The following is a 72089-nucleotide window of genomic DNA, read 5'->3' on the forward strand; positions in this document are numbered from 1 at the left end:
ATTGGTCAGAAAATCTGGAGAACCTGAGTTTAAATTGATATATATACTTCCCATCAATACACCCTTTGGATTGCAGCTGTTTGTGGTTCAGGGTGGTATTTCAGGTGAGATGGGTAGAAAAGTAATGAGTAAATACCATTGTTAAATGTTCCCTATCTGTGGATAACTGCTCAGAAACTAAATTAATCCTTAAGTAAAGCACATTAATGCCAACTAACTATTTCATTGCCAAGAAATTGGCATCTTTAATCTGAAAACTTTGTAAGAAATATTCTCTTTAGGGACTTAGTTTTTAATTTTCTTCAATTCATAGAAGACTCTTAGGGATTTGCAGAAAAACGTCACAATATGCAAACTAACTCTGAATCTTGACAAAATGTGATAGTTGTCTTGAAATCCATTCAGACCTTTTAAGAACTGTCAAAGATTTCACCCTAAATTTAGCTGGTTTAGGAAGATAATGCTAGTACCTCCTTTAACATGTAGTGCCAAGTTGTGGGGAAACAAATATGCCAAGTTTCACTGCGTGGATATCAGCCTTTGGAGGAAAAAAATGAAGCTTTCTTCTGATTTCTGAAGAAGTCTGTAAAAGTTGTAGGTGCTCTACATTTTTATAATTCAGAACAAATTTACATAACAGTGAGGGGATGATAAACCTGCTAAGCATTTTTGTTGAATTAATTAGAAACGTGGTCATTTTTCTGAAGAAATGAAATAATTATTATATTAAAGAATCCAGGAAGCAATATAGGTGCAATACAATGAGAATATGAAAAATATAGTAAATTAGTCCAATCCTCATACATGTAAATATTACCATGGTGAAAAATTAGAAGAATTTTCAAATCTAGTCCACAAAACACTAGATTATTTTTAACACAGTAGTACAAAATTAAATTGCCAAATTGTGGAATGGAGATCTGAAGGACAGCCCAAATTTAGGCACAGGTTAAATTTTTCAAGTGACTAGATAATATGCAGATTAAAAAGGCCTATATTTATGTAATTTATTGTTGGGGAGATAAATTTTTGCTTCTCCCTGAAATACTAGGCATCAACAGCTATCAAAAGAAGAAATTGTGGTGACTAAATCATTAGGTCTTGTCCAGCATGCAAATTACACTTTGCTTCTTAAATAGTTGTTCTAAGTCAGAAAGTACATTTATTCCACTTAAGGGCAGCATCTAATGGTCATGGAAGTGAATGAAACAGGTAAACCCATGTAAATTAAGCTAATCATATGTAAATTGTGCTGTGATACCTTGCCACCTGCCATATAAATATCCATACAATCTGTTCTTTGTATCTCATTATTGCAAAGAAATGTGTTCAGGAATCAGGTTATAAACCTGTCCTCTGAGAGAGTCCTCATGACTAAGCTGTTAAAGCTGTGGGGTTTTGGTGGAGTATTTTTCTTTCCTTTTTCTTTTTATGTATTTTTCTTTCCTCTTGCAGTGTAGCTAAATGGAATACTTACGGATGATTTTCAAAACTACCCTTAGGACATTTTGCCAATAAAGGGAATTGACTGGCTAACCAGGCCTGGATTTTATAATTTGAAAAACCTGTATTGTATTGTTTTAATATTTTGTCAACTGCCTCATGTATCTCGAGATTTTCATGTACTTTCATCTGGCTCTGTTTCAAAGAGGGGGAATCTTCCAGGTGGACATGGGCATTCTCTAACATGTTGAAGGTTACTCATATCAGTCTTTGGCAGGATTTTTTTTTTCGACTTGACTAGATTGCTACAAGTTTTCATGATATTTCAGTTTGTATGTTGTATGCTTAATGAAATCTATTCTGTTTCCCTAGAGTCTTTCCTCAATAACTAATTTTTCTGTTTAGTTAAGATCAAATGGTGAAACCACTAGTTTTAGGACAGTTCATAGTAACTTTATCTGGTCAGGACTCTGTTTTCAGAGGCCTTAACAAAAATTTTGTTAGCTTCTACAATTTTGGTTGAAGAAGGTGTCTGTGTGGATCAAAGTACTTGGATAGGGTTGCTGGGGCTCAAAACTGGTGCTTAAAACTGAAAGACATATTCTTCACTTTTTTTTCCATTTGAATGAATTTAACTAATTCTCTCTTACAGCTAAATTCAAAATCACCAACTGAAATATAGATAGCTGCATTATTCTATGTTCCAGTCCTAGTAAAATATATTTCGTTTAATCTTTTCCACTAATGTTCTTTTGGGATTTGAATGTACAACTTCACAGAGTGAACCTCCAAAGCTTCAGAAAACTCAAATATGTAACAAATATTTGAACATATGGCCCATGATATCATTCTGTGGCTGCAATAAAAGTATGTTCCTTCTCATGTATTTCATTCAGAGAGGTAGAACTATAGTTTCCTGTAGCTGAATTATTTATAATTTTTGTCTGGCTTTTTCAAATTTCAGGTATTTATCTAGTCATTGTCCCCCTCATCAGGCTGGTGAGCTGCAGCATCCTGTAGTCTTCTAAGAAATCTGAACCACAATCAGGTTACAGATCCTAAGGACATTCTCCTTCCTTAGACACTTTCTTTCCATTTGACATGACCATCTTTATCAAACAGAGTGCAGAAATCATTTATCCTTAATGCTACTTCTGATCCTTGTTTCACTTGACATTCTGCCCTGCACTGGCCTATTCAGCTGTTCCTTATGACAAAGAACTTTTTTCTAGGAATTCTTCCTAGAATTACTAGGATACAAAGATCTGAGCACTATTGCGTAATTATTCCTGAACTCTTTATAAAATCCTGAATACTTATCAGGAAAATACTTATCTTTTTAGCATGTTAGCTGAGATAAGGTGGAAATGTTTTCCTTGGTACCATAGCTAAAAGATCCAAAGCTTTAATGAGGCCTAAACACCTAGGTCTTTTTCTTGGTCATTTCAGCAGAACCAATTTATTTCATTGTTGTAAAGGCATATTCTGTAAATATTTGGATGAGCCTTTGTAGAATTTGATTTCAATTGATAGATCAAATTTGGTCCATAAAAAATGGTATTTTTAATGCTGCCAATTAAGTGGTTTGGCACTATTAAAATCTGGTGGCTTTTTAACTTACCTAGTTGCTATTCTGTAATCATAATAGACAATACAGGAAAGAAAACTCCGACATAATTTTGTTCCTAACTTTCTTGCTGGAATCTGGAAAATTGCAGACTCTAATTCAGAACAGCTGCTTCCAAATATGTCAAGTTTTGGTTGATTGCATTACCATTAAATAATATTGAAATAAATGGCTTATCTCAAAGAAACTACGCAATCTGATGCCTTATTTGGTAACCAGTCTTGTTTTTCTGAAGGCCAGAATTAGTGTCAGCCTTAAAATAAATATTTAAGATCCCAACATAATTTTTAATGATTTTAGTTTTAGAACATGCTCAGAGCTCTCATGCTGATTCTTTTGTTTAAAGAGCACTAGCTCTAGTTTCATGCATAAGTGCTGTGGCATGTCTCTTCTGGTTTTTGCTAAACAAGGAAAATAAATAATTGATAGACAATATATTAATATCCAAAAATAACCTTTTCTTGTCATTACTTGGGCTTTTGCATTAACCTTTATTAGGCAATATTTTTTATGTTTAAAAAGCTCAATACATTTGAACTGATAAAAATCTGATCAAGCTCAGCCTATTGGTTTTCCTGAATCTGTGCCAGCTGTATGAGCTGAATCATTCTGGTTTGAGTTATTCACAAATAAATAACTGGCAAGAGCATTTAGATTTAGCTGGATGACTAAAACATCCAACTAAAAGTGAAAGTGCTTTATAAAGACACCAATACATTGTTCTTCAAAGCTCTGTTTCAAAGCTTGTGAATTATGTTACTAAGAGAGGAAAGCACGTGGGAAAGGAGGAAAGATAGAAAAAAAAAAAAAAAAGAAACTTTGAATTTTTCGGTCCCAAGGTTGGAATAGGAGGGAGGGGATACTGAAGATGGAGGAGATTTAGGGAAAGTGCATTTTGGTGATGGTCTCATGACAAATCACCCTGAACTGCTTCGGTTTGGTCTTTGTGACAGTGGGGAAGGACATCAGCTTTTGCATCCCTGACAGGGACATTCTGTTAAAGATTAGAGCTGTGCAGGTTTCTTTTAAATTAAAATTATTTAATTGGAAAAAGGTTTTAATTTTAACCTTTTTTTTTAAGAACTGTTCACCTTCCATTTGAATTGAGCACTACTTGAAATATTTTTGAATCCTATAAGTAAAAAAGCTTTAGAACATGTTAGGCATCTTTCTTATTGCTTCACAGGCTCTTCTTTCCCACCTTTAAAAGGAAAGTAAGTAAAATAAAATACCTCTGCCTTATTATACTGTTGTCTGTCTTTCTTCTGGCATAACTGTTTTCTGTAAGGGAAATTTTTTTTTCTTCCTGTTCTGCTGGTATGTGTTGTTCATACAGAATGGCTAGGTAAAGTCTGTATTTATAAGCTCTTTTTAAAATAAGTGTCTTGCAGAGGACAATATGGGGCAATAGCAGGGTATTTTTGTGAGTCTCTGGAGCTCCAGGGGTTAACTGGGTTTCCATTTGAAAACCTGCCCTAGCAGCAGGGCAACCATGCCAGTACAGTCCCATCTGTAGTTCATAAATCCTGGTAGTTTCAACCAATCTGACACTTGGCTATAATATACCTAATCTTCAGCCCAGAGACACTACTCAAAGATAATTCAGAAGTGACTTGACATAATATGCAATCTTTCTTGCCACATCTGTGTGCAGCTGTCTTCTCTGTGTCTTGCTCATACAGATAACTTGCTGGTCTCTTGCTTCTGCAGGTGACTCTTCCTGGTCTCTCCTAGAGAGTTATTTTGGTTTTGCAACTTTCAGATGCATGAACTTCAGTGAAACATGAATAATGTTTTACAGCTCATCATAAAAATATGCAATCCTCATCACTGAACTCGGCTTTTAGTTATCAGGTGTGGTACAGATTTTAACCAAGCCCCACCACTGCAGAGCTGGTATCACAGAGCCAGCCTTTTTCTGGCCATACTTTCTGGTGAAGCCCTCACATGAACTAACAGTTCAGTTGTCTGGTTTTCAGCACTGTGGTTACAGCTTTAGCCTGGCTGTTCCATGAGCTGGTTCCATTCTCAGCCAGAGAAGGATGCTGCAGATGTTGGCTTTATCATTGTAGAAAGGTTCTACATGGGTCCAGCTCCATGACTGAATGCAGCTCCAAGAGGTCAGTCTTGGCATCAACCCTGCTGGACATTCAGATGAGAGTCATTCTGCAAGAGACCTCCGTGCTCGCATCCCTTGGTGTTTAGGTTCCCAGAAGGTTTATTTACTCACGACCTCCATTGTGTGAATGTCTCAGACAGCCCTAGTCTGGGATTCTGCACAAACTAATAAATATTGCCTTGAGTACTAGGCAGCATGTAGAAAGTCCACAAGGACTTCTCCACAGGACTTACTTCCAAGCAGCAATATTAAGCCAGAGCTAATGCCAAAACGCTCAGCTCAGCTTAAACCACCTCCATATAAGAGTTACTCTGAGGCACATGTCATGCTATCCATAGCCTTCCTCTTAGACACTACATTTTCAAAGCCTTTCTCTTTATAATTTGAGTAATGGAACCCTTATTATTCTAGAGAATAAGAGCCCATTGCATGTATCAGTATAAAAATAAAGTATTTGCCATTTTAGGAAAGACTTTGTAAATACTAAACATTTCCTGTGTGAAGTGATGCAGTTTTTGAAAGAAAACACTGAACAAGCAGAAAGAGTTAACCTGATTCCACTGAGGGAGAATCTGCCTGTGAGAAATCTCTACAGCAGACTGAAATCTAGCTGCTGTTAGTTTATTTGTTGGAAGAAAACCAGACCATCATTTTGCCCACTTCCCAGAAGAGAGTGTCTGTGGGTGTTCTCTTTTCTTTCTCACCAGTAATAGATGAGATCTTGCAATAAGACCTGACTGCTAGAGAGACTACCTCAAGAAGCTATTGTCATGGAAAACAATGACATCAGCCCAAGATCTGTGTTGTTGCTCTTGCACTCTTCCTGTGGTGCAACATCAGTAAAGAATAGTTATTTGTTTCTTGGAACAAGAAATACAGCAGAATTACTAATGCTTTGCTGGATTGTTTTGCTTTCTTACAGCCTTTTTTATCCTAACCTCTAATTATGTTTCTTTGTGGATAGGAGAAAAAAAAAAATTATTACAAATATCGAGTTCTCTACGAACATGTGGTATGAAGATGATGGGAAGAGACTTTTCCTACTTGTATGCATGTGTTACATTATTCCTCTATTTTGGAAACAGATATATAAATTTATGTGACTCTTTTACCCCATATGACAGGGAGCCAGCACTGTGATTTTGGCTGCTAAAGGAAACCTGCATTCACAAGCCTTATTATAGCACTCCTTATAATAGCTGGATACCTGACAGTGCATGTAAATTCACTCAGTTCCTGTCTTGAGCCTGTTATGAATCCATTAAATAAAAACACACGATCTAAACTGGGTTTCTATTCTCAATATAATTTATTCTGCCTCCTCCTGGTGGAAAAGGCTGACTTTAATGGATCATTGCTATTAGCAAGTCAGCAGAGAGCAAAGCAGGTTTCACCATAAGAATGAAACCTTTTTAAATTGTACTTAAGCACACAGTGACTTAAGTACAATTTAAATACACAAGGACAGTATATGTGATGTGGAAGGTGAAGGCTCAGAAGCAGGATCATCCACTGCAGGAGATACTGGCTTTTTGGTAGCCAAGATGTTTCAGTGGATGAGTCACAGCTTGCTAACTGTCATCATTCCCTCTTTTTTTCATCTTTCACCCTGGACAGATAACTCAAATTTACTTAAGTTAGAAAAAGGTGATGACTATGATGAAAATGTAACCATTCAGAAATAGGGAGCAAAGCAGAAAATATTAGTTTTGGCTTTCAGCCTCACAAAAGTGACTGAGTTTGACAGACACAAAGTCACAAATCCTAGCCCCTAGAAAGCTGGCATCTCCTCCAGCTGACAAGCCTGATGATCTTACTGTCTTCTTTTCAACAGTTATGGTCTTGTCACTGTCCTCATCTTCCTGAGATCAATTAGGGTCATTAGTGCATGAAGGATGGAAAATTGAGTGGGTCAATGATGGCGGGCAGGGAAGGCTGTTAAACAATTAGCGGTGTAACTCTAAAAAAAGCAACAGTACTGAGTGTTGTTGTGCTGTATATTGAGGAAGTGGTATAAAACACCCTGGGGTTGGTCTGCATTCAGCAAAAAAAGCAAATGCTATGATAACTGTGGTGGGAAGCTTATATCTAGCACAAGCTCTCCATAATGTACTAATACTAGAATTTGTATCATGGAAGTCATGTTCTTCCTTCACTGACCCTTAGAATAAGCTGTAGTGTCATTATATAGCCACAGGCTTTTTATTCAGCAGCACTCCTGCTTCCTTTGGTGCATCACATGAATGATGCTCACTTAATGAACAATAATCCAATACTGCTTTCCCTTTGATACTCAGTGTGTGGCCCTCCAAATGATTTAATACATATTGTTTTGAAGACAGAGCTATGAATTCTCTTAGGAGTTTTTCTTACTACAGTGCATGCATGTGTTCTACAAAGTGAATTATTTCACCGTTGTTGTAGAAGAGGGGCTGTTCCACACAAAGGGTACATTTCAAAATACCTGCTGATTTTGGTTGCCTAATCTGAGGCATGCTGGATCTGGTTTGTCCAAGGCACTTGCAAGGAGTAGCCCTTAATATGTAAAAATGCAGATCCCATTACTCTTACTGTGAGTTCTCAAGGCTTTCGCAAGTAACAGCCTGAGATGTCTGGGCAGGTACATAGAAAATTAGGAAACACACAGTTGCAACCATTAAATGTAGTGGAACTCAATTCTTCATGGTAGTATGAACTGAGACATTTTTCTCTCCCAGAATCCCTGTCTATTACACACTGCGTTTAGATACAGCAGTAAAACACAGGAACTCTGAAAGCAGAAGTGTCCTTGCCTCCACAAACTCTATTTGTGCCTAGAAACAAGGGCTACAAACAGATTAGAGGGCTGAGAAGAGAAGACAAGAGGAAAAGGAGCAGAAAGGCCACAGCACAGAATTCTGAGGTCCGTTTGACACACAATGACAAGCCAGTGCATGTAGTCATGTTATAAAGACAAACACAATCCAAAACAGGCGGCAGCCAAGCTATGGGTGTGAGGTTACTGTCTGCAGTTGTGTGCTTCGCACGTTCCAGCATTGTCAGCTGCTGGAAGTCGCAAGGGGAGCAACTAGTTGAAGGAAGAATAGAGGAGCTGAGCATACAGTAGCATCAGAGAGGATTAACAAGAAGGCAAGACCTTTGTAAAGAGAGACAAGATCCCAAGCCCCACATTGTGGATAGAGGAATAACAGGACCAGTTGTCCTCAGGGTACTCAGCCCTCTGAGCTGGAAGACAGGAAAGAGAAGCAGAAAGATGCCTCCATAATCCAGGGGAAAATGGTCAGCAACCTGCTATATCACTTAGACACACACAGGTCTGTGGGGCTGAATGGGATCCATTTATGAAAGGTAGGTCCTGCTTGACTCCTGCTATGACCAGGTGACCCACTTAGTGGGTGAGGAAGAGGCTGTTGTTTGTCTAGTAAAAAAGATGCAATTCCTGGTGGACATGAGCCCCTGCAATGGTGAAGGCTGACTGCACACTGACCAGTGTTAGCCACCGCATGGCAAGCAGGCTGAAGAAAGAGATTATGTTTCTTTACCTGGCACTGATGAAGCTACATCTGGACTACTGTGCCCAGTTTTGGATCTTCCAGTAGATATGCCAGCACAAAAGGAAATCTAGAGGGCTTCTAAGGTAATTCAGAAAGATAGAACAGAGAATCATAGAATCATAGAATCATAGAATCACAGAATCACAGAATGGTTTGGACTGGAAGGAACCTTAAAAATCATCTAGCTCCAACCCCCATGCCATGGGCATATATTAAAAGAGACTGAAGGAACCAGGTCTATTTAGCTTGTAAAAAACACCAAAGGAGAAGAAAGGGGGGGCTCTAATTGCAATCTCAAAGTACTTAAAAAGCGCTTAGAAAATGGACACAGACTCCATCATCACAGCACAGCAAAACAACAAGAGGCAACTGCCATATTGCAAGAGGGAAAACTAGTTATGTGAGAAAAATTGGGTGTCATGTAGAAAGGCTGTATCATTTCTATCCCAGGAGAATTTAAAGACTCAGTGCTCTGAACAGCTTGACCTAACTTCTAAGTTACTGTACTTTAAGGAGATGATTGACTTAAAGAGCTTCCTTCCAAACTATTTTTTTCATTATTCATCTCTATTAGTTATCCAAGTTCTCATTTACTTTAAAGTTAGCTCCTTGTCACTACAGAGCACACTCTTCTGTTCACATAAATCACATTTCATTGTTGCTCTGAGACTGAAGTTCTACTCTTTGACACTTCACTATGAATGTTTATCCGGCTCTTAGTGCTTTGCCAGAGATCATAGAGGAATGCCATGGTAGAAATTGAGTTGCCATTAACACCTAGTACAGTTTTCCATATTCAACAGCAGATAGTGGCAAAGCCACTCTCTGCATATATTAACCAGATCTACCTCACTCTCACTTTGCAGGTCACTGTGATGGGAATAAAACACTGTAACTGTGGGTTTATTACCTTGACAAAGTTCCCATAATTTTGTGTCTAATCAACACCTTTCATCAGTGACACTTTGCCCTGAAACTGAGGCTGCAAAGACATGGAGATGCTTGCAGTTTTTCTATCAGTCAGTCCCTTGGTATGAGCAAAGATCCTCCACTATTAGGGGAAAAAAGTTTCTGGGTCACTCAGCATGCAATATTCTCTGAAAAGAGGAGTTATCTTGTGCAATGAAGTCAGAAATAAAATTATGTGGTGCAGGACTTTTGACTGAGCAACTAAGTGTTACTTGAATCTTTCAAGGATTAGTGCGAGATGGATTCCATTCAAGGCAAAGCTCATGGTTCTCAACTTGCTTCGCTGGATATTCTGCAGCACCTGTGAGCACAGTAACTGCTGGGATCTTATCTTTTTGCCAAGGAAGAATGTAACTGTGAGGCTGCAATTATCTCATGAACCTGAGATCATGCAATCGAAGCAGTTTTTCACAGACAGGGCAAAAAGCTTTATATTTGATAGCTGCAGTTTTCTCTTAGACTTAACTCAATGTGGCTCAAACTTGCAATGTCCCATAGTTCAGACACCTTTAGCTCCAGTGAGACAGCAGGATAGAGGAGGCTCTGTGTCAAAAATGACCAACCAAGCTGGTTTTAATTTGGTCAGTTTTAACATAGGTGCTTTCTTACCCTTCCATCTCCATCAGTTCCCACTGTAAGCCTGTGAAACCACATATTTTTATGAAGTTGTATGAGGGAAAAATAAAAGAAAACACAAATTTCAAGAGTTTCTTTATTACTAGATGGTCTACATTATGAAAATAGTAAAGAATAACATATCAAACCAGCCAGGGGTTATTTTCCCTCAACATTATATTTGCAGTCTGCAATTTCTTTTCTCAAGGAAAAGATGGTTTGAAGCATTGTTCTGTCCTAACCTATCAATAGACAAGAAAAGTGTTGAGATTCTTAAGCCTGTACATAAAACAAAGCTGGAAAATTCTTTTCTAAAACAGTGGGGTAGCAAATGGGACAGGCAAAACAGAGGTCACACCATAAACATAGCACCAAAAGGGAATATTTGTGACTAGTGCTTATCAGTGCCAACAATTCACAAAATCATTAATGTGCAGGCAAATATTACAGGATGCATCATAAGATTTTCCTACTGATTTTGTGCATGCACAGGCAAAGATTGACTGTGAGATAAGACATTCTGACATTACATTAGCCATTAATATGTAGTGAAATGTCATGGTATGCAATTTTTTAGACTACTAGAGCAGCAATTTTTTAGGCTTTAAGCCCGAAAAACAAAAAATCAATAAGGAACCTCAGTAATTTACAGGTGTATACAAAGATTTGGTATGGAATTGAATGTTTTATCATTGCTGTAGGCCTTCAGTAGAAAAAAATCATTTCTCTGTCTGCAACACTCAGGCATGACATTTGTTTTGGCTCCATCTAGAGATTCATTTACAAACTGACTGTGGTACAGTCACCTGCCGTGTCCATACAGGCTCTGTGTAAGGGACCCAAAGGTACATGGTGTTCAGTACCTACAACTATTTTTAATGCTTAGGTTATTACTGTCTTCTAAACCACGTGCCCTGCCTTTCCCAGTCATTCCTAGAATGTGGACCCCATGAAAGGGCCTTGTTTTTTTCTAAGTGAACTTTCAGAAAGTGACCAAATCTTTGTCAGAGGTTATAGCTTGACATTGTGCTCTGACACTTCATATTCATCAGCATCCAAAACATAAATTGATTACAGGATCCGTACTTCACTTGTGAAGGCTCCAGATGGATAATGGGCAGCTTTTGGACTGGGGGCTATTTTCTCTTCCCAGCTGAGGCCTGCTCTGGATGCAATTCTAATGAAATTTCATGTAACAAATAGTAGTATTGTTGGACCTCATTTTAAGCACAATTGCTTAAAACGAAATGGTTTCAACACACTGGAGCAATAGCCCTCAGCTATGTGTAACTTTGTACAAGGGTGTTACCAGGAGGAACATTTCCACAGCATGTTACTGCAGGAGCCTTTCTGTCTGATAGAGCTGTCACCACCACTAACTTTTGCATCTCGATAGGGTCCTGAAGGTCTTAAGGACCAAGAAGCAACTCATAGCACTTCTTTACTACAAATATACAGGTTTAAGTTCAGCACTTCATGAGCAGACATTGCAGATGGCTGAGTAACATGAGTCCTTGGGAAAAATAATCTGTGGAGGAAGAATTTCATCATCCTGACTCCTAGACAGAGAAATTACCTGCTTTTTTTCAGGGATACACAGACTTTGCCTATGAATTTCTGTCCATTTCCCATGTATGACAATAGTTACCCACTCACCTTTATCCATACTGTTAAAAAAACATCTACATTAAAAAAATAGGAAGAAAAACTGAATATACTTATTTGGTTTATTTCAGCTTACCATTGAAAAAAAAATATTCACTTCAAAAGCTGAGCTTCTGAGCAAAAGTTAGGAGAAGCTCATTCCCACTGCAAAATTTTGGTTCAGGGAGACTCAGATTGAAAACATGAGAAGAAACTAAACACAAGGATCAAAATTTGCATTCTGAAAAGTATAAATGAGGTAGAAATAGCCTCTTTTGCTCAATCATGTATGCTTTGTGAAAACAAAAGAGAAAGTGACAAGGGAGTGAACAAAACCAGTACTAATCAAGGCATTTAGCAAAACGTGGACTTAAATCTAACTGCCTAACAATGTTTTTAATGCAACATGATTCACTAAGATATATTTTAAAGATCACATGTACGTGCCATCGCTTGATTTACAAGCTCCACTTATTTTAGTTTATAGTTTCTTTAGTTCTACAACAGTCTTCCAGAAAGTGCTAGTACAGCATCCAGAACAAAAACTCTGCAAATTTATCTCAGGTCTTTGCTTGTTACTCTGACACAACAAATTGTTAATCTGTATTACTTGTATAGTGAAGAATAATGGGCTTGATTTAAAAGAACATATTAAGGGAAGGCATAGAAATTAGTGTGTTATTTCATTTTCATGTTTTCTTTTTATCATAGCTTTTCACAAAACACAGGGGTAAAACCTGTAAGAAATAAAGCAAATGTAAGTTAAAAAATCAAGTAGTGAGTAATGGTCGAAAGAGGGTCTTGCTCATTTTAAGAAATGAAAAAGAGCAAAGCTAAGAGGGAGTACTCCAGGAATATTTCCCCTCTGCTGGTCCAGACCAGCTGAAAACCACTGGCTCAGACCTGGCTCTGGACAGAGTTCCCGTTGCAAATAGGTACCTAAAGTGGCATTTAAAGCACTTCTACGAGCTCAGACCTGCAGGACTACAGCAGCCAAAATTGTCTCTTACAATTCTCTTACTGTGCCTGTCCAGAGTAAAGCACATTTTGGCAGGGCAAGGAAACTCTGTATTTAGATCTAATCAAAATTTATTTAACATCCATGATAGATGTCTATAGACCAAAAGATACTCAAGCAAGTAGGTTAATTCAAACCTTATGTAATATTGACTTCAAAAGAAAGCACAGTCATTACTCAGAAAAACTCAATTTGTCAGAAGTATGGGTAATTTTTGCTGCAGAATTATATGTGTGAATTTGAACCAATCTCAGTCACAGAAAATTATTGAATATACATAGACAACCTCATAGAAGCTTACAACTCCCTCGTGAGAGGAAGAGGCAGACAGTGATCTCTGCGCTGTGGTGACCAGTGACAGGACCCAAGGGAATGGCCTGTAGCTGTGTCAGGGGAGGTTTAAGCTGGATATTTAAAAAAAGGTTCGTCACTCAGAGGGTGTTTGGGCACTGGAACACGCTCCCCAGGGAAGCGGTCACAGCACCAGCCTGACAGAGTTCAAGAAATTGTTGGACAATGCTCCTGGGCACATGGTGATTCTGGGGGATGGTGCTGTGCAGGGCCAGGAGTTGGACTCAGTGATGCTTGTGAGTCTCTTGCAACTCAGGATATGATTCTATGATTCGATGATTTTGCACTTTAAATTCTGATGGCTTCTCCCACAAAGCATGTGTGTATGTGTATCTTAGGAGACAATTTGTAAACAGAAAAGCCTCACCTACTATATTTCAGAAATAGGAAGGAATATCAAAATTTTTAAAAAGCATTTAAGGTTAAAAAAATGTACTTAAAATTAGAAAATTAGGATGGACGCACAAAAGGTGCCAGTATTACTAGTTAAGCATGTACTCTTACAGTTCACTTGTTAAATAATATCTGGCAAAAGAGGCTTAGAAAAAGTCTGTTTTTCAAACTAAAATTAGGTATGCTTAGACCCTTCCTTGAATCTCATTTTCCTACTTGTCTTGGGTCACATTATCTCACTTCTTTTTATCTTGGAGGTCTTGTTATAATGACATGTGAAATACAGTATTAGTATCAAAGAATTAAACATGCATTGTGCTGAAATTATGAGGTACTACTGTGCTATTCTATTCATGAGATATTTGGAGCGATCAGGACTTGAAATCTTCAGTTGGATTTTATAATGCAATAAAGAACATAATATTGTGGGTAAGAGCTGCCACCAGACGCGTCAGTGAGGTAATCTTTGCACAGCTCCTAACAAAGTGCAGCAGGAATGGAAATGTGCATGGGTAGAGCTCCATGACAGTGCTGCAGGGCCTGGGCAGCACACACTCACCAGGAGACATCCAACACTCCAGGCAGACTCCAAGGACTGGTTAAGTTGTACAACATGCCTCTGACTGCCAGAGCAACTCAGGATGGGAAGCATGTAAAGCATGTGGCATGCTGGCTAGTTAAACTGGATTTACAGCCCCTCTGGACTGCCAAAACAGTGCTAAGCAGGTGAAGCTACACCGCTGCTTACACCTCCCTGTGTTCTCTTTTCCTCCTCTACCACAGACTTAACTTTGCACGTGACTTCCTCCCCATACACATTCTATGGCCCTATGATTGCACATGCCCATATTTTTTGTTTTCCTCCAAGTACCTCCTTATTCCATCATGAAAGATATTTGCTGCAATTAATATTTTATATTAAGAAATACTTAGCAGTATTCAGACTGCAAAAACATGCAAACGCAGATTTTTTATCTTTAGAAAAATAAATCAAGGAATATTGTTTACAGCTTGGGACTTCAAAAATTTGCGCTTACTTGCAAGATGGCCAAGATCACAAGTACTTAGTTTTCACCACATTTCTTAGTTTTCATCTCAGCTTTTCTTAAATCAATGCAAAATCAGCACAAACAATTAGGCTAGAAATGGCTGGTGTGATGGTCTACAGAGAGACTAAAAAACTATGTGTAGAAAATTGTTTCTGGACACCCTAATTCTTAGCGCTTGCACTTCATGAGCTCAGTACTTTTTCAGGCTTTTCACTCATGAAAAACTGCAACATGAAAAGCCTACTTACATCTAAACCTGCATGTTTTGGGGATCGAAGATGCCTGGCATAACAGTACAATTGCTTTTAGAAAAAATCACATGGGGCAAGAATGGGAACATTACAGAAGAGACTGGACATAATCATGCAAAAGATCCAGGAAGACAAAGAAATTCTCAGTACAACTTAGACCTGACAAAACTAGTTAAACAGAATATTTTGCTGGAACGTGGGAGATTGAGATTTTGTTCCATTCTAAACTTGACTATTTTGAGATCTGTACTTGTCTGCTCTGCAGTTTCCCGATCTAAACTTAAATTTTGATCTTCTACCTGCCTTAGACTTTTGGTGCAGCTTCAATAAGGAGCAACGTCCTGAGATTTTCTCACTCACAGTTCTGTGGAAAGGACAATCTTCTGGAAAATGGGACATGGGAGGAATGGTTTGAATGAACCCATTGCCGAAGTATAAGCAAACCTGTTGGATGAAGCAGGAACACCATTCTGCTTGCTGGGGACTCAACATGGACAGTAAGTGCTACTCAATTCTTGAAACAGTACATGAATCCCAGTTTTTAGGAGAGAGCTGCTGGATCTCGATTCCAAACAGATGGAAGAAGCAAAGCCCATAGAGATACATGAAGTCCTACCATCTCTCTCCTGAGCCCTGTTTATGAGGTTTGGGTGATTCACTTGGTGCACTACACTTGGACTTTGCAGTCCAAGTTCCCTTGTGAAGCACAGAACATTCACCATCACCATTCTGAATGCCATTCGGGGTGGCCAGACACCTTGAAGCAAGGCTCTAATTTGTATCTCTCAAGTACCTGAAGGGCCTGCATTTAGTAACTTCTGGGCAAGAGGCACCCCGATTGCCCTCAAAAAAACCTCTTAGAAATAGAGCATATGCTTTAAAGAAAGAAAAACCCAAAGCTTCTATTTAGAAATGACCACTAACAAAGAAGCCGGCACACCACTGGTTAATTGTTCCAGTGTCTAATTATGTTCCATTAAAATTGTTTGCCTAAAGCTCAACATTTATCTGGATTCAATTTCAAGACATTTCATCCTATTATAGCTTTGTTAGATCAAAGAATTCTCTACTATCAAACTACTTTTCTCCATGGAGGCAATTATAGGTAGATACTCATTTTGTAACCACGTCTGCCTTTAAAGTAAGGTCTGTGAATATTACAAGGCATGTGCTTGATTTTTGGCACAAGAACTGGATACTGCATTTGGCACTAGTGTAAGCACTACTGGAACAAAAGTAGTACTGCCTCCCCCATACCATCTGATATTCTCTTTTTAATGCATCCAAGAACTACATTTGGCCAAGTGGGGGCTGATGTTCAGCTGACTATCCATCAAGTCTCCGAACTTTCTCTCAAAACACTGATCCTTGGGATGGGCTCCCATTCCATTTCCAGATGTATGACTTTAGACTTGGTGATAGTGAAACATGCTGTATGAGCTGGACACCAGCAAAGAAAGGCATATCAATTAACTGGAAAGTGTATAAACCCTAGCATGCCTGAAAAATTTGTGAGTTGTTAGCATTTCAGTCTCCTGTTGCTTCTCCAATAGCTATTAGGTAAAGCTTCTGGCTTCAGTTCTGAGGAACTAACAGGAAGATGTTGGTCATTCTGAAAGGGGAGAGGAGTTCACAGAAATTTTATTTCAGAATGTGTCAGCAGCTGGCAGTTATGGACAGTGAATAAGTAACAACACAGTTCCAAGAACCTGAACTTTATCATAGAGTTAACAAATGATGTGAATTATTTTTTGTTCAGGGATTGTCTTTGTCTGCTATGTTTCTAACTTAAATTGCCTCATAAATGCTCCAAAATCATGCATTAAGTAGACTGTGCTACATTTCTAGTGCAAATCCTGACCTTAGCTATCAGATTGTGAGCTGCTTCTGTAAACACCTACTATGGGACATGCCTGAAAAGCAACACCAAAAATCCTGAAAGTTATCCTGGAAAAGGTGATCAATTACACCAAATTCCTGCCTCAAACACTAGAGCTACACTTTAGTATTAGTTTCCACACTATGTACTAACATTTTGCAGCTGTTATCTGAAAGAGGGTTTCAGAGACGGGCAAGAAAAATGAGTCGCTCAAGTACCATGAAAACAAAATTAACTTTCTCCTCACTAATGCTTTAGTCCATGTACTCCTTTAAACAAAATCTGGGACCTACAGGGCACTCTTATCAAACAAGGTCCTGCAGAATTGATTAATTTAATGAGCTAGTATTTTATGCTCTATACCTATCACACCATGTCTGTGATCCATTTGTATAGCTTCATTATGTTCACAAAATGCTTGTCTGTTAAAATACTAGAACACGTGTAAGTCAGAAGAAAATAAGTGAACATACTGTAGGGAAGTGGTGGACAAACTACCAACTGAAACAGATGAACAGGGATACAAAGGTCAACAGATTTTCTTGGGTACATCCCCCCCTCAACATGCAAAATTCATTGCTCATTGGTGCAATCCTAAACTGAAGTAAGACTGTACTCTTACAAAATCAATGCCATTAATTATGCAAAGTGATTATTGTAATTCTCATTGTAAATTTTTTTCCTTTCAGGCAGGAACTTTACGAAAATGCTTTTCTTCCTTGTAAAACAAGGTATCACTCACTTTAAGAAGATGCTTAATGAAATGCTTTAATGTTTTCTAACTCATTCACTTCTTAAATCTCTTTCAAGCGTGTAGTCCCATTACTTGCAATGAATAGCTGTAAGGAAATGCTATTTTTTTTCTGATTTAGTTCAGTTAGCTTAAATGGACAAAGGTGTACTTTTGTATTTAGACACGAACAGCTGCGTTACTACATTTTAGAACTTGGCTCATAATAGGGGAATTATTGGTTCAAGTTTTAGAACTCTGTTGTTCAAGTGTCTGGAAACACTGACTGACACACAGCTCTCTTCTGCCAACGTCCAAACATTCACAAACAAAAGCACTCAACTATTTTTAGTTAAACTGCCATCATAAATTTCCATGTTATTTAAAAACTAGCTTATTATTTATGTTATTAAACTAGCATTGCTGTTTATTTAAACTGAAGTGCAGAAATAAGGTCGTGCAGAAATTGGCACAAAAATTAATGACACTGAATTTTATACGGAGATCCTTCACTGGTGGTTTTAATAGAGCTTGCCTGTACCTGACCTGCAAAAAACATTTCAGAGCAGACACAACTTGTTGATCTGTTGCACCAAATACCTCAGCAAGCTAAGACTCCTCTACTGCAGTGCTTGCAAATTGAGAAATCAGTTTGAATGCAGTTACGTGTTTAACCAGCCTGTGGCTTTCTAATCTGTTCTCTGCTACACCTACACATTTATCAGCAACTGCTTGTATCCACATGAATCCTGTTTTCTTCCACTTTATAGTATCTGCAGTCTAACACTGCAAACAAACTATGTAATCCAACTGAGTAATTACTTTGAATGTGGAAAAAAATTACTATAAAGTATTTTATGCGTCCTTGGTAAAAAATACCTGAAGACGCTCAAAGCTGGAAGTAATAATTCAGCTCAGAGGTTCCCAGCACTGGAAGGACATCAGCCTATTGGAGAAAGTCCAGAGAAGGGCTGTTAGGAAGATTAAGGGCATAGAGCATCTCTCTCATGAGGAAAGGCTAAAGGAACCCGTTATTCAGATTGGACAAGAGAAGACTTCAGAGTGACCTAATTGGAGAAGGACTTTTTTACCAGGGTATGTAGGGGACAGGACATGGACCAATAGGGTCAAACTGAAAGTAGATTTTATTAGATTTTAAGAAGAAATTCTTTACTGTGAGGGTGGTAAGGCACTGGAACAGCTTGCCTAGAGAAGCTCTGGATGCTTCATTCTTGAAGTGCTCAAGGCCAGCTGGGATGGAGCTTTGAACAACCTGGTTTAGTGAGAGGTGTTCATGGCAGGGGCACTGAAAACAGATTTTATCTTTAAGATCCCTTCCAACTTAGGCCACTCTTAGATTCTCAGATCTTAAGATGCTAAGAACAGATTTACACTTGCTGCTTCTTTACATAAAAAGATTTTTCACACAGCTTTCTGGTGCACTGCAACTAAGCAAGATCCCTGCCCACTCAACAGCACATAGCTCAGTTTGTCATTTACTGTTGCAACTCAAAATCTCATCTGTTACCTGCCCAAATCTTTCCAAATTTTCTTCCTCCAAATGAAGGTTAAGCAGTATCTACATACTGCTAATTCAAATTATGGCTCTGTGAAACACGACTCCAAACTGAACCTGACAAACATCACCAATTCAAAAGAGGATCACAAAAAGAGACCAATCAAGACAACAGACTGTTTTGTGCAAGATTGTTTTATTAACAGACCAGACTTTGAAATATTGCAGCTGGGCATCTTTACCTGCAAGGCAAAAAAGAAAAAGATATCATTAGGCACATGTAGATCTGAAACAACTCTGGCCACATGAAAAGGTAATACATTTTTACAGTTCGTAATTTTGACTGAAAACACTCATCTCACTGGATTTAAAAATGCAGTAGTCTCACACACAGTAACTAACTTCTACATTAGCATCTCTTTACTGAAAACAGAGATTTTGAGTACCAGACCTAACAGGATATACATTTCTACCTTAAACCATTAATACCTATACTTGATATTTAAAGACATGCCAAGACCTTGTCCATATTTTAACTTCTGCTGCACTCTCATTTTTGGCATATTTCAGAGAAAAAAAGCCACCTTGGGTCCAGTTCCTGTAAAGCTTGCTTGAAAAATTGATGAAATTCAGTATGTTGCAAATAATATTTACTTTTAAGTACCTATGTTCTTTCCTACCAGTCTATTCAAAGGAATCAGTACTGGAAGTCTGTTTTTTTAATTCACTTGAGACTATCACTTAAGAACTAAGTGACAAATAGAATAAGAAATAAAGACAAATAACATGAAACTATCTATTTATAGGGAAGAGGAATACTCTTCCTCGGATACACAGCCCTTCATAATGACATTACCTGGAAAGTACTGCCAGTATGTCATCTGAACCTACTACTTCTGTTTGCCCATAGCCTCAGTAGAAACTACAACATTATTTAGTTCTTTACATGTAGGCTACTTGAATTTTAAACATGCATTCTATTCACAACAGCAGGAAAAGAAGATGAAGAGACAAGAACAACCAGTTATCTTAGATTTAGTCTGTAGGAAAAGCATAACAACTGCTTATAAGCATAAAATCAGAAGCTGCAAGGTCACTTTCCAAATTAAAAGATGAAGTAAAGCTCTAAGGTATGCCACTTATATGGGATGCTGAGCTACAAGTCCAGTGAAAAACATGAGCAACCAGATGAATGAATGTCCCTTGTTTCTCTGCCAATGTACCAACTGTCACAGGCATTTTTAACTGCAATAGTGAACCAGAAGCTTTCCATCTGTAGGAAGGCTCCTGAAAACAACACTGCCAGTATACATCTGATGTTTAGCAGGGAAGATGGAGGAAAAGGGATCTACACTGACAGAAGAGCTGCAGTGCTTCCATTAAAAACAGCATCATGCCCAGGAATCAGACAGGAAGATACAGTCCTCCTCAGCCTTGGTTATGCACTAACCTCAAGGACACATCTGCCAATACTGAACTTCCAAGTTTCTGCCACAAGCAGCAAAATTCTACGAGAATAGTAGTGGGAGTAACTTAACATCACCCCAGGCATCAAACGTTACAGCAATTCTGCTTCTCAGAGTTACCAACATCTTTTCACAGTTGAGCTAAAAAGCTTTTTAAGAACACTGTCCCCAGTAAGGAACTATTTTCCAGAAGTTGGAATTTCCACATGCCATGTAACTGGTGCTTTAAAATTCTGCTGACTCCACAGATGGGAGATAACAGCACAACATACAAGGAGCTTGAACTGAGGAAATCAGCAGCCTACAAAAAAGCTTTAAGAATTAACGCTGTCAATCAAATGGAAACTATTTCCTAGATCTCCTCTAGCTCCTTGGATGGAAAGCAGATCCCAATGAGCTCAATTTCCTGCGCCTTGGCTCTAAAGAATATTTTTATAAGACTTGAGAAAAAAACCCCAAAAACAAAACAGCAAAACAGCATAAAATTTCCTTTCCTTTAGAAACTTTAATTTCTGAGAACTCATCCAAATGCAACTGCACCTGTTTTAAACAGGTGTGTAAAATCACAACACTATCCATTTTTTATGAACCAAATCTGAGGGTAGAAATTCATAACTGAACTGTGTATCTGATCTAAAAGAAAAAACAGAACCCTACAAAAAACAACCAAACAAATAAAAACCCAAACAAATCCCAACAAGCCAACCAAAAAAATAATTTTGACTTTGAAGGAATTAGTTTGAGGAATATCTTTGATATCTTTTCCAAACACCCTAACACATTTAAGTTTTCTTAAATTCCAGCATACCTGTCAAACCAAAAAGATACTCAACTGAAACTAAGATATGGGCAACACTGAAGGCAGTTCAGTGTCCAAAAAGGAAAGCAAAGTACAAGAACTCTTGAAAAAGTTGGCTTTGAATGGCAGAGACTTCTCACCAAAGCAGGAACAGCAGAATCAAAAAAATAGGTAAGACATTGTTTGGAGCAGGTCCTACCTTTAGGACTCAGCTGTCACTGTTAAATCACTTTAAGTGTTAATAAATCTTCTCATTTCTAAAGAAGGGACTACTCAAATGGGCAAATCAGTCTTTCAGAATTACCAACTTGGTCACTATACATGAATGCCTCACATGAATCATTCTGAAGCTTGAACAAGCTGAAAATTTAGACCAGTCCTAATCAGGCTTTTCTCGAAAACCTGAAAAGACCATGCTACTTACAATCACTTTAACATATTAACAAGTCATTAATGAGGCTTGAAAGTTTTAGCCAAGATCTCAAGGCTTCCCAACATAAAACCAAAATAAAGCTTTAAAAAGTTATCAGTAATGTTTGTATTTCCTAAATGTATCAGATACACTGACAATGTAACTTCCCAAATGTTTAAGCTTTGGTAAGACTTCCAAAAGAAAACCAGAACACTGTATTGTTCCAGTAGCTTTATACTCTAGGTACCACCCAAGAGTAAGTGAGCATCTATTAAACTTGAATGTCTGACAAATAATGACAGCAGCCTGCAGAGCTGAACAGTGGATTGCCTTGGGCAGCATCTCACCATTAGTTCATTCTCCTTATGAGTCTGTTGATCTGGTCTTCTCTGTTACCAGCATCTCCACCTTCCACAAAGTGGATTGTTTTCTTCTTCATTCCACCCCGAGGAGAGGATAGCTTGAAGGGCCAAAGGAAGTTGTTCACAACTTTGAAGTTCTTGCCAACAGTGTAAATTTCATGGATCACATCTTCCATGCAGATGATGCCAAGCTTTCCTAAAATTCAGATAGTTTTCAGAAAGACTTCAGAGGCACTGGTCAATAACAAAATAAAAATTATCACGTTGTTACTGTCATGCCTACTTATTCTGATAAACTTCAGGAGGTCAGAAACCACTTACTTTGTCATGAAACTGAATAACTGACTTGTCCAATTAAAATGGACTAGCTGCAGCCAAGTCAACATCTAGATGGCAAACTTGGCAAGAAGCATTGGTTTCAACTGTTAAATATTTGCTGCCAGCAGCGAGGAACAACAACAAAAAGAACCCCACACTTAGTGAATTTTAGGAAAACAGACTGTTCTCTGGAGAAAAGCTAGATTAAATACATCTAAACACTGTTATGTGTAACTCAAGGAAATTCACTAGCTATTAAGTTAGGCTGCTGAATAATGCTACAGCATGGTTCCTTAATGCCTTTCCAGAGTCTTCAGCAACATGTTACAAGTCAATTCCCATAAAGCACAGTGCTGAAAAGAGATTACTACAGAGAATCTTCAGATGTCAATCCACAGCACAGGAAAAGAAGCAGGCATCACACAACCTAATCTGAAGCAAAAGGCAAATCAAGTGCCAAAAAAGAGGAGAGATTTGAGTGGTCGCTTTTATTTACTCTGGTGTGACTGCAAGAGAAAAGAGTTTCCCAGAGCAGCCCATGTCCCAACTGTTTGCCACACTTTGCTGTTACTGAATATGCTCATCACTACCCAGTTCTTTAAAAAAGCTTAAAAAGTCTGTTTACCAGATCACAAAAGTCAAAGACAAAATGTCTAATACTGAAGTCTGAAAGTTCAAAGCTATGGTGACTCTTTCATGCTACAGCCCTTTTTTGTTACTCAAAGACTTACTGACCTCATAAAAATTAGACATTACATTTAACATTAGAAATTTAAAAGGCTAAAATTTGATTCTTTACACCTGTTTTCAATACTTTAGGATGGAAGTTACTCCCAGCTTGCTTTGTATTAAGCAATGAAGACAGGAGTAGAGATCATAACTAAACACCAGTGTACTCCAGTGACACTTAAGGACAGTTGCCCAGCCCAGCAGTGACCGGCCCCAAGGCAAGCTCAGCAGAATTTACCAAGGCGTTTCTGGATCAGGCGGTTGTCAGTCAGAGCAATGCGCTGCTTGTTGATCTTGCCATAACCTCGCTTGTAGATCAGCTCATGCACAGACTTCAGGTTGGGGTAACTGAAACAATCACATTCAAAAAAAGAATTTTAAGCCTTTGCAAGCCACATTTCATGGTAATGTTAACATCCCTGATTTGGACTTCCATACCAAACAACTAAGGATCATTTCACCACGTCCCACATGCAAACACAAAAGCAACAAAGAAGCAAATCTCACACCAAGTTCCCAAGAACACAGGTATGAGAGTGCAATCGTGTCTAGCAGCCAATACCCTTAAAGTACTGCCTTAACCACTTTTTCAATTCAAAGACAGGGAAGCACAGAGAAGATGAAAAACCCCTGCAAGTCTAGCATAACAAAATACAAAACCCACCCAACACTTGCACCCTGAGTCCTTTCACTCACCCCCAGGCAATGTAGGGTTCAACAATCCGCAGCATGTTGATAGAGGCTTTGTTGAGTTTTACAAAGGTGCCGTTAAAAATCTGCCGCAGGCGAAGGAGCTGCAGAACCTTGCGAACCTTTGGGCTGACACCGTTGGTACTGGAGAAGAAAGCAAAACAGCCTGAATCATCAACATCCCAGAAACACTAGGTATCAGGTTAAAGAAACAACCCCAAAACACAACACCACTCTTCCCATATAAAAACAGATTTCATGGATTACACAAAGCAAGCTTAGTAAGTTAACTTACTATTCCTATATATTTCAGTATGAAGTTAAAAGTTATTGTACTGAAACAATTTAGAACTAGCCTTGTGCTGTCCTGAACATAATTCTTCCAATCACACCTTTTTTCTGGTTTTCTGTAACACTTTACCAAAGTAGAATGAAACAAGCACTTGAAGAACAGCTCAGCAGAATGTTTGGGAATAGGGGCATGTAATTTTATCAAGTTAAAGGTGAGAAAGAATAACTGTCTGCATGTATTTTCAGCCTTGAAAATCAAGGATTTCCTAAGATAGTAGGCAGCAAAATGATTCAGCCCTTAATTAAACACACCTCAAGGGCATGTACACTATCTACCAGCTTCTCAAGCCACTGGTAGAAGGCTTTATCTTGTTAATGTGCTCAAGCCTTCAAAACAGAACGGTAACAGGAAAGCCAATTCAGTACTTTTAAACATAAAACTGCTTATACCTGTAACCAACCTTACCCTCTTATCCTGATCACAAAGGCCAGTTTTGGCTCAGCTGGGACGTAGTAATTGCCAGCCTTCCGGGCCATCCTGGCCATACGGATCTCCTGCCTGTACATGTGCCTGTACTCCTTGTGGTAAGCCTGGGCTCGTGCATAGATGAGCTTCCTTTGTGCCTTGCGGTACTGCAGTAAATTGGAAAATGCTTCAAGTTAGAAAGTGCCTTTTAACATGTAAAAATCACCTTTAAGTAACATGACATGTTCTAGAACTTCCCCCAAGTAACACGTATCAGTATCACACAGCTCAGAACCCTCAGCTCCAGAGAATCTGGCAGGCTGTTACACAGCAAACAATGTTATCATTCCTGACTCCTCATCAGCCCTGCGGTGATAAAGAGTAACGGGCACAAATTGAAAAATGGAAAATTTATGTTAGATATAAGCAAGAAATTGCTTACAGTGAGAGTGGTGAGACACTGGAATGGGTTGCCCCATGTGGCTGTGGATGGGCCAACCCCTACTGTGTTCAAAGCCAGGTGGGATTGGGTCTTTGAGCAACCTGGTCTGGTGAAAGGTGTCCCAGTCCATGGCATGGGGTTGGAGCTAGATGATCTTTAAAGTTTCTTCCAACCCCCTACAGTTCTAGGATTCTCTGATCACACATCAACCTCCCCCTCACAAAGGCTATAACCTCTTGCCCTATACAAGACTCACTTCAACATTACAGACAACTGTACATTTCACCCTTAACTCTGCCCAGAACTTCGTTAACAGCTACTAAAAGCATATTTTAGTCCAAAACATTAAGAAAATGCCAACATACTGTGGTAATGCATCACATCAGCAGTAGCAGCAGCTACTACTGCAGCAGATAACCAATCTCAATCAAGTGATCAGAGAACATTTACCTTTTTTATAGCCAAAATCTTCTTCTGACGTTTGGCTTTCATGACCGCATAGGCCTGCCGCTTCTTCAGCAGGCTCTCGGGCACAGAGGGCACCTTCTTTACTCTAAATGAAAACAAGAAATAAAAGCCTTTAGCTAGTAGAAAGAAACTCTGTGACATTACATCTGACAAACATCAAAGTCTCAAACACAACGTGTGCAGGACTCACTACCTTGAGCTACTCCACTGCGTCTTCCTCACCCTCACCGTTCCTAAGCCTGGAACAGCATCCCAGGACAGTTTCCTGGGACTGAACCGGGTGATTTTCTTGCCCAGAACCTGCATCATTCTCATTTGGTACCAAAGAAGCCCTGACAGACCAACCAGAGCTGCACACAACCATAACTACCAAGACTTGTCTTACTGTGCTACAACTGGTAATGAAGTGGTTTCACGATAACCTCTCAGTGATCATTTTAACAGGTGCTTGAACAGGAAAAGCTTTTTTGGCAGTACTGTGAAATTTATTTCACAAGACTGTCCACTTGCACATCAAAGTGGGTGATGTTGGAAGGGAGCATGGTTGGTCATCTTGTCCAATCTCTCTGCTCAAGCAGGATCATCCCAAAGCACAGGGCACAGGATTGCATCCGGATGGTTTTGAACACCCCCAGTGAGGGAGACTCCATAACCTCTCCGGGGAACCTGCTCTAGTGCGTGGTCACCCGCACGGCAGTTCCTCCTCCTCAACTTTAGGCAGACCTTCCTGAGCATCAATTTCTGCTCCGTCCCCTCTTGTCCCGGAGATTTTAAACTCTTAAACGCGACAAAACTTGTCAGAACGGCGTTTACAGAACCACTATCACCCGAATGAGAGCCTACAGCAGCCCGGCGGACAATCATCACTCCCTGCTCCAACTCCAACACAGCCCCGCCCGCCCAGCCCGAAGGAACCCGCCGCCCCAGCCCGACTTTCCCGGCGGCGACGGCGCTCCGGGCCCGCTCTCCCTCTCCACCCCGCCAAGGGCCGGCCGCCGCAGCCGCCGCCTGCGGAAGGGCCGGGCGGCGTCGGCAACATCTCCGCCGCGCCGATCCCTCCCCTCCCACCGCTCCCAGCCCCAGCGGAGGCACAGCGGCCCGGGGGGCGGTGCGGGTAGGGCTCGGGCGGCGCGGCGGCGGCGGATGGCGGCGGATGGCGCCGGGCGGGACGGGACTCACTCCTTGTCCGCCATGGTCAGCGCCGGAAGAGAGGGGGATGCGCATGCGCGGCGCGCTCTTAGCTCATTTGCTCGCGCAGGCGAGGCCCTGCCCGCCTACAGGACCCCGGCTTTAGACGTCCTTCATTGTGCCTGACCGCTGTGCAAGCGCAGGGATGTCCGGCGAGTGCCTGAGGTAAAAGCGTCCGGGAACTGCTTCCGCCCAGCAGGGCTGGGAGCCGGTTCTGTCCCGGGATCGGCTGTGTCCCGAGCGCCGGCTGTGTGCCGGGATCGGCTGTGGCCCGAGCAATGTCCGTGTCACCAGCAATGGGGCTGCGTCCCGAGCACTGGCTGTATCCCGGGACTGGCTGTATCCCGGGACTGGCTGTGTCCCGAGCACCGGCTGTGTCCCGGGCCTGGCGGGAACCGCCCCGTCACCAGACCCAGCCTTCCGTGCAGGAGGCTGAGAACGAGCTCTGCGGTGATGGGGCTGCCAGGCGTCTCGCATGAGGCAGGATTTCCCCTTTTTCAGCCTTAAACCTCGTCCTTAATGCCTACGGGACGCCACCTCCCGCCCGCGCTCAGTACGGCGGCGGGCCCGGAGGCTGAGGGGGGAATGCTGCCCGCAGGATCGTTCACCGGGACGCACGGGCAAAGGGGAACCGCGGGCTCCGTTTCTGCCGGGATATGTTTTCGTTAGGCTGGACATCTTTTCTGCTCGCCATACGGAATCAGTAACTGCGCTGTGGAGAAGGGAGGCGGCTCGGGGAGCAGCGCTGCCCAGCACAGCAGCTTGGAAGGCTGCTTAAGGTTGTGGCTCCCAAGTCTCATCCTGTGCCCGCCTACCCGTGCTCCTAAAATCACCCAGGGAGACACCGGCAGATTATTACACACGTACGGGAAGAAGAGGAATTAGTGGAACTCTGAGCAGCAAAGGACTGTCCGGTGTAAAAAACCGTATAGACAGCAGTGCTGGGGATAAGGAGTGCCGAGCTCTGCGTTTTCTGAGTTAATTTGTTGCAGAGGTGTTGCACAGCACTAATGCCTGAGAACGTATTGTTATCCCACTTACAGTGTATCAATGTTCATTTTTTTTTTTACTTTAATGTTATTTTATGCTAATACAGACGTTTGTATCATCTGATCTCCTTAGCAGTATTATAAGGGTGGGAGGGGGAATTAAAATCAGCACGCAAAACCACCTGCAATATCTACTGAAGAAAGAGGTTGTCTGCACTTTCTTCTGAAACTTTTAAACTCGAATTTCAGCTCAGTCCGAGAGGCAGCGTTCACAAAGTTCCAATAACTTTTCTGAAATCTGCCGGCTACACAAGGAAGAAAGCGCAATGTCGTGCACTTAAGGCACACGGCTGCAGGAGAGCACAGGTAGTGGGATGAGTCGTGCGCACCCATCTGTGGGAAATCGCAAGGGCACGCTCTGGTCCTCATCCTCTGGAACTGGCAAATGCCCAGGAGCGGGATGCTCCGGCGCCGGGTGGCCGCAGGGTGCCCAGCTACAGGGAGCGGCCGCTGTTATCGCACAGTCGAAAATACTTTCCGTGTGCTGGCACCTGTGGGCTCCTATTTCAGTCGGTGGCGGGTGAGCTATCAGTGACCTCTGTACTCGGCTGACAGACCAAGAAGCCATGGCATGGTTTTCCTCAGCGCTTTCTCACAGCTCAGCAGAGGATCCCCAGGCACACGGGCATCGTGCATCCTGCGGGCACCCGGTGGTTCCCGTTCGCTTCCAGCTTCCTCGCGTCCCTAGCCCCGAGCACGAGCCTTTACCACCCGTGTTCCCTAACCCGCGCCGCGACATCGCAGCCGAGATGGCGCTCCGGCGGGGCGCGGCGCACCCCGGGACTTGTAGTCTGCACGCCGGGGGCGGGCTGGAGCCGCCGGGACGCCCGCCCCGAGCAGCCCAAGGCACCGGCCGTCCCGTCCCCGTTCCCGTCGGGGACCTCCCCCGGCGGCGGGGCGGAGCGGGGCGGGGGCGGAGGGTCCCGGGAATGCGGGGCGGGATGGGCCGGCCCGGGGGAGGGGCTCGGCCGCCCGGTCCGCCCTATATAGAGGGGCCGAGCGGGCAAGATGTTCACTGCCAGTAGCGGGGCCGCGGGCGGGACCGGGCAGGACGGGGAGGCGGCGGTCGGGCAGGCGGGCAGCTCCGTGTCTGGGCTCCGTCCTCGGCGAGTGTGACTGAAGCGGGGCGTGGGGCTGCGAGGGCGAGCGGCACGGAGAGGGGCAGCTCGGCGGCGGGACCCCCGTGAGCGGAGCCTCCCTCGGTGCCCGTAGCTGGTGGTCCCGGGCAGCGGCGGCTCCAGGTCGGGGAGCCGGGCGGCGAGGAGGCTCCGTGCCGCCGGCCCCGCGGTCCGGCAGCATGAACATCCTGCTGGAGTTCTTCGTGGTGACTTTCCGAGTGCTGTGGGCGTTCGTGCTGGCCGCGGCCAAGTGGCTGGTGCGGCCCAAAGAGAAAAGTGTGGCAGGGCAGGTGTGCCTGATCACCGGGGCGGGCAGCGGCCTGGGCCGCCTCTTCGCCCTGGAGTTTGCCCGGCGCCGGGCGCTTCTGGTGCTGTGGGACATCAACACGCAGAGCAACGAGGAGACGGCGGGCATGGTGCGGCACATCTACCGGGAGATGGCCGAGGAGGCGGCCGCCGCCGCCCCCGGAGGTAAGCGGCGGGGCTCCCCGCGCTGTCCCCGCCGCCCCCGGCGCTCACCTGCCCGGCCCGGGGCAGAGCGAGCCGGGGCTGCGCGCCCGGCGGGTCCAGCCCCGAGCGGCGCTCACCTGTGGCGGGCCCTGGGAGCCGCTGCGGGCGGGAGCCCGCTGGGCGCAGGGGTCTCACGCCCCGATGGTGCTTTTGCCGGCCAGAGCCGGCTCTGTGCCCGCAGCGGTGAGCGCAGACCTGCTTTGCGGAGCCTCGGACTCCAGCAGCGGCTTTAAAACCTGCAGCTTTTCCTAAAGCACCTAGCAGCGATAGTAAATAGCTGACTCCTGGTGTACTGCAGTGACACCAAAGTAAATAGAAGTTTTAGTGGTTTGGAATTCTATTTGCTGTTTCTGCTTGACTACTTGTTTGAATGTCAAAATATGAGCAAGAACTTTATTGCCCCCCACCCCTTCTATTGTCTTATCTGTGTTCTTTAGTAGCTGGAGATGGAGAGAAAGATGTGCTGCCCCATTGCAACTTGCAAGTTTACACGTACACCTGTGATGTGGGCAAGAGAGAGAATGTCTACTTGACAGCTGAGAGGGTCCGCAAGGAGGTTGGCGAGGTGTCTGTCCTGGTTAACAATGCTGGTGTGGTCTCCGGGCACCATCTTCTGGAGTGTCCTGATGAGCTTATTGAGAGGACCATGATGGTTAACTGTCACGCACACTTCTGGGTAAATATAAACTCCTTTTTGCTGTCCTTTTGGTAATTAACTTTAGGAAGTGAGCTACTGTTTCTGAGCTCCTATCTCCTTGAGGTTTGCACTTGTTCTTTTTTGCTCGTAGGATCCCTGCTTTGGGTATTTCTTGTTTTGAACAGACTGTTCTGTTTAACAGGAATGCTGGTATTAAGATTGTTAACAAATAGTTTTAAATCAATTGTATCCTTCTAGAATCCAGAGTTCTAAGTCTTGTGGCCGTTTCTGTAGCTTTGGGTATTAAATCCTTTACAAGCAATAATCTCTGAATCTACTTAAAGGTTGTTACTGTTAATGAATGGCTTCTCAGTCTTCCTCACATATTCTTCCGCCAGCACATTAGCAGCTTTAAGATGCTGTTTTAATAATGGTTACAATAGCAAACTTGAACATTTCTGGAAAAAAAATCTTTAAAACCCCTGCTGAAAATGTTGTTTGAATTGCCTTGGAGGCAAATTGTTCCTTTTGAAGGCTGAAAGGAAAGGCGAAAAAGATTGCTCAAGAAATCAAGCCAAGAACACTTCTTCAGGAATCTTGTGTATTTGTCCCCATAGCTTTCTTTGAGGGCTGCTTGTAGAAGTAATAAAATCATAACTATGGTTTCTGGGATGGTATTGTCTCCACAACTAGCAGATGGTAATTAGGGAGAACAAGTATGTGGTCTTACTCTCTTTGACCATCCAAACCTTGTTTTCTCATGTGGTTTATTTTTAGACTCATAGTGGTGTGGAGTTACATAAATTGGAGTGTTGAAGGAGGGCATGATGCACACTTGGGTTAGCATTAGCTGTCAGACTGAGACCATTGTTAGTATTAAAACTGGTCTTTGATTCCTCAAATAAGGTTATGAAATACACTTGCATAACAATGAAAGAATTAAGCAATCTGAAATATACTTCAACTTAAACCTTTTTTGACTGATCTTACCTTTTCATAATAAAATTTTATAAAATGCCTCATCTTCAAAACTTAGAAGGCCCTCCCAAGCCAACTTTTTTTTAACATTGAATTGAAATGCTGTTTCATAACCCTAAAGGAGCCCCTTCAAATCTGCGCTGTGAAACACTTAATGGCAGAGCAGTCTCTTTCCAATGTATTGTAAAGCTTGCAGAGAGTGCACAGGAGATAGGTTCTAAACATTCTATTTTAAACTCTCAAAGTATATATTTTAAAGCACTCTGAGAGGTCCTGAGAATGCTCATGTGACTTATAATTAAGAGCTCTCTGTGTTCTCCTAAATAATCGTTAAATTGGTGCTTAAACCAATAGAGATGTGTAGTAGATTTAATGTTATTGATGTGGCTGAAGTGTTGAATTGACAGTTTCCAAGAACTCTAAATTATGACATCACCATGAGTTAAAATATGGGAGGATCCTAAATTGTCCAGCTGTTCTTCCTTCAGGCCTAAGTCATGCACTTATTTATAACAGTTTCTGAGACCTTTTTAAAGCACTCTGTGTGTTCTGAGTCTCTTACAGTAATAGAAAACTAAACTTAGTCTAGTATTGCTATGATTGGGTTTCCATAACAGTTCCATTCATCTCTAAATGTTAGTGTGAAGTGACTTAAAAAAAAAAAAAATCACTCTGAGGAGGTATAGCTATGTCTGGACTGCGGAACCTGAAATTTTGGCTTAAGTTTTAAAGGAGTAGTCAACACCCTTTAGATTTAATTGAGGATCTGTTCATATGTAAACTTCCTGTAGATTCTGTGTCCTGCTTTGTTTTTCCTTTTATTTTTTTTTGCTGTTGGCAAAGCTCTTTTCCTTGTATTCCCCTTTACAGTCCCAGAAAAGATTGGCTTGACCAATAGTGGGTGGACTTCTGTTGAAAGTAATACTACTTAATTCATAAGATGTCATCTGAATCAGCTGATTTGAAGCCAACTTTTTTGATGCAAGTCAATGCTGACTTAAATGGAACAATGTGTCTAGATGTGTGAAGTCTTATACAGCTAGTCTTTTCTGTGTCAGCTAAACTGGTGGTCCAAAAGCAAAGCTAATACTCTGGAGCATTATGTAGGCTTTTAAGTATTCTTGGAGGGTGTTTAGTCCAGAAACCTGTAAATGGATTTTGTAAAGACATGGATCTTGCATGTAATATTGCTTCAGTAGTTAAGTGTCTGTACTTTCTGGGGTTTTGGTGTGTTGTGGGTTTTTTTCTTTTTTAATGTGGTTCAGGGGAAATTCTTTTTCATCAAGGGATCAAGGCTTGATCATTAATCAAGCCTCCATGTGTTTCTATATAAAAACTGAAAATAAGGCTCTGGTACTGTCCCTTGAAACATTTGACATCAGATTAATTGCCTGTTCTCCATGCAGAATGCAGGTGATCTACTCTTGCTTTTATGTTAGCAGCTACCATCAGAGGGCTGCCCAACTTATGCAGTAGGCAGTGACATGAAAATCTGTCACCGTTTTGCTGTTGTGATTCCAACTGGGCTGTGTACCATATCACAAACTGGCAGTCGAGAGAGCCTTAGCAGCATGCCACAGCCTAAACAGATGCTTTCCATTTTGCTGACATGCATGATTTGTGTAATCCTTCCTATGAGTGTTCTATATAAACATGTCACCACTGCATCGTGTAGCAATTTCCACAGCATAAAATCCACTGCAGTATTAAAAACCTGTTATTTCATGCTGTGATAACTTGAATGCTTCTGATATTAAAAACATAGGGAAAAATCCTTTCCCAGTTTGAAATAAGCCAGCTCTGGTTTACTATAATTTGCAGATGCATAAAATTGTAGTGGGAGTGTAACACTATCTTTACTGCCAGTCTGTTTCGAGAAGAATAACTTACTTGGCTACACTTGTCAATTATTGGAACTGAATTTTTACAAACTACGGATTTTTCTTCCTATGATGTGTCAGGATTCAAGTTTAGAAAAATGTTGTCACAATATAACTTAAAGCTCTTGCTGAATCAGATTTTAGTAGCTATAGGAATCAATTTTTTTTTCTGGTAGTTTTACAATAAAGCTTAAATATCAAAATATTGTGGTTTAGAGAATGGCACCATATTGAATAAAACTACAAACTCTTAATTTTGGGACAATTTTGATAGTCTTGTACCTACTCTAACACTTCTTCTGGAAGAATAATCTATTGCTGGGTAAGTGGATATTAATATTGAACATCTCTATAGTAGCTGGGCAATCCTTCTAATCTTGGTCACTGGGAAAGGGGCCAGGGTGGGGCGATGAGCAGGTTCTGAAATTGTGACATGAAGATCCTTCTGTGTGATAGGTCTTCAGTATTCAGTTCTAAGAGATCGGTGATCTGTCTCCCTGTCATGTGGATACTCCAAATATTTCAGCTTACAACTTTCCTCCTAGAGTTCTCTTCAACTTACCATAAGGGGGAAGCAAAAGCATTCTGCTCCAGCTCTGTCATTATTAAAAAAAAAAAAAAAAATCCATATAGAGAAAGACTAGGACCCAGAGTTTAGACTTGTGTACTGCTTTGTTAGCCTGACTATTTTTGTTCATTTATTTACAGCTGCTTGCTTTTTTGATGGTATCCTGGCATCTCTGTAGGAACTGAAGTAATTCTTTTAGATGGCCTGACAATGGTATGGGGGAAATAAATACTGATTAGAGAGAGAAACAGTACTCAGCTATTTAGGGCATTCATGAAAACCTCTAAAATTTAAATGTACCTTAGGAAGATGACTAATACAGACTTACTAAATCAAATACCCATTGATGCAGCTGCTGTGCTTATCAGTCTCATTAGACTGACAGGATTGCTAAAGCCTTGGAGAGGCTGTAGTTATCTACAGTGCATCAGTATGCATTGTTGTCTTCAAGCTCCCTGGTGTTAAATAAAGCTCACTTATGCCTGTAGTTTGTTTCATTCAAATACAAAAGTATTACACATGCTGTGTACATGGAATCTTCTACACAAGAAAATGCAGCTTATGTTATTTGAAACTATACCCTACTAAGTCTTGTGGCCTGCTGGCACAATTTTTAATTTTTGCCATCAAATTTAGGACTCTAGCATCTATGATCAAACATAGGCACAATATTCCACTGACAGGCCACCCAGCTATATTTAGTATTTCAGATTAGTGAAGTTAGCTTCAATTGTTTTTTTTCCTTTTTTCCCTTTGTAATTTCATGAATATGTACCCCAAGATGCACAAGTTCACTTACAAAGTTTAATCTACGTGTTCTTGGCTCGTTTCTTTGAAAAAAAGCAAAACATTTGTATGTTATCCAAAAAGTATCATCCAAACTAATGCTTCCCTTACTTAATTATTCCAGCTCCATGCCACCAGTAAATTACCCTGCACAGCACATGTGTTTCATATACTGTGGTAGCATGCTGGGTAGTGAGTATGAAGGAAAAAGCAATCATACTCTTAGCTATGGAAATAGTCATATTAGTCATACTTAAAAACTTATAAGTGCTTCGGTATGGTTCTGCTGTTCATATGTTTTTGGGTTAATTTCTCAAAAAAATAGAAGTAATAGAAGGAATCTATCAAAGGAATACTGTCTTCCAGATGCAGGCCCTAGAAAACTGCACTTTCCCATTTTATAAAGCAATATACTTAGCACACGTTTTGGAAAATAAAGGGGTGGATATATATTTCTGGAGTTAAAGTGGGCGCAATACTACTGGTTCAGGGCTTTCCTCATGGGTTTACTTTATGGTCTATGAGGACTAGCATTGTGTCAAGTGCAGTTGTCAGTCACCATCATGCAGTCTTTAATTTTGTAGCTTGCATCTTGCAATTTGTGTTTATATGTATCTTAGCTTTGTAATCATATTTTAGTTATAGTGATCACTTTAAAATCTTTTTTTTTTTTTTTTTTTAAGTTTACTCTTCCTTTTTTGATAGGGGCACCAACCCAAACCTTTTAATTAGGTGCCTGTATGTCTGAGCTTTGACCATAGCACCAATCTCATACCAGTTTCAGAATAGTAATGGAAGAGGATAAAAATGGATCTTCTGGCAATGTACTCATCTGAAGAGTCAACATGCATAATTGAGCGTGTAGGGATGGGGTGGTAGGTAGGTCTTAGTCTTATGCAAAACGCCTCTTCATTTGCCTTGTGTGGGAATCATGAGTTTGAGCATCTATAATTGGGTTTCCACAGTCTGCCCACCAAACTGGAGTTGATCCACATTTCTCAGCTCTAGTCCCTAAGGGCTATTGAGTCTGTTCTGTCCTGGTTCTTCGTTGTCTACTGTATCTTGATGATAAATAAGTAGTTACATATCAAGGAGTGTGAGCAGAATAAATTACAGCACTCTTGGTTAGTTAGCAACACTCAGGACTGTGGGAAAATCGTACTGAAGATTCTTTGAATGTGTTACAACACCAGCTTTTCTACAAACGCTTTCTGTGCTAGAGCATCTTCCTTGTGTGATGGAGAATGCTGACTTTTTGTTCGAATGACAGCTGAATTTGTGCTTTTCCCTTCTCTCTCACTGATTATGTAAAGTATTTAATTTTTATCCCAGTCAGTTAACAACTCTAAAATGACCTTCCTTTTCCTTGAACTGATTCAGTTACAGCTAAGCTTTTGTGTCAGCTTCTCTCAGACATACTTTGGAATTGAATTTGCTGCACCATTTGAAAGGGGCATGGATCTTAGAGTCTCAAGGAACAGAACATGGAGATTCTCAGATTGTGACCTAGGAATCGCTTGTTGGCTGTAGATTGGTGTGCAAGGTGGGTAGCACAAGGAGTGATTAGACATTTACTTCCATGCACTAAACTGTATTAAGTTTGAAGAGCTTAGGTGAAAATTGTGATGTTTCACAGAAAAGCAATATGAAAGCTCACTTAAGGGAAAGTTGTCCTAGAGAGACCATGCCAAGACTACTTGAAACATATCTGAATTATTAATTATTAAGTGGCTTGCAATTCTCAATCCATTTAAAATGCAGTTAGAGTTGCAATGTAATTTGCAGAGGCAAAGCACTTGGGCTAATCTTACTCTTTAGTCTCCTGTGACTTCTTCTGTGGCTTGGAGGCTTGTCAGCAAACTGTGTGAATGTTTTCAGGCTTGCTAATCTTCTCTGAAGGCATGGGCCTGGATGAGTGATCAGTGTGATGGTTATATTCCTCCTTATGGAACGCAGTAGGTCAGCTCAATAAGCAAAACCCTCTGACCTTGCTTTGGTCTGCAACTACTGCTGTTACTTGTGAAAGGTGTGGGGAGACAGGAAAACCTTGAATGTGATGATGGTCTTTGCCAGTGTGGTGCCTAACCTTGCTACAAGTGAAGAAGACTGATCTTCTATGTTTCAGTGAAGTACTCATCTAAAAGACCATGTGTATGCATTTCTTGTCCTGTAGAGGTTAGGAGGGCAATGGGAGCTTAAAGTTCCAGATTCTTCCATCTACAGGTAACATTCACCTTTATTTTATGAAAACCAGCTAAGTTAATGTTATGTCATTATGTTACTAACTTTCTGTAATAACCAAGTGACTGTAGCGGAATTGTAGAAGACACATCCCCAACTGTGTTCATGTGCTCAGTGGTGGAGAAAAGCAATCCTAATCATGATGCAGCCAAGTATCCTACTGACCCAGTGTTTGCATCACTGCCTAAGACCTGTGTTAACTGATCTGTGTAAGTAAGCAATGCTTTTTCATAGCTCTCAGTGTCATCAATTACTCTGACTAGACAGGCTGAGGAAAGAAGAATGCTATGTTTTCTAGCACCATCTCTGTCATTTTAGCGCTGCACTTCTTAAATCTTTTCTACTTTTATCCTTATCAGCTGTGAACTATTATTCTCTCCCAATGCTTCTCATGCTTTGATTTCACTTCCGGGGTTTTTCCATGCAGGGAGGAAAGGTTTTTGTTATGTATCTCTAGTACTAAATCTTTCTACAATTCTCTGTATGTAAAAGCCAGTGCATCACTCACTTGATAAGACTTGCTCCCTCTGACCTTTGAGGTTTCTGGCCATTGACACTGATGGTAAAACTGAGTTACTGATACCTCTCTGTCTTTTGTGAAAAAGGGCAGATGTCTTTCTGCAAGGGCAAACTGAAGCTGATTTACATGTGGTGCTATATGCTTTTTTACCTGTGGTCTCAGACTTCTTCATCTGTTAAAATTTACAGAGTCTTTCAAAATACAGTTACGATAAAGGTGAGTAGGCATAGACTTTGAGATCTGTAGAATCTTGGGGGGTTGAGGGTTTAGTTTGAAAGCAGATATGTCACAAATGGGGGGAGATTTACATCTGTGCTTACACTTCTGAATGAACACTCTGTTCTTGTAAATAATTATATTAGTATAATGATTTATATGTCAGCCAAATTAACACTTGACATGAGTGAGTTATCACAACTGGGCATGGTAGGCCAAGGAATGCTGGAACAGCTGTGGAGTTGAGGTGGCTGACTTGGTGTGAGCCTTTTGAAATTCAAGTTTGTTTGGCTGTTGAATTCTGCACCTAAATGTGCCCTGGCGCTGGTTGCTTCTGCCATCTGTTTGAACTTGTGTGACAGCTTCTCGAGCACTCCCCTTTTCAATGTTGTTTTGAAAAAGCTCAGGAGTGTGTGTTTAAAAGCAGCTTGTCCAAAATTTCTGTTGATCTAGGATGAAACTACAGGGCAGCTTAGTGGTGGTAGTCTGTCTCATGGGACCATCCCTTGAATCTGTATCTTACCTTGCAGTAGGTCTTATATTCAGCTAATGTTTGGGTGAGCTGGTTCAGCTCACTAACTTGTCTTAACTCACTAACTTGCAGGGCAGGGAGAAAAACTGCTAATTTTCTTGCCCAAGTTGATTTGTTTTTCCATTTAGAGACTAGAATCATCAGCATTTCAGATTTGGAGTAGCCAGTGTGTGGAGGAAAAGGTGAGAAAGAATAAAATAAAATCGTGTAGCTGAACAGGGCCGCTTTGGCTATCCTAGTGAAACCTTATTCTTGGACTTTTTTGGGGGAGGGACTAGGATTTGTATCCTCTAAACAATTAAGTAGTCATAAATGATTCTTAACTGTAGCAAATCCTCTGCTGGCATAACAGTCTGATTGTAACAACTTGACTTCAAAAGAGATGGCAATATTTTAATTACAACTGTTAAAAACCTCCTGATAAAGGCAAGGTAGTTTTCTGTACACATCAGATAATGTTGTGTTAACAGCACAATAATGTTTAATGTTTACATAATGTTAAAGTATAAAGCATAATGTTTAGCTTATTTACCTTGAAACAATACTGTGATTGCTGTGATCTCTGTGCCTACTGCGCAGAGACTTTGACTGTCTGGAAATCACTTTGACTTCTCTGGAAATCAGTTTTGCTAACACAGAATGTGGAAAAAAAATCAGACTGGAGCCATGTTTCAGCTTGTAGGAAATAAGCATAGTTTCCACAGCCAGGCAAAAGATTTCTCTCTCTCTGAAAACTTACCCCCTAAGAAAGCAAGTAGTTTGCTGATGTTTGTTAAAAATGCGTGTGCAAGCAGAATCTTTGAAAATTGCATTAGTTGCTGGTTTAGTCACTATATTGCCTGGAGTCTTTTGATCTTTTTATCCCTTGTTGGCTTATGAAGAAAAAAGTTACCTGCTAAGACTATTTCTTTTCTACACACCCTTTTGTGGAAGAATGGGGAGAAGTACGAAACAGAAGCATCTGAGTTTTTAAAAACCTAAAAGTTTTTCATGTATTTTAAAAATGTTACTTCTCATTCAGGAAGTTACTTTGCAGAAAGACATAGTCTTTTAGGGTCTTACTGTTTCCTAAAGAAATACTGAAGCTAAATCTCTATTCAGCGATATCATCTTCCCTACTTTTCTGTTTCCGGTATGTATGACTGCTATGTGGAAAGGGAAACTTTCCTTCTAGTCTTGTTCCTCTTTTGAGATACTCATTTGTAACATAATCACTTTTCTTGTTATGAAGGAAATTATTCAAAACAATGACTTGGGGACTGAGTTGGGCAGGATGAGTAAAGTGACTCGGCTTTTATCTGCCTGCAAGTATTCTAGCAATTGCATTGTTACAGAGGTACTGGCCTTAAGGTATCTATAAAATATGACAATCCTTTTCTGCTTAGCCACTTCTTAAAAAGCGTGCTACAAAAATCATAAAACATGAATGATGACTTCATATTTTCCGTAAGTAGTTCTGACAGTACTGTTCTCTAGTAATGTTTTGGAAACCTGTAGACTAAAATACCAAGTTTTACTAAATATTCCAGAAGATGACTAAGCTTATGGCAAGCTGGAGAAAAATATGTATTTAAAAGTTGGATCATGTTCTTGTTCACTGAACAAAATATTCTGAGCTCTTATCTAATAGTTTTTTTCTAAAATGAAATTGTTGTAGGGGCATGTTTTCATTTTTGTCAAGATTATCAAATAGCTGGCAATAAATAACTGCTCTCCAAATGGTTGGACATTTGCTGCAAACTTGTGCTAATGAAGGTGAGGAACTAATGTGTTTGTTACACTAATGTCAACATTGCTCTGAAACGCTACAAATCCTTTGACACAGCCATTTGTCAGTATATAAACAAAGTAGAATTTCTAGTCATTTGACTTCAGCAGGACTTAAACCACCTTTTGTGGATGGAAGTCGGCAAGTGTTAGCTTCCTGTTTCACTTGAGTAGAAAACTCTAAAGTAATGTCAAATTTGACATTTGAATAAGCCTATTTTTAGGTCATCTAACTGATAGATCTGCCTGTGGAAGAATACAAGGTTGGTGCTGCTACCTACTTAGACTATAATTTAAATTCCTAAATTTGCAGGAGTGTATCTGTACTGTCACAGCCACACTGGAGCTCTTAGTTAATCTTGGCTGTATAGAAAGCTCAAATACTGACCTGGTAGATTTGAGCAGAAAGATTCACTTTCCAAACTGCATCTTACTTTTCAGTGGCTGCCAACTGTGTAATACAGCATTTAAATGAGTAGCAATTGTGGTTGGAAAGCTATGATAGTTTGCATGTAGAGTGAGATTTATATTTATGGAGAATAAATATCAGCCTGTCCAATAAAATGCCTTTGAGCAGGAGGGAAGAGGTCAGCTTCTGAAAGTTAATACTTTGAAGTCTTCAGTTCTCATGCTTAGATATCACCTAAATTTGTGCTGTCTGGAGAAGTCTGTAGGTATACATTTGTTCCACTTTGGTCTAGACCTGCTTGTTTTTCAGTGTAAGGCAGACTAAACACATAGCTGGGCTTCCAACAGCCCTCTTATATGCCATCTTACCTCTGTTATTCAGTCTCATCTTTTAGATTACTTTGGCATTGACAACAAACATCATTGGTAATTTATGTTTTGCATTTTACATGGCTTAGGCAGAGATACTCTTTTTCCCTGTTCATTGCTAGCTGTCAAGAATCCAATATGTTTGGGTTGCTCTCACCAAGCTTTAAAACCATTAAAACTCAAAGTGTGGAAAATTGTTTGTGAGGGCTCAGAATGTCCTAAAGAAGTTGGCACATAGTGTAGTTAGTGGAGGACTTCTGATAGCCAGGGGGACATAATTAGCTTTTGAAAACAGTGTATGTGCTGAACTTGGCTGAAAATATGTTAATTCCACAAGAAACTCAACTGGATGCTCTGCACTGCTTCATTGGGCCTCCCTCCAGCTGAAGGGAGTTCAGACCAAAGGAGAAGGAGAAATGGAAGTAGAACAGACACTGTTTCAGAGCAGGATAATTTATTGCAGGCAAGAGCTCCTGTCAGAGAGATACATGAGATATGTAGCAGAGGAGTTGGCATCCTTTTCAGTTAGGATTCTGTGTTGATAAACTTGCAGTTAACACAGTGATGAAGAGTGCAAGGTCTCTGCTGGCTTATGAAATTCCTCCTCTGTGAGATGAAGAGGGAACGGGCTGTTGAGCAGGGAATTGGTGTACTCAAGTGGAGAATCACAGAATGGCTGGGATGGGAAGTGGCCTCTGAAGGTCATCAGGTCCACTTCTGCTGCTGAAGCTGAGCCACCCAGAGCGTATTGCCCAGGCTTGTGCCCAAACAGCTCTTTAATACCTCTAAGGATGAAGATTTTTCACCACATCTCTGGGCAACCTGTGAGAATGTGCTTTGTTTTTCATAGCCATATGAAATCAAAGACTTTGCAAACTCTGGAGGGAAGAAGTCTAAATATATAATCAGCAATTGAAGCAGTTATGTGTACTGCTGTGTATATAGGAAGCATGTATACATCAGCCAAACAATATGGGCAAGTACAGCTGAACATGGACAAGTCTGTGCATTTATGGTATTGTACATATACAAGCATACCCTTCAAAGACAACTAGATGTTTGCACAGAAATGATTGGTGGCATAAAGACATGACAAAGATTGGACACTTTACAGGATGGGCCTGACATCTGAGCATGGAAATAATTTAAAAAAATATGTAAATCTAACATTTCTAAGGAAGAAAAAATACAAAAGTTCTCAGGAGCAGAAAGGTGGAGACTGCATAACATAAAGGCTCTGAATTCCATTTACTAGTATAGTGATAACAAGGGTAGTTCAGCTTGAATACCTGCATTTCTTCATGCCCAGAAACTATAAAAAGTAGTGACTCCTTAACAGAAGCAAAAAGTGTTCTTAAGGAGAAATCAGGGCTATCTTTGCCTGTATTCTATGTACCTAAACCCCTGCTCTAGGTTATGGTGCTCACAAAATCTAGTTTGATGCAGTGGTGGGGAATGCAGAAAACTTTACTGAAGAGACCTTGAAGTCTGATTAGCAGCAGAGCACTATAAAGCTTCCAGTGACACCTTTTCCACCTTGATTCTTGAGGCAAGTTTCTGAAGTCAGAATTGTATTATTTAGGTAGTGTTCTTGAGTACTTAACCTACACTTTAGAGGAGAGGGAGGAAAAAGCTATTTTTTAGTTTTACCCCAGTTTGGGGTAAGATCACAGGAAATTAAGCCCTTAAAAGGAAGGAGATAGAGACAATGTAGTGATGTGATAAGGCAACAGTAATAAAAGTTTCTGTTGCAATGTCCTTCCCCAAGCATTTTTCATATCCCTCTCTGTAGACACAGCCTTTTTCAACTAAGCCTTGTTAACAAACTATACAAAAGGCAATTTAGTCAGGCAATGTTCAGTTGCCTTAGGCATAGCATAATTAGCTCTAGTAGTAAAGAGTGGAAATCAATGATTAATGTTTGAGAGATAACTCGTGGTATTAGTTTCCTGTGTGCTTTTTTTTTGTTTAATAGCATTACTTATCTTATCTTTACTGTCTACCAGTTGTAAACAGCTTTGTGGCCCTAAGTTCTGATTAATGAAACTATTTAATTCAGTTTCAGCTTTTGTCTGATAAACTCAACATCAGTTAACTCCATGTAAAAGAGGAACCACTATGATAACTGAAATCTTCATAGGAAAAGTGTGACTATTGGCTTTGAAAACTGGAGAAATTCTGGAACTGAACCCTAAACAATACAAATGCTAAACAATGTAGTAATGTAAATGTGGGCTGTAGCATACTTGTTCTTCAGCAAATGGTGTGATAGAGGCTTATTGCTACTAACAAACCCACTTACTTCCATAAATAAGATTTAACCTTGTTTTGTACAACTTCGCTGCTCAGTTGATTTGATATGAGTAGCAGGGGATTTTATGTATGTAGATTGGTCATGAGGGTAGAGAAAATTACTTCCATAAATTAATAACAGATTATAAACTAAGCGAATCAAGTAATAGATTAAGTTTTACTAATCTAAAACTTAATGTACTTCAATGCAGTATTTCATGCAGAGTTGGGAGAGAAGTATGTTTATTTCTCTGTAAATTAAATGCAGTTTTAAGTTAACTGATGTTTCTTTTCATTTGTGACTTACATCTTTAGGGTATTTATTTTATTACCTTCACTACTTAAACTGAGTTGATTTATCTGTAGTTTCACTCTATCTGCTAATGTAAGCTATCGAAGGTATTGGGGGGTCTATGTGTGGTTTTGCTTCTGTGTTACTCATCATCATTATAGACTTTTGTTTAAGTCTGTCATGTTCTTTCATGGGCTCCTGGCTGCAAGGCAATTGTAGCATTATTACTGTTCATGTATGTTAAGCATTAACTGCTGGTGCAGTTCAATATTAAAGGAATCCCTGTGGCCCCAAAACAGTGGGTTTTTATGTGAAGGACAAATAAACCTTCAGTGAGAACTTGAAGGTTGTCTTGCCTGCCAGGAGATAAATAACAAAGGGACTTCTTTGGAGATGAAGTATTGGAAGGTCTAGCTTTTTTGTTCTGAATGCAGAGCCGGTGCAAGGCGCACTTGAGGACAATCCTTGAATAGTTTCCTTTTTTGCTTTTAACACAGCCACCTATGGAAGCTTGGTTTGAGGATGTCATGTTTATATCTTTATCCTTTTCGCTTCAAAAGCATCTGGGTAATCCTATTAAAAAAAAAAAAATCAGAGAAATGTGACTTTACTTTTTAATTCATTACTCTAGGAAGACTGTGTAATTCTGACCTATATTTCATTATCGTTTCTTGATAATAGAAACCAAAGATCAAAAAAAGTTCTAATTTCCACAGCTATTCAAATATTTACTTAGACAGTGCCTAATTATCCAGAAGGGACCCAGCAGTTCTTGCAAACAGTCAGGAGAGACATCTGAGGTCCTTTAAAGTACAGCTTTGGTCCCTTGTGTTAGCAAGGTCAACAGTAGTTGTAGACTTCTGTGTGCCTGCTGTATTCAGCCTGTTACTGTCAGAGCCACGTCCTTTGTATTGTGTGGTCTCTTTAGTCTTCAGCTCAGTACTTGGTATTTTCATGTAGTCATAGTGCAGTTACTATTCCCACCTTAAGCTAACATTTCAGAGATGCTTGCAGAGGGGGAATTCGGGAAGGATGTGGAGGCTATATGGCAAAAGTAATTGAGATGATTGTGCAAATGACAAGTAATTATTCTCAGTTCTCTTTGGAACCAAATAAAAAAGCTAGAAGGAAAGTAAATGGTTAAATGCAGGCTTGCAATTTCATACTTTGGTGAGTGACAAGGCATTTTGGATGTTACACTGCCTAACTTTCATAGGATAAATCCTCCTATGAAAGAGTTCTAGGGTATATTTTCAAGGCCTTTTCTTAAACCATTTGATGATGACTTCCCCTCTAATCCTGTAAGCAAGGTTTTAACCTGTTTATAAACAGTATGTAAAGTGACTGTCTTTTGAAACAAGCTGGGCTATATGACTGTAGCTGAAAATAACTTCAATGTGTTAACCCTGATGGCAAACTTATCAGTTTTCTGCCTTTCAGGCACCGTCCTTTTCCTTTCAACATATATAGTGGTTCATTAGTGTAATGCCACATCATTTGGACAAACCTACTACAGGTAAGACTACAGAAAAGTTAGAGGTGCTCTTTTGTCAGACCTTGGTGCATTTCTTCTCAGTTACTAGAATGGAACAAGAAGCTGGGGCACATGGAAATACCTTTTTGATTCTGTGGTGGAGTGGCCACATGCTGTCCTGCACAGGAATAAGAGAACTTGCTGTGTGCTGTGCTGTGGGCTGTGAAGAAGAATGGTAAGAGAAGACTGAATGTCCATGCTAGGGGAGAGAGGATATAACACGTATTTTAGATTAAAAGCTTCTTTTGTCACTGTTAGTTAAACTAACAAATTAGCTAATTAGCCGTGGCAGCAGGCTGCCATGGTCTCTGGTACCTTAGTTCTCAGAGATGTCTGGATGTGAGTCCTTGCTCAACCACATCAACTTTGCTTCTTGGATTTGCCTGAATAGTTTTTAACATGAAGGTGAAAGAATACATTTCCTCAAAAGTTTACTCATTTGTGCAGTTAGGCAGTTGCTGTGACAGTCAGGAATAGCTGTGGCTTGGGAGAAAATGTTTTCTCTGTTATACCAGTACACCACTGTTATGTATAACCTATGATGGAAAAACTCACCTCTTCTGATAAGCCTCAAAAAAATAACCATGCTCCTTACCTGAAGGAGCTGTATGGAAGATGAGCTTTGGCATTTACTTTGGCATAAAGATATTTTGACCTTACAGTAGTACAGCCTTTTTTATACCATTAAAATTGTTTAAAGAGGCTGTTGACGGAAGGCAGAAAGTTTGAAGAAATTTATTGTATTGAGAAAAGGTCTTTTCAGTTTCTCTATGTGTTAGTACCTTTTTATTTCTTTGTTTGCTATAAGGGCAATTCTACATAAGGTAGCACATACTTTTCTACTTTGGTGTGCTTTCTGTGTTCGGTATCCATTGTTTTGAGCTGCATACAGCTAACATTGTGTTCTGTGGATGCTTGCTTTCTTCTTTAAAAATAATTAATCCAAAATTTAATTAAAAAAATCACTTTCCCAAACACAGTATTTCTTCATATTCTCATTTGCTGTATTTAGACTAATTTGTCTTGACATTGCAGCTGTGCTGCTCTTTGTGTTGCACAATCTTTGGAGTTTTGTTTCATTAAGAATGGAACTAAAGAATTTGGGGAAGGGGAGGGAAGAAGTGTTAGACTGTTAGAAGTTAATTTGCCGTAAACCAAAATGTTGAGAACAGATTACGAAAGCTATGAAGTGACATGTAAATGCTTGTTCAGTTTCACACTTGTGAGAAATAAGTCATTTAAGCTGTGTGCACATGAAATACAAGTTTGGTTACAGCTACTGGGAATAGTTTGGTCTTACTGGTATATTCAAAAGCATAGAGGAAAATGCTCAGAAGGTTAAAAATTGATCTCTAGGTTCCAAAAAACTTAAAGGCTGAACTAGTTTGAAAAACTAGCTCTACTCTATTCACAACAGCTTTATATTCTCTGTCTAGCCTACCTAGTTTCTGTTTAAAGTATACCGCAGATTAGAAAATTAATGTTTTCACTATGCTTTTGAGGTCTGCTTTTTACTTTTGGCTGTTATTTTTTAGTTGTTTTGTTTGTTAGGGGGGTTTTGTTTTGGTTTTGTTTTGTTTTGTTTTTCCCCCCCTTCAAAAAAAAGCTGATTTTGGGTGAAGAAGATGCTTAACTTGCATTTCTGGATGTTGAACACTGCATAAGCGCACAGACTGTTCACCCTGATGCGTCACAATTGCTTTCATCCTCTATATTTTGCTTACTGGTTTCTTCTTAGCATTGAAAACTGTAGTGTGTTTGTCATGAATAAATGACCCAGCTCTGACTTTAAAGACTTCTGTGTTTTGGTTAAATGTCTTCCTCTGCAGCTGTGAGAGGTAAAACTGAAGCTTCAAGGATCAAACCAGAAGGCAGATAGTTTCATTAAACCACTTGACTTAATTTGAATTATTTTGGGGGCCTGGTTCATGACCTCTAATGCCATGGACAAAACCCATCTTTTGCTTGGTGTCTTCTAGTATATATTTTTCTTTAATGGAGGATTAGCATGTCCATGCATCATCTCAGAAGACTAATGTGGTCTGTGTACCTGTTCAGACAAATTCCAGATGGAAAGGCCACCCAGGAGGCATCTTGCCCTAAACCAGTCAAACTCTTAACTAGTTTGTCAGCAGCACAAGATGCGCACAGAAGACTTCAGGTCTGGTAGGCAGATGTAGCTGAAGCTGAAAGAAACTAGAAACAAGAAACTAGGTTGATCTGGTTTATGTAATGGGTAGAAAAACTGAAAACCAGAGAATGGAGGAAGCTGCTTTGATCAAGGAGGTGTGTGATGCCAGAAGCTCAGTAAGAACACTGATTTATTTGAGGATTGCTTATACCACGAAAGAATAACTTCACTTTGGGATTGTTTTTCCCAGCGAGAGGAGGCTGGGAGGAGCAGTGGGCAAGCCTTTACTCTGTGCCTGGAAATGCATCCCCCGGTAGGGTGTGTCTGCCTCTGACAGTGCTTGTTTTCAAGTGCTGACTCCCAGCTGCTGCAGATGGCTGGAGGATGGCAGCAGTCGAGATGACCTTCTCTGACATCCATTTAGTGGAGATATTGATAGTTGACTGCTAAGTTTTATGTATATCATAGGCTATCTTTATAGCCTCCCTCAGCTTCAGATTTTAAGTGGAATTGTGGTATAATATGCCATGGAAAAGTATAGGAGCTTGCTCTGAACAGGCTGTCTCAGAACACTGAGATCTCATGCAAAGATTTCCATGAATTTCTAACTCTTTAAAGCAGAGGAGCTGTATTTTTTTTCCAATTTAACCATAAATGGCTTCTGAGAGATGACTTACATGAGGTGACTGTAATTCTGCTGCTGGGAGTTGTTTAAGTCTGAGATGTCACCCAAAAGTGTCCTCAACAAGCTGTGTTTGTCATGTGCCAATTTCATCTGGATGAAAATGGGTTACTTTAGCTACAAGCTGTGAAAACTCAGATTTTTATAATCTTTGTTCTTTGAAATAGTATAGTATGCTATATGGGCTTTCTGAAATTTACTAGTCTGATTGTGTTGTATATTTATATATATATATATATGAGAATTTTCAAAGTCATATGTATTACTTTGAATACATAGTTCACTGGATTAAAAACAACAAAAAGAAGAGGAAAAAGCAGTGTCATAGTAAAGATAGTAGCTTGGTACATCTTGAACACTTGCCTGTTCATCTCTTGGAAGACAATACTGATTCATGCCTTGAAACTGGTCGGAAAAATCTATTACTACTTTCCCTTCTTTCTCTCCCCCAAGACAAATTTCAAGGCCCCTTTTCTGTAGTTGCTGTGGTTTGCAGCCAGAGCTTCAGTCTGCATTATCAAGCTTTCTGGCAACATGAGGTGGCAATCAGTCATTCCAATGTGATGTGGACAGATAAGCTGAGACGTAAGTGGAAACTGCTGATGGAGCTGACAAATGTTCGGGAGTGGAGTGAATTGTTCAGCAGGACTGAGCTGGGAGCATGGATGTAACAGGGACAGCACCGAGGATCAGGGTTAGCAGACACACCGTTGGTGTTGCAGTGTGCAAGGCAGACTGCAAATAAAGAAAGCTCTGTGAAACTTCAGCGCTGTCCAAGTGAAGCCTCTTTTTCGGGTGGTGCTGCCCGATGATGACTGGGCTTTGTTGCCATGCAACATGGGAAGAGAGGCTGAAACTCTGTGTGCCTGGCACAGATTAGTTTAACAGCAAACTGAATTCTTGTCCAAAGCTCTGTGTAAGAGGTTTAGAGATCCTTGCCATGAGGAAAGAAACAAATGCAAGGCAGCTTGCTCTCAGATTATTTTTTATAATTAGCTTTGTTATGTAGTTATGACAGAATCTAGGAGTTGTATGAATCAACAGTAGAAAAGGCAAGGAGTCAGGAGGTCTGTTAATCTTCTATCATCTGCCAGCTGTCTAGTGAAAACACTCTTTTGTGTGGTGTTAGGAGGTCTGGATTAGTCATTTAACACCTGCAGGCAAAAATGTTGTACAAGAACATGTGAAAATCATTAGAGCAAAACTGTCCTGACGTGTGTGATTGGAAAATGCAGACAGCATAAGAATGGAATTAGATGGATTCAGCTGTAGTTTGCATGTTTTTTTAAGAATGCAGCTGACAAGACTCAGACCAACAATTAAGCAAGTAGGAAATATTTAAGCAGCATTTGCATGCTCTGAGTTTGGATACAAATTACATGGGAAGAATAGGTTTTTGGGAGGATAAAGCATTCATGTACTGAGTGAGTTGGAATAGATTAGTAGCTCTCTCACTAAAAGATTACCATATTAGCTGGGCATGTTTGTGATTAAAAAGCATTGTCTGAAGCTCTTGGGCAATTTAAAAGTGATTTCATGTAGTGCACTGACAATCTAAAAGCTGAAGTACATCATAACTACACATACCATTTTACTACTTCATTGTTTTTTTGTTGTAAATATAATACTTATTTAAAATATAAAATATAATATATTTATAATATAATATAATACTTATTTAAAATGGTGAAGTGTTGAGTCAGCTTCAGGGGAGAGATATGACAAAGACAGGTATTCTGGTAGGGGTGATCTTCCAGCAAGTACCTTCAATGTGTTGCTTAAGACTTAATTTTTAAAAGGTGTTAACTCTGACTCAGATTTTTAGATGGAAACAAACTTTGTTATAATCAAAACATAAAAATTAGAGGTTAAAGTTTCATGCTCTGGGTTTATTTGGTTGTGGTGGTTTTTTTTTGTTTTTTTTACTTTTAAGTAATTAGTAACAGAAATGTGTATCTTGTATTTTTAGCTGTAGCAATGCTAAGGATACTAGTAAAGATGGGGAGTAATTTAAACTAGCAGATGTTGCCTCCATTGTAGGTAAAAAGTAACAACACCAAAAGCTCTACCTGCAGCACTTCTTTTAATACAAAATTCCTTAGGCAATAAGTTACTTGGATAAAACTAGCAATATCTAACTTAAAAAACACTGTCAATTATTAGAACTGATAATTGGTACTGGTCTCAACAGAGATGTGCTGGATGGTGTAATTAAACACTTTGCATTTCTTTTTCTGTCTTTAAAAAAATACGACTTCTATTTTTAGGTCAAATTATCTCCTGATAATTAGTCTCTTCTGGAAAAATAAACACGTCTGAGCTCAATTGATCGTTTAACCTTAGGATTTCTGGAGATACAATGCTTGTTGCCTTGCTATCTGGATTCACAAACAAGCAGTGAATTTTGTTAGCCTTTTTGATGAACTTAAGTTCAAAACCTGTACAATGATTGTATTTCTATATTCTTGATAATAAGCTGAGAGATTCTGAGAACTCATTGCTAATGTAACTTGTTCCTGAAGTGCTTTTTTGTTTATGTTGTTTATGTGTACTTTGGTTTGTCTTTTTTTTACTTTGTAGACCACGAAGGCATTCCTCCCCAAGATGCTGGAAATGAACCATGGACACATTGTGACAGTTGCAAGTTCCTTGGGGTTATTCAGTACTGCTGGAGTAGAGGTTTGTTAGTCTATAATGAACGAAAAAATTGGCACTTTTTGCCAAAGATAAGTTTTTTTTTTAATATTATCAGCTAGAGGAAATAAGGTCAGATCTTCGAAGATATTTGGAGGTTATGGTGCTGAGTTCTGTATCAACACATGGCTCCCTGTGAGCGGGAGCCACAGACTTGGGCAAGCATTGCATCCATTCATTGGATGGTGGAGTTGGCACTTAGAGCAAAAGCCTAGGATGACTGGAAGTTTCGGAATGCCAGGAGATAGTTGAGTAGTTACCTGATAAATTTAGGAACTTGAAAGGTGCCATTCAGCCTACTCCTATCAATATCTTCAGTGCTAAGCTTGAAGCCCAAGACAAGAGCTTTCAAAACTAATGTTTCTTGTTTCTATGAGGAAATGACTGCAAACCTTCTAAAATATATGGCTCACCTGCTTCACTAGCAGCTGTTTGAGAACTCCAGTTGTGAGACTTGTCTGGTGCATAAAAATAGGTTAGGATTAGAGCTTGTCTTGGTTTTTGTGTCATAATACAAATGCAAGTGTGAACAAAAAGCATTTAGGTACTGAAAATTAATTAAGGTGTCTAAAATAATAATGGTTATATTACCGTGCAGGCTTCTTTGCATAGAGGTAAGGCTCAATCCAAGACCTTAACCTGCAGTGTTTCATAACATAAATGAATGAAGATGGTGTAACTTAGGGTTTTTTAGAATGCTTACTGTCTTGAGAAAGATACAAAGAATTTGCTAAACTGGGTGTGACCACCAACAGAGATGGACACATCCAACTGACAACACAGGAAGTTCAGCAACAATAAAAAAATAAATGCCACTGCTGTCTATGCAATTGAATTATTTGTGTTTCTCACAGAAAAACTCAAATCTTGGTTGTGTCTTCTGTTGAAACTAACCTTAAAAATAACACTAAAGATTTTTACACCTATGCCCTGCCAACTTTTCAAACTTTTTCAAGTCTGACCCAAGGCAGTATTAGGTATCTCAGTCCTTTGTTGCACCATTTATTATTAAGCAAACTGGTAATTGGAGTAACTTGTCATGTGAGCCTGCCTGATTCAAAGACTTGAATCCAAGGTAATATCCTACATTCAGCTTTCTTGCTTTCATGACTCTGTGCTAATTACCTCAAAAGCCAAGTGATAAATGAGTTGATGTGATGCTCTATTCAGTGGGTGTCTTCTGTTGTTGCTTTGAAAATCTGTGCAGAATCACCTCAGGTATGCTGGCTTTAAACATCATTCATACTTGTCCTTTTTAAGTTCTCTTTTTTTGTTGTTTTTTGTTTTGTGTTTTTTTTTGTTTTGCTGCTTCATTCATTGCCAACACAGGATTATTGTGCCAGCAAATTTGGAGCTGTAGGCTTCCATGAGTCTTTGAGCCATGAATTGAAGGCTGCTGAAAAGGACGGAATCAAAACTACGTTAGTCTGCCCTTATCTTGTAGATACAGGAATGTTTAGAGGGTGCAGGATCAGGTGAGTAGAATTCTGCTTCTGCTCTGTGCTTGTAGTGTCATGAAAGTATTTAAAGGTAACTCAAGTGTTACCATAAAAATATTAAATATTGTATCTGCTTTAGTGTATGTTACTGTTAGACTCAAAAAGAGACATTTTGAATTCACTGTCTTCTGTCCTGTACACAGGCAGTGCAATTTTTGAGCTATAGTCCTTGTAACTTAAGAGTAAATATAAAAAAGTTCCAAAGAAAGTGAGTTAATGAACTGTTCACTGGGGTCTGTGGTCCTTTATGTATCATATAAATCTGTCTTAATGAAATGTTCCAGAAAAGAAATTGAGCCTTTCCTTCCACCCTTGAAACCTGAATACTGTGTGAAACAGGCTATGAGAGCCATCCTTACAGACCAGCCAATGATCTGCACACCTCGCCTCATGTATATGGTCACCTTCATGAAAAGGTAAGAACTGAAGTGCCGGTTGCTTGGCAATGCAATCCACAAAATACATGAGCGTGTCTAGTTTCTGGATACAAATACCCTCCCACCCACACAGGCCATAGGTGCCATTTTACTGGAATTCATAAGTCTCTCTTGGCTTGCTTGCTTGGGAAGCTTCATTTAACTGAGATCATGTGTGTCTATGCATCTTTGTTATAACCTTCTTGTATCTTCAGTCCTCCTTGGATTCCTATTTTCTTTTTAAAAGACTTTTCATTCCACTGTTTGAGTTGCTTGTTAGGAATGGGGCATGAGGCAGCTACCAGCAGAGGAATCTCTAGCTGCTTGTTTCTAGAGCAAGTGTGTGAGAAGGCCCTTCCTACCTGCAGATTCTTCAGAACCTGCGCAGATATGGTAGATAAACTGAAAATTGGTACTTTCAGAACCAATTTTCAGCGTCTAAGTTTGACGCTAAGGTGGAAGGTCTATTTAAAGGAATTACTTCTTTCATTTTAACACACTTCAGTTTTAGGATGGAAACTGTTTTAATCTGTAACCAGGCTGACATTTCAGTGATGCAGAATAATGCGGGAGCTGCTTCAATTTCTATGATACAACATCACTTGAGTTCTAGTTTATGGAGAACAGCTTCACAGGTGCCTGCATTTTGTTTTAGATCTGTTGTGTGTAGGGGGAACCTATAAAATATAGCATTGTATTATTTTCTTTCTGCAAGGGATGGTTGAAACTGAGCACCTTGGTGATTTTTATTCCACTTATAAGGTGACTATTCTCCTCTGGCTCAAGTGTCTCTTGGTGGACAGGCTCACCAAAAAATAGGCTCACCTGTTTCCTGGAAGAGATGTATGTGTCTATTCTGATACCAAATGAAGGCCACTGGCTGTATATTTAAGAACTAACTCCTTCACTCAGAAGCTCGGAGAGTGCTTCAGTGCTTCCTGCACAAGCGTGCCTTACGAAGCAACAGCCACATCAAAAGCCCTTCGGGTTTTCTTGGTTCAACACTTCAGCTTCCAACAGGGAGATCAAAGCTTCTGCCTAATCCGTGCCCCAGGCAGCAGCCTTTAGATCAAAGGCCCTCCAGCCACTGCACAAGCAGTACTGCTGGCACTGAAGACACCTGTACCAGTGACATCTACTTCTTGGTGCTTCAGTGGTCATTACTCCTAATGGTTGGAATTACATTGCTTGCCACTGAACAAGTGCCTGCTGGTATTCCCAGGGACTGAGGAATCCCATTTTAGTCCTTCACCAGAGCCTCTGAGTACTACAGTTGAAATCAAAACTATATTTTTTGTTCATGTGAGAATGAGGAGAGGATCTGTAGTCAGGTATCAATCACATAATCACCTCTTGGAATTTTATCTGGGAGAGGGATGGAAGTTGCTCTCTTTACTTCAGACCTTTCTTTTTGAGGATGGATGATTGAGTTTAGAGTATAAATCAAGGTTGTTAGACATCTGGTGATCAAAGAATGGCATTAACTAACACTAATCCCACGTTAAAGAATATCTTAAATGTCTGATGACCTCTGCTGATGTGGCTTTTACCAGGCCTTCTGTGATGCCCTTGCCCCCCCATCTCCCCTGCCTCTCTTCTTTAAAACAAGCTGTCACACTGCTTGTGAAGAAACAGAAAATCTTGTCTAAGATGGGAGCATGTGAATAAACAGCTTCCTTCTCCTTGCCTCTGTGGTTGGAACTCCGGAATTTCAATTCTTTCTGAAAGTATCCATGTGAAATAAAAATCTCTTAAATATTTTATGAAGACTCTCCAATAAGTATTATATTGTTTTTAAAGAGACCAAGTACATGTCCTTACAAGTGCATGTAAGCAGAGTTTTTATTTTATGCTGTCTTCTAACAAATCTATAACCTCTTTTTCCCAGTATTCTGCCATTTGAAGCAGTTGTATGCATGTACCGATTTTTGGGAGCAGACAAGTGTATGTATCCTTTCATCGCTCAACGGAAACAGGCTACAAACAACAATGAAGCAAAAAATGGAATTTAACACTTTTGGATGGACTAACATTTATAGGTGAATGCAATAATGCTACATGACTGAATTGCAAAGTGCGCTTGCATCTATAAGTGCACTTGCATTCTAACACATGCAAATGTCAACATCTTACTGTGGCATTCTCTAGGGTCCTAAACCTGTGTATTGAACTCTAAAAATCAATGGATTTTTATATACTGTAAATAAAACTGACTAGAGTACTTGGGAAATGTGATAGGTAACTCAAATGAATTTACAATGTAGCTGCCACCATTGTCCTTTAGAATATCACTGTATGTACAGTTAACTAGTCATACTACTTGTTGTAGGGATGCACTGTGTAATATCTCTTCCTTAGTCTGCTAAGGCTTCTAAGAGCTGTAGCCAACCAGAAGATGCAATGTTTCAGAAATGGTTTGACTTTCCTTATGTTATTTAGGAAGGGAGGGAGATCCTGCAATTTAAGCTACTGCTCATGATCTTATAGCAAATTCAAGGACAGTTTCTGAATGCATCTCTTCACTTGTTCACCCAAGTTCTCTAAAGGACACATGGCCAAATTGTGGTGTAATTCTTTTCCGTTGCAATGTGTGTGTTCTATTTAAACAAAGATGAAAATAAATTTGTAAATCTCTGCCTATTCAAAGACAAATGAATGTCTTACATACTGTCAGAGCAAACTTGTACTGGGCATCTGTTTTTTTTAGGAATGCAGTCAGTCATTTAATTTGACTTTTTTCCCAAGTTGACTTAATTTGAAATATGCTCTGTTCCATTTTCCTCTATATGTCAAAGTCCAACTTACTATTACGGACTACATGTTTCATTTCTTCTTCCTCATTTTTACTTCTGACAGAGTTCTCCCACCCCGCAAGGAAACTGTTGAGTTAAATTCTCTAACTGGACTTGTGCCTAAAAGACAAAGCAACTCAGCTGAGATACAAACTGTTTATGTAAGTGCTGGTCATATGCCAATTATTAGCAAAGGAAAAATAGAATAATGCCTGATGCAACTCTACATTCAGAATATGAAAGGGTGTAAAGATTTTTTTTTTTGAGTTGTATTCACATTGTAGAACAGCAAATGACATTTTTACAGTATTTTTTTGTAAAGCGAACAATTTTGTGCCTTGAATTTGGTAATCTGTATTAGTGAAGCATTGTAAAAGTGAAATTCTACCTCTGTATCTTAATGTATACCATCCACTTGTAAACTACTATCAGAAAAATTGTGATTACTTTTTTAGAATGTCTTGTTAAATAGTGACCAATGCCTGTGGTTATTAAAGTGAGCCACTTTTTCCTTAAAATGGTGATTGCAGTGTTTCCTTTAAAGACTGAACTAACACAAACTACTTGTTCCACAACTCTTTGGTGTCAACACAGATCAAATATTTATGGCTCAACTCCTGTGCCCACTTTGTCAGCTACATGGTTTACAGTGTAATCTCCGAAGGCTATCTGTAGGTACTATGAAACTGGGCTTTAGGAGCTGACAGTTTTGTCTTCTAAACTCACTGATGAAGTAGCTGGTCAAAGAGGTTTTGAAGAATATTAATTTTGGTGTCCTATAGAGCTGCATTCAGGTCTATGAAAAAATGATCTGGTGTGGATGCAGTTTTAGCGAGTTAAAAAGTAAATGTTGTTTCAGTACAGCTGTAGTTATTACTGCATATACATAGCACACATAAAAAATTGGTATCTGTGTCAAGAAGAGTGTTGTTACCTAACTCTGTTTAGAAACTAATTGAAAGTAGAAGAAAATATTTACATTAACCCTTACCCTAAATTCCATGCTCTTTTGAAAAAGTCATTAGAAGATTTCCCCTGGGCCAAATTACCTCCTATGTTCTTACAGCAAAGTTACTAAAAGCAAGTACAACAAATTTAATTCTGTTGCATAGCATCATTGTATTGCACTTTTGTTTTCTAAGATGGCTCAATCTTTGCTGGTGTGTCAGACTAAGAAGCAACTTTTAAGGTTTGATATATTGATACTTGACACTTATTAGCCTGACAGAGAAGGAAAAATAAGAATAATAAAATATAAATAAGCAATATCAAGGTGTTCCATAAAGCATTCTGCCAATTTACAATGCTTACTTAAAAAGCAAGTTTCAAGGCTTGCAGAGTTTTACTTTATTATTGAACGATCATCCTTGTTTCTCTAAATTTACTACCTTTTCTCTCAGTTCTTCAGCTGTGTGGCTGGGAGGGGGTAGCACTCCATGAGCATATTTCTAAAACTCATTCCCTTAATTTTTCATCTTCTAAATTCAATTCAAACCTCCAAAAGAATTCAGTTTGTTGGTTTTTCTATACACATGAGCTATTTTGGAAACTCCTGTCACTTCTAGTCACACTTTAAAAAAAAAAAAAAAAATCATGTAAAGAGCTCTCCAAGAAGGTTTTCTGTTGACTGGATGACTTCCCATTGCATGGGTGATTCCTATGAAGCAGGAAGAGAATTGTCACAGGATGGAGTGGGAGCTGGGGTATCCCTTGTTTATATTGCCCTAAACTGCTGCAAATACCATGTGATGGTGAGAGTTTTGTTTAACACTGTAATCAGAAACTATAAGAATTGTGTCTTCTTGGGTGTGTGACTGATTGACTGTGCTAATTCACATAAAGCAACCTAGTTTAAGTAGTCAGGTAAAAGTTCTAATTTAATACTTTAGTAGCTTAACATAGGACCATTTTCCTTCATTCTGTTAGAACGATGCCATGAAAGTTTACTGTTAAATCAAAATGATGTGATGTTGGGTGCACCTCTTGGTATTTTTTGTCTTGCTGTAACAACCTGATGGCATATGCAGCTGATGACAGTTTTTTCAGTAAACTCCTCTCTTAGTAGTGCTAAGCTTACAGCCATGTAAACAAGGTGTTTGAAGATCATTCTGTAGTGCTCTACTTCATAGTGAGCAGGACAATTTCCATCACTGTTTCATCTATAGAAGGCTTCTAGGGCTTCTCCTTTATTTCCTATTATTTAAAAAGAATCTGGGGTTGCCGGATCCCTAAACTTGGTGTACCCACTCAGTCATTGGAATGAGATAGACAAGTTTAGGCTTCAAGTATCATTGCTTTTGGTGTTAGTAGTTTCCTGTATCACGTGCTTGTAGGTTATTTTATGTATTAATGTAGTTACAACTTGGAGCACCTAAGCTGGATGCCCATTGTAAATTGTTCTTTCCCCCTGTTAGGCCTGTCTGTGTATGTAGAGTTGGTAACACAGTAAATGAATATTTACCTTACATCATAAGGACTTATGCAGAAGACCTAAGGGAGATGAGCTAATCCAGAACAATACCCTTTAGCTTCATAATAAATAATAATAATTATTAAGAATAAATAATTCACCGGCAACCATTATTCTTAATATTCAAACACCATCATAACCTGTCCTAACTTTTGTGTATAGACAAACCCTTATGAGTCTTGTCCTCAGGAGCAACTTGGGAAAATTTAGAGGGATAAGAGCTACGTAGTGAATGCACATAAAGGAGTAAGTTATGGGCCACTATGGTTCTGAATGTGTGTGCCTCCTCAAGAAGTTGATGCATATAAAATCATTAACCTAACCTCTGAATTTGATTCCAAATTTTTCTTGTGTCTCTGGGTAGATAAGTCCTCTGTTCAACCAAAGGAGATAATCATAATGCAAATGCTAATCGGGTAAGTATTTAACCTCAGGAGTTTGTTTCTTTCCATTAAAACCCAGGTTTTCCAAGTACAGAAGTTTTGGGGCTCTGGTCAGTTTTCCACTGCGGCCAAGTTCATAGCCCACAAAATAAAACTATCACAGAGACAAGGTTACAGTCTCTGAAACAGCAGATCGGGCAGAATGGTTGATGAAGGCAACTATTTAAGTGTTACTTTGTTCTGAAGCTCCTAAGCCTAAATTCCAGGTGTTTAGTCAGACACCTTGTAAAAAAAGGCTGGAGAGTCTAGAGACAATACCCAACAAAGTTGAAAATGTAGTTACAGAAACCCCAGCCCCCTGGTATTCCAATTACCCTGCCATGTTTTTTCCCTAACCATTAGATGTTGATATATCTAGTGACAGAAAGTGTAGCTTTATAATGACTTAAGTGAAATGAAGAAATCAATTGTAACTTTATTTAAACAGAGCTTAAGTAGACAACCCAAATATTTAAAATAACTTTAAAAATAACATTCCAGCTTACATACTTATCTATCTGCTTATTGCTTACAGTACACAAACAATTAATTTCTTCCACAAAATTTAAAAAAAAAAAAAGCTTTTGAGCTAAATGATGAATGTTCAGAAGTCAGGATCAAGTGTTTGTGTTTGTCTCTAAGTTAAATTGTCGGGATGTTTGATTCCCTCTTCCTAAGCCAGACAATTGTAGCACTTAACTAAGGAGCCACAATTTGGAAAAGAAAAAATTAAACCTTTAAATACATCCCTGTCTGTACAGGCTGACCAAATTGCCTTTAAAATGTTATCTAATCTGATTGAAAACATTTTGGCAAACAATGTGCCTGGGCCAGTGCCTATGGCACTGGGATGGCTAGAACTTTTCTCTCCTAATCCAATTATCAATAAAAGCTGGTGTGCCAGTAAGATATGGGGAACAGCTAATGCTGAAGCATTTGGAAAGCTAGTAGCTGTAACCAGGGACAGGTTCTTAGTGGGAGAGGAAGAATGGGGTGCTAAGATGGCTCTAGGGATGTGCCTTTTGTACCCACTCTAGCAGCTCTTGTTACAGGGTGTGTGCATGCACGGTGTCTGCTCACGCTGACATCCAGCTCTCCCTTCCCACTGCAGCTGCAGGCAGCCACAGTCCTGAGCTCATCCACCAGGGCTCTTCTACACACAGCTCTGCACAAGAGTTATTCTGAAATAGCTGCACTTAAATATGTGTGTGTACTTACCTTCATATCTTGCAATAAGCATAAACTGTTTCAGTCCAACTTAAACAAAAACAATGCTCTGGAGTAAGAAGTTTTGCCTTCTGGGACTTGGGACTAGCCAGTGCCTTTGGAATGCCTTGCATACTCCCATTTCCATTAACCACCACGTCTAAACAAGCCCTTAGAAGGTAATTACAAACTTTCATTCGGATGCAACCACTTAAGATACAGATAAGCAAAGTTAGCTTAAATTGTTATATTTTCTTAGGAGGCAAGTGCGTTTACATCCATATTTAGAACAAATGTTACTCAATACGAGTTGGGAACCTACATAGATCAGTAGCTAATGGGAGTTAATGGAAGCATCCCACAGTGATTAGGATGTTAGGTTTTCCTGCCATGCTGAGTGCCAGGAATATTGACCTCTGCAGCTGTTTTAAAAGAGAGCTTCTGCCTAGTCAAACCATCAGCATGTAAGGTAAGGAGTTATATGTCAACAGTAGGATTGGAGCAGAGGGTGGAATTAAGGTCTCCCAAATACTTCCAAATCTAGCTGGTGTCAGTATTCTTTTTTTTATTGGTGTCTTCAAAGGTCTCACCACCAGTTCTTGGCTTGTGGCTCCTCTTAATTCACTATGGTAGCAGCAGTGAGAGCCCTCATGCAGATACAGCTCCAAGGGCCCAGTGTCTCTTCAAGGCCTCTGCTTTCCCAGGGCTTGCCTGTGAACTGCAGTGCTTGGAATGCTAAGGGTTGCCAGCTTCTCGTCCAGCAAGTCCTCACTGTGGTGGGAAATAAGCATGAGGCAGATGGGACCAAGGCATCCATTGGAGACATCATAAACTAGAACAGTCCAGTAAAATATTGATATGTGGATTTCCTCATCTCTTGTATCCACAGTCCAAACAACCTGAAAAGAAATGCCAGTTCTGTTCTGCTTACGGTTCTGTTCTGCTTTAAATGATCTAAACAAAGATCATTTAAACAATTGTCCTCTGTATTTTATTTACAGAAGTAATCGCTTGTTCAGTTCTTTAAAAATTTTGACATGTGACCCATACATCAGCTGTTAGCATGCAAAACAGGGCACTCTATTAGTCCTAGGACTAACCTGAGAATTTTAGAGGGATACTAGAGTGATTCTGAAAATCCAGGTCGTTCAAGCAGGCATTCAGTCTCTTTTACATATTTATTTTGTGAAGCAAACTAGAATAAATGGAGCAATTAGAAGATTCTTACTAGATGAGACAACAAACAAAGTAACAACAGGCCTATGAATAGTTTACAAGCTTTGGGAGTAAGTTTTAAAAAATAATTTTAACTGTATTTTAATATGGAATCCTTATTTATAGGCAGAGCACTTCTGAGCCACAGCTGTTGGTAGATGGTGTTTTCTCAAGGAAATAATTAATTTCTCCTTTGATTGAAGGGAACAGTAAGCAAACCACTGTCCAGGTCAGGTTGGGGCTGGGACTGAGGCAGGGACAGGGACCAGAAGAGAATATGTCACCAAGTTCTTCATACCTGGAAAAAATAACTTTTAGCTGAAATTAGTGGCTAAAACAGACTTGGAGGTAAGTGTTCCCAGAGTCTCCAATAAGCAGCTTTTACCTTTTCTCTGTCTTTTTGGTGTTATAAATATTTGCAGTCCCCTGTGGAGGTTCTCCTCTGAAGACCTAGAGCATCTAATAAGAGCAGTCAGGTCAGCCAAGGTAACCCCTTTTTACTGAAGGGACAAAATTGGACATGAAATTCTGCAACCCTTGAGCTTGTGAGACCCAAGTTTCTTGTTTTCTAAAAAACCCTGCGTATTTTATTTTTTTTTTTTTCCTTCCCCCGATGCTTGAATCATCAGATGTGGAGATCCCGTCAGTGTTCCTGGGATTCACCTTGGGAAGTCAAGCCTTTGTTACTAAATATTTGGAAATGGACCTAAAATTATACTCTCACTGGGGACTCATAACACAATCTGCTGCCTTGAAAATTCTTACACAAAACAGCTTGTGGGACTGGGATGGCTGGGAAGCGGAGAAACTAATACGGCACTCTGGGCCAGAGGGAGCAAGGCAGAGCAAACACTAAAGCCCCACTGGGAAATTCATTAACCACAGCTCCTACAGCTGCTGTAACTTCCTGCTCTGTCACTGTCTGGAGCTTTTCCTCGAGTCTCACTCCCTGAAGACAATTCCAGTGTCACGGTCAGGATTCTGAGCTTTCTCACCTGCCGAGGTGCTGCATCCTGGCCTCTTCCTGCTGGGGCTGCCAGGTCTGGTCCCAGGGGGAACGGGAACCCAATCACATGGGCAGTACAAGAGCTCCCCATGTGTCACATAATTTTCACGAGGGGAAAGGGGAAGTTATTTACCATCATCTTTGTGGTTTTGCTTCTCTCCCAGCCCATACTGGGAAGTTTCAAGTGCCCTCAACAAAGCAGGAAAGAGGGTTACCACTTGCAGTCTGGTTCATGCATGGAGGTGATTTTTGGGTCCAGCCTTCTAAGCCAGAGAAGTTCCCCTCAAGCCTCTGTGCTGCACTGCCCACCTAGAGCCCTATGAAAGCATCTTTAGTCCTGGAAAAGTCAAAGAGGACATAGGCAAAGAGCACATATCTGCAGGAAGCTCCAGTGCCTGTGGGCAGTCATTTTCTGTCAAGTACATTTGACTTCTTCCCAGGCAGGAGCCTGTTGCACATGCATCTATATCAAACAAAGGCACCACACATGGGAGAATCTCACCTGTAAAAGAGGACCAAGCAATGCACTGGTTGCTGAAACTTGGCAACAAATCCTTCCCAGCTTCACCAATAGCCTGGTCTCTGAAGGGCATGTCGTGCCCAGTTGTGCTATCAGCCATGTGAGGTGATACCCTCGAAGAATGGTTCCAGATCAGATTAAGTTCTTCCACATAGGAAGTGTGGTTGAACTGCTTTCACCCATCAAGGTTTTTAGGCCAGGCTTCATTTGAGGCCACCCAGGCAGGGTGTCATTAAAATCAGCAGGACTCACTGGAGCTAGAGACTTTCTCTGATGAAGCAGCCATTGCTTGTGTGCCAGCAGCAGGACTACCTGAAAGGGCTTCTGCTCTATAAATAGCCATCTTCCCATTAAGTGGCCTGGCAGCTGCCTCGACTAGATAAATTGTTGACTTTCCACCTGGTGTCCTGTGAAGGGTTCCTACTGCTGCAGTGTCATATCGCTTTGCCTCTCCTGTGCCAGTGCTGAATTCCCTGACTCATGGAAATGCAGCCATGAATGCTGGCTGCAGCTCCCCAGCTGAGCAGGAGAGCTGCTGAAGGACAGCTAAGATGCAGAGGAAAGAAAAGCATGAAGGCTTGTGAGAGACTCTCCTCAAACAGAGCAGTGTGGTAGCAGTACTGTGACATTAAATCACTGTCTGCTGTTCCTTTGAGTGTTTCACTGGTTTGTTCCAGCTACAGATTCCTGGCAAAAACTGGTTTTTGTTCTCACAGATTACTTAAAAAATTATTTGCATTTTATCTTAACTACTGGTCATCATCTTTTTTTGTGCAAATCCTTGCTGCATGAGTACCTCTGCCTTCTTCTTTAGACAGTCATGCTGTGCTAGGTCAAACCAGAGATTTTCAAACTGATCGAAGTCTTGTAGCTTGACTCACTTGGACACTCCATTTAACTTCTAAATCTGCTTCACATGACAGATCTGTAGATATCTAAGCAGTGAGTGTGCTTGCAAAGAGCAGTGATTATTAGCATGAAAAGCAAACTGGCATTTGAAAACAAAGTTTGAACCCAGAAACAGATTTTTATAGCTGTCTACAATGCATGAAAAGCAGATCCAGCAAACAAATACCCCCCTAGTTCTTAAATCTATATTTTGAACTGACTTTCAGCCAGGTGTTTCCACTTTAATTTGATCCCAGGCATTCCTAGAGGTGATGTAAGATCCAGATCCACAAGGTAATAATGAAGTCAAGAGTTGAAAAATTATCAAGGCCTAATCTGGCAATTTAGTCCCTTGTAAATCATTGTGGTTAGTTATTGCAGAGCCCTTCTTACCAACCAAGTTCTCCTGAGGGTTTGCATTAACTTCACCACCTGTTTGACTGTCAAAGAGATAAATTTCCTTGAAGGGAATCTTCCACTCCTGACTTTATTTATGTCAGGGGTGGGGGGGAAGAGGATAGATTGACTGGGAAACTTCAACGACAAGGGTCTACATATGCTGAATCAGGCAGGGATTGATGCAATCCACTTACTCTGTTTGATATTACACATAAGGTCCTAAAATGAAATGCAGAATTCAGAAGTTCATCTGGCCTCTCTGCTGGATGAAAAGCTCCAATGAAATATAGTCAATTGATGCTTTTTCTTCTTCTCTTTTTTTTTTGACAATAAGATGCAAAAGTCAAAAGATCACATCAGTTACTGTAACCCAATACTTCATGTTTTTCAGAGCACCTGTGCATTCAGCATCTCAGTAGCTACCCAAAAATTCCATCAAAGAATTTGAAAAAGATATACCAGGAAACAAACAAAAAAAACAGGATAATAAAAACAGATCAGTGGGATGGATCCTTCAGCTAACTCACTGGGTTGCAGGAGCATGAGTTAACTTGCAGGCTCTGACGTGTTAATGAACTGAGCAGCCTGTGTCTTGAATCAAAGATCAAGAAAAATACTTTCATGAGTTCAAGCTAGAGACTTACACAAAGCATAAGCTCAAATTGCTGCCTGGGTGCTTTTTTTGCTTTTTTTCCTTCTTCTTTTTTTTTTTTTTTTCTTTGAAGCAACTGAAACTTGAGTGGACTAGAAGTAAAGAACACAAAAGACATTTTAGGTTCTAAATCTGTTATTTCCTCACAGAGCAGTTGCTTATGGCTGTATTTTCTAGAGTTTCCTCTGTTTGAAATGGTACAGCTTCTAGGCTGGGCTTTATAGTGAGGGGCTTTGGGTATGGACACACACGTGCCACAGCTCTCATCTTTGCCTCTTCTCTTTCAGCAGCCTCAGTCTGCATCCAGAACCCATGGCTTATTCTGTGTAAAATCTGCCCAGTGGCTAGCAGTTTGATACTGCTCACAGCAGTTTTCCATATATCTCTCATAAGTGACACTAAATTAAACCCAGTCAATTGCTGCTGCCTCTGCTGAAAGGCGAGAAAACAGCTTCCACTGCTTCCTCACCCCATCAGTGTTCCCAACCACACAAAGCAACTTGTGTAAGAAAACCTTTTACCTGAATTTAGACAGTGTCGCATTTCCTTGGCTCTTTAGGAGTACTTTTTTTTCTTATTCTGTACTCTTGGGGACTGCTGGCAATAGTGGAAGGGAGGCTGTACCTCCACTGGCGTGAGGGTAGAGAACTCCTTGTTCCTCCAGGCTGGTTTACCTGCCAAGGCAGTGGGAACAACCAACAAGCTGCTCTTTATCAACAGGGTTTTTCAAAGATTTATGGGAAAATGTAGGGTTGGGAGGGGGTGGAGGGACATCCTTTCAACCACAGACAAGATCTGTATTGAGAGGTGTAAACTAAGGGAACTACTCAATGGAGGTAAACTGGCAGAACTCTGGAAGATGCCATGAATAAAGCTGAGAATAAAAATGCATCTGAGGAAACTGGAAAAAGTAAGTAAGATGATACAGAGTTTAGGGGATACTCAGGATATGATTCAGAGATATTTTTTTTTTCAGGGTGAGAATCCCACATGTTCTTTATGATCAGCTGTATAGTGGGCAATGCCAGGACTGTGATCTTCAGCACTCTTGGTCCTGTTCTCCCCAGTGGGAAACGGGGTAGAGGGACAGAACCAGAATTGAAGCCCTAAAACACTTTTGAGGGCACTGAAAGTATTTCCAGGACGAAAGCCTTTCTAGCTCACTGGGAACACAGTGTCAATTAAGCTGTCATTGAAGGTATACTCTATATCCTAAATGCCCACATGCATTTTTGGAAAAGACTGACAAGTTTTAAGTCCCAAAACCCAACAGTTCACAGGCCAAAAGACCTTGGGCTGTTTAGAAATCATTCATTGAGTTAAATCCATTACATTACTTTGATTATATAATGTTACCCTTTTTTTGACCCAAACTTTAGCCAAATATGTGGAGCTGCAGGTGTTGCATGGGAAACAGAAGATGGAGTCAGCTGTCTCTCTGAGGTGATCCTGTTTACTTCCAAAAAAATTCACAAACTATCCTTTCTCTGGAGGTCTCAAGCTGCAGGTGACAGTCCTTTTGCTCCCTGTTTCATATCGCTGTCAGCCAGTGTGCCATTTGGGATACTGCCTCTCCCCAGGCTTTTCTCAGAATCACATGTCTGGACAAATTTAGCAATGCAAGAAAACCACCCAGGCAACATAGGAAGTGGTATGACACTGTAGCCTGTTTTTGGGGAGTCTTGGAAATGCATTTTTTAAACTGTCTTGTCACTGAGTTAAAAATGAAAATATCGAAAAAGTGACCAGAATTCAGCTGCTTTCCAGGCAAGTCCCAGAACATTCAGCTGTGGGGCCATGGTCCAGTCCGTGCTGCCTCATTTGCTTCTGACTCAGCTTCAGCTAAGGGAGGCTCTCAGGAGCTGTGTGGTGGGAAAGGTCCTTTTGCAGGCAGGGGTGGCACAGCTTTGGCCAGTGCTTTCTTCTTCAGTCAGAACATTTCAGGTTTGTTTCCTAGACGAAAGACCTACTCTTTGTCAGGGACCCAGTTTTCTTTTTTCTGTTTTCGGCCTTAGGGCCAAATGAACATTCAAAGCAAGCTGGGATGGGACATCTTTATGCTCAAGGAAAAAAGTGGGTACAAGGGTTTAGAGTTTTGATTTCTTTTTCTTTGCCAAAGTCAGGCCCACCAGACCTGTAAACCTTTTCCTTTGGGTAACTAGAAATCTTCCAATTTCCAAATGTAGAGCAGCTCAGGCAACCAGATGTGCACAGCTCCATGACAAATTGCTGACTGCAGCAGCAGATAAACAGTCAGGTCTCATAGGTTGTCCTGTGTCCAGGCTGCTCAGCTCAAGCAAATGTGGGTTGGCTTTAAACTCTCATGTCCTGTCTTTAGCCCCTACATCCTTCCTTTGCCTTCATCAGCAAACTGGAATTAGTTTATCCTCTACTGACTTGGGCAGGTGGCAGGTGAAGTGTGTGGGAGACTTGATAGATGGCGTATTTGTGTATGTGGAAAATAATCACCTGATTTACAGCCAATTTCTGTCCACTGTGATGTGCCAGTTTTCTGTGAGAACCATGCTTTGAGAGGAGAGCTGGGAGATTACTCTGGCATTTGTGGGCCAGGAGCTTAGGAAACACATGGAAAAATGGGGTAAGAGGGATGAGAGACTGGGATGTGATGATCACGTTGGATGACTGGCCTTGACTGGCCAAAGTGACAGCGACCCAGGAGGACACAGAGGGCAGAGGGATCTGATAAGGGCAAGTGCCAGAGTGAATGTGCATTTGCCCCAAGCGGAAGCCATCTCATTGGATATAAGTGTAAGAAAAGTGAACAGACCTGTGCAAGTAATTTATTCTGGCATTTCTTAACTGTTGAGTCCTTGGATCATTTAATTACAGTATCTTTTACTATGTTGGTAAGAACATATAAAATATACACATGCTTAAGGTATATTAAAATGAAAAAAAATAACATTGGTCTTATAGAAAACTAATTAATATTTTCCCAATCCCTCTTTCTAACTGTTATCTTTCTGAAAAACGAGCAAGAAACTCTGTAAAAGATGAAAAGAAAGAGCCAATGTAATCAGAGTTGTGCAGAAATTTGGGGTTAAGTCCCACTGGCTATTTTTAAAATATAACCCTATAGGGAGAAGATTTTGTGTGTTCAAAGGTATGAATTAAGACCATGTGAGACCAAACTCTGAATTTCCTGGCTCACGTCAGCCTAAACCATTATAAAAATGTGTGTGTGGAGGTGTGGGCACTTACAATTCATGCCTTTCGGCTATCTGGGATACGCTTTCGTGTTATTCATATATGAAATTTAACAAAGAGCTTGGAAGAATAAAGCCTGAAGACGTAAATCTTCAATTATAATTTGAATACACACAGTTATGAGAAAACAGCCAAATCAGCCAGTAATTTTCCAAATATGTGAGTTTAAGATTATTTGCTGGCACTTGGGCGTGCACACATGTACACACACACACACACACATACATAGAGCTGCTTGCATCCAGCTTTACAAGAAATCTCGGAAAATATCCCAGTCTGCTTTACAGAATTACGGTAAGAAGAATGTGACACCCTTTGCCATTATGTTTGCTGCCAGTGATTCAGGCGGGGGTGGAGGGGGAAGGGGAAAGCTTTTGGCAGAACAGCTCAGGGTCCCCCTACACTTGAACTTTGAATAAGCAGTGACTGTATCTTCAGGAGAACTGTGGGTGTTAGAGCAGGACAGTGAGATAGAGTGAGAGTAAAAATACCTCAGTAGGGGTTTTCCTTCTGCTTTGTGGAAAATGATGCAAACCCATTCGTGAGTTCCTTGTAATGGGAGTGAAATGGGACACAGGATTATTTTTTTTTTGATTAAGGCAGGCAGCGGTCATCATTCTTAGTCACAGCTATCTCACAGCGGCTGAGCAGCTCTTCTGTCTTCACCTGGCTTCATTGCTCATCCACTGCCTGGGAGACTACTCCCAAACAGATTTGAGAGGGCTGTTTGGAGGAGAGGAGCTTTTAAAAACAAAGTCTACTTCCTTGTGATTAATCCCTTTCTGATTTCTTTCTGGAGCCATCTCCAGCCAAAAGTGTGGCTGATTCTGCGTCTACTGATACGGCATCTATCTATCTGTCTACCTACCTATCTGATTTGTTGATCTGTCTTTGCCCTGGAGGAACAGCTCAGGAAATGTCTGAGAGAGTTGCAGCCTTTCCCATCACCTTCACACATGAAGGACTACCTGAAAGTGAGGGTTAAAGGGCAGCACTGTCCCAGTACAATTTTAGGATCCCAACCTTTGCTGAATCTGTGGGGCTGGGAGACTAAACCCAGCCCTCCCGGGGCTTTGCTGGGGCAGAGCTTCCTGCCCATCCCTACAGTAAGGGGCTTCACTGCAGCTGGGTTTCTCAGCAGTACTTCCCCCCAAACAAGTTCCTGGGAAGAGGTGCTGAGCAGCAGAAGCCCATCCTGCACTGGCATCATACTTGCCTCCATCTGTGGTTGGATCAGTCAGAACACCCTGCTATTGGAGTCCCTTGAGTGCTTGAAATGAGGGTTGAGGAACTCCCATGTCAAAGAAGAAACATTCATGTCTTAAAAAAAAAAAAACAAACAAAAAAAAAAAAAAAAAACCAACACCCCGCTTCACAGACTGCAGCCTGTGAGAAACAAAGGTTGCCTGGTGAAAAAACATAAATTTTTTTACCCAGGCACTCCCAGGTACACCTTGTTTAGACAATCAGCACTCACTGGGTCTTTCTGTTCCTTCCTGAACTTAACTCAAAATATAAACTTATTTTCCACATAGATTTTGTTAAAGATAGGGGTACTTCAGGTGTATCTATCTCATGTGCCATGACTAAAATCCACATTAGATCAGCTCAAACAGCCGGCTGAAGTTTTTCCTCTGCCTTTAATGGTTATTAGAGACCCACAGCTAGTATCTAAGAGCTTCCTGAGTGCTTATAATTAAACTGTATCCCTGAAAATATTACTAAATCCTATCAAATTCTTCTCATATTTCCTTCCAAATCAACTCTACCCTTATGAGCTGAGAATTACGTATTATGCCTCATGGCAGGTTTTCAAATAACATACCAGAACTGTGTTTGCCACTTGCTAGCCCTAGTAAATTTGATATTTACTCTGTCATCAGCTAAAGTGTGTTGGGCTCCTGTTGTGTGACTTTGGGGATTTGCTGGGGTTTCTATAAAACACAGGCCAGCTGCAACAGTGAAGGCAGTTCACTTTAATAAGCTAATAAATACATTTAATGACCCTCATTATGTCTCACAGTGATATCTGGTATTAAAGTGCAAGTGTTAGCCCGAGAAGAATGTAAAATAGAAAGTCCCCTGCTGAAATGATGCAGCCTGTGTGTGTGCATGTGTGTATACATAAACACTCACACATATGCATATAAACCCACTGGAAAGTTCCTAGGGAAGACTGCTATGGGATTTATTTTTCATTAATCTTTGAGAGATTTCAGCTGTCTTTGCAGATTGAAAGAAGAAAATACTTTAAGCTGTAGGAGAGCAGGTTAGATTGGAGTCATAGGATAGACTTGCCCCAACAGGAAGGTAAGTGGTTGCTTGCTGGCCAGCAGACACACTGCACCCAGGCTGTGCCACTGGTGGGTAGCCAAAATAATTCCCCACAGGGCATCTGGTACTTTCTACTGGATTGGGGGAGGAGAGTCTGAAATCCCCACAACTTTGAACTGCAGTGGTAAAATTGGTCACCAAGTCCGCACTGGGTGTATGCACCAAAAGTCTCCCCTTGGGGGTGACAGATTGGAAAATAAACCAGTTACCTTCATTTACACATGCTGGAGATAACAGGCAGTGGAGGCACCAAGTCCCCTCCACCCTGTGGAGCTGTGGCTTTCTGGGAACTCTCCTAAAAGGATGCCATAGATAATCCCCCAGGCCAACATCCTGGGGTGATCCCCCAACCACCAGCGAGACTGTTCTGCCTTGATGTGAGGGAGGGGGACACACTAAGGAGCATGGAGAAACTGGAGCTCAGTGAATCTGCTTGCTTAGTCAAACATGTATTTGCAGCAGAAAAAGCCAAGAAAGAGCCATGACCGTGGAGAAGGGCAAAAGCCTGTGTATGCCTGCACATTGTACAGTGAACACCATGGAGGACACAGCATCAGTAGGTACCCAAGACAGCTGAAATTCATTTCCTCCATGGCGGGAAGTGACCAAGTCAAAACAGCACAGGTTCAGGAGGGACACCATTATTCTTACAGGATGATCCCCTGCTCAGACTGCTACGGACTCAAGCACAGCACCAAGACTGCTGCTGGAAGGGCAGGGAGGTTTGGCACTTTAGGCTATGTGAAGGCTACAAGGGGTTTTAAAAAATCCACTTCCTGATCAGGTTCATGAGTTTGGATGGACAAAATGAAAGGGAGATGCTATATGGGGAAAACATTTGAAGTAATTAAATCAAAAAAGAACAATTTTTTATTTCAAAACAAATCTTCTGGTAATGTATTCAGCATTGGGTTGATGAATCAAAATATGCCAATCACTAGATCATCTGTACCCAAATGTCAGCATGTGCTCTAGGCATAGATATATCTTTTTTTATGTACAGTATAGATAAACTCATGAATTAACAGGCCAGAATGAATCAGAGCGCTACAGAAAGCAGAGGAGAGAGGCTTGAGTTTTTTCTATTGTCACCAGAAAAGCAAGATTATCTTAGAATTCCAAATATGTCCAATCTTTATTTTTAGTTAATATGTTAATCCGCTTAACAAAATCTCCCTCTCTTTCAATGCCCCTCTGCTTTCCTGCTTGTGGGAGAGAAAATGATCTTGATTATGAAAGAATCCACTCAGGCCTTGCTTTTTCGTAGTTTTTCCATAAACACAGAAACTTTTCTGTGTCTGTCAGGCAATGTGCTCACACTGTGATTTTCCAAGCCAGGTCATGTTCCTGCATACTGTAAGTGGAAGGAAGAGAGCTCTGAGAGTGTGCCCACACCCACTCTCTGCTCTGGGCCCTTTGCAGAGGGTCCAGAACTGCCATGGTGAGTGTTGTGTTCCTTCTCTTTCCATGCACAGTCGGTGTTCTCACCCCATAGGGGCCCCAGATAACTGTCTAGCCTCAGCCAAGCTCTTTTCTGGGGGCAGTGTGGATCTAATCATGATTACAATTTGCCTGGCTGCTGGGAACATGGGTGCTCACATCAGATACGCCTTGTGGGATTCTCTGATAGTGGCAAGTACAACGAGCCACATTTTTGCTTTGATCAACGACTCTCATCAGGAACAAAGTGATGAATGATAGCTTTTGGAAAGAGATTTTGTAGCAGGTCAGGAAGATGTAGGACGGGCTGTAAAGCACTGGACCACAGGGTTTCAGGGACAAAGAAAGTGTTTTGACACCAGGCTGCAAGCAGGGAGAGCCAGAGATGAGGCTGGGACCTCCAAAACAAGCTGGTCACCCAGCAGCAGAAAGATTGTTCTCCTCAGAGTTCACTAACACTGTTAGTCACCAAGGAAATATTGGAAATGTAAACTACGTGTGAACTTCTCATGGACTAGAAACTAAGCTGACTCCCAGAGCATCCCCTCTGAACGGGAGACGGGAACAGAATACAACTGCTGTGAAGTCAGCAATCCATGTACAGTGACACGGCCTGACTTTCTGTGTCCTCGGGCAGAGTCAGGGGAAGCTGACTGAGTTGACAGAGTTGACTGTCCCTACCCAGCACTGCTGTGTTTCCCTTTGCATCACCGCAGAACTGTCTGGCCACGTGTTGTGACTCATCCTAGGAGATTCCATACTCTTTTTCCTAGAAGCCTTGCAGCAAAAGAAGCTGTGAGAAGCACAAGCCGTGGGGGATCACAGCCTCCAAAGGCACAGAGGAAGAGACCAATCTTATGATAATGGTTTAAATTTAAGGTTTGTGGGCGGTGCAGTGAGATTTTGTGAGCCTCACAATGGCAGTAGGCTCACCAGTCCTGTTGCTTGCTTCCATGGTGGACTCTTCTCTAGACGGACATGGGTATTCCAGCTATTTTCTCGTGTCCAAAAGGCGTGTGCATGCCCTGGCAGCAGCGCGGGTACACGGGCGGCTCTTTGGCGGGGTGTCGAGTGACACGGCAGGACACAAACCTCGGAAACAAGGGCAGCCTGCGAGCCACACCTCCCTGGTGGCTTTTTCCTGTCGTGTGTTACCAGGTAATATTCCGAAATCTTTCAGGCTGCACAAGAGCGCTGTGAGTTCCCAACTGCTTTAGAGAGTTCTACACCACGAATCGGGAGAGTCTTGGGGACTCCTACAGCCCCAGGGGCCCCGTGCAGCACAGTGATAAAAGCACAGTGATAAAAGTGCGACGGGACAGGATCGAGCCGGGGCATCCCCTTCGCGCGCCTCGAGAGGTTCCCTGCATTTTCCTTCAGGGAAGTGTGCTCCCAGGGAGTGTCTGGGGGAATGCAGCTTGCCTCCAAAGGAGATGGCTGCATTTCAGGAGATCTGGGTGAGCTGCACTCCACAAGGGCACGTCATCCCTGGCGCATCCTGAGAAGAAGCAGTCATGCTGGTGAGCCCACCTGGGCTGGGGTGGCTGCCAGTGCCTTTGGTAGGAGACTCACGGACAGGCCTTGTATTCCACAGAAACCTGGAGAGCTT

At 40.7% G+C, this 72089-nt stretch overlaps 2 protein-coding genes across 3 annotated transcripts; one reads left to right on the top strand and one right to left on the bottom strand.

Moving 5' to 3' along the window:
* Positions 1-19335: 19335 nt before the first annotated feature.
* On the bottom strand, positions 19336-26873 carry RPL7 (ribosomal protein L7). The gene is made up of 7 exons (XM_066332324.1): positions 26781-26873; positions 25584-25686; positions 24692-24858; positions 23941-24078; positions 23483-23592; positions 22183-22393; positions 19336-19400 (listed from the first exon to the last, which is right to left on the bottom strand). The coding sequence occupies exons 1-6, from the start codon at positions 26792-26794 to the stop codon at positions 22185-22187; spliced, it is 741 nt and encodes a 246-aa protein (XP_066188421.1). The 5' UTR covers positions 26795-26873; the 3' UTR covers positions 19336-19400; positions 22183-22184.
* A 1994-nt stretch (positions 26874-28867) lies between these two features.
* Positions 28868-55218, top strand: RDH10 (retinol dehydrogenase 10). 2 transcript variants are annotated; one of them, XM_066332334.1, is made up of 6 exons: positions 28868-29427; positions 29904-30142; positions 49880-49978; positions 51323-51468; positions 51777-51908; positions 53797-55218. In XM_066332334.1, exons 1-6 carry the CDS (start codon positions 29136-29138, stop codon positions 53918-53920), a joined length of 1032 nt encoding a protein of 343 aa, XP_066188431.1. In that variant the 5' UTR covers positions 28868-29135; the 3' UTR covers positions 53921-55218. The 2 variants fall into 2 exon arrangements, with proteins under 2 accessions (XP_066188431.1, XP_066188439.1); XM_066332342.1 differs by having other exon boundaries at positions 29907-30142.
* Positions 55219-72089: the final 16871 nt, after the last annotated feature.

The sequence above is a fragment of the Sylvia atricapilla genome, chromosome 1 (assembly GCF_009819655.1).
Source record: "Sylvia atricapilla isolate bSylAtr1 chromosome 1, bSylAtr1.pri, whole genome shotgun sequence".
Lineage (NCBI taxonomy): Eukaryota > Metazoa > Chordata > Aves > Passeriformes > Sylviidae > Sylvia > Sylvia atricapilla.

Excerpts from the sequence above, each read along its gene's own strand:
- RPL7 (XM_066332324.1), bottom strand. Across the intron at positions 24,079-24,691 it reads TTTGTGATCAGGATAAGAGG|TACCAACGGTGTCAGCCCAA; the intron begins GTAAGGTTGGTT and ends TTTCTTCTCCAG. Across the intron at positions 22,394-23,482 it reads CCTGATCCAGAAACGCCTTG|GAAAGCTTGGCATCATCTGC; the intron begins GTAAATTCTGCT and ends TCTGAATTTTAG.
- RDH10 (XM_066332334.1), top strand. The coding sequence starts at position 29,136 with ATGAACATCCTGCTGGAGTTCTTCGTGGTGACTTTCCGAGTGCTGTGG. Across the intron at positions 29,428-29,903 it reads GGCCGCCGCCGCCCCCGGAG|TAGCTGGAGATGGAGAGAAA; the intron begins GTAAGCGGCGGG and ends TGTGTTCTTTAG. Across the intron at positions 51,469-51,776 it reads TTTAGAGGGTGCAGGATCAG|AAAAGAAATTGAGCCTTTCC; the intron begins GTGAGTAGAATT and ends GAAATGTTCCAG.